Consider the following 72089-nt stretch of genomic DNA (forward strand, 5'->3'; position numbering starts at 1 on the left):
TGAGGGAACCCTGCGGCAGGAGCCACCAGCCCCGGGGCAGGAGCTGAGGGATCTGGCCCGGCCCGGCTGCTCCTCCCGAGCTTCTGAGGGATGGAGAGAGGCGGGGGGAAAGGAGGGAGGGAGGGAAGGATGAGGCGGGGGAAGCCTTCTCCCTGGGCTGGTTGAGGGGTGGGAGAGAAGGGAGGCAGCTCCTGAGGAGGGGAGGAGAAGAAGAGGCAGAGAGGGGATGTTGTTAAACAGTTTCTTACCGTAAGAGGGAGTTGGGACCCAGATCTTTCCAGTTAATCACACAACAAACTTAGATCATCGCAATAAAAAGCTCGGCTCACTCTGCCTCCTCGAGTGGCCGGCGGTGCACGGGGTCCCTCCGAGGAGCCATCTCTCCTTCTCCTCCCCGCCAGCCGCCGGGGGGGCCGCCAGCACCATGCGGGCCACCCACCTCCTGCCAGCCTTGCTGCTCCACCAGCTGCTGTTGCTGCCCACCGCCATCCCCGCGGCAGGTCAGTTCTTCTATCACTTCGCTAGCGACCCCCGGCCGCCTCGCAGCCGCAGCACGGCCCCTGTCCCCCGCTCCGCCGCGGCGGGGAGGGCGCTGGGGCGGCGCGCCGGGCGCTGCCCTCAGGTCCGAGCCCGCAGGTCCGAGCCCGCAGGTGGGGCTGGCAGCGCCTCGCCCTGCGTGTCCGGGCGGGCTGGCAGCGCCGCGCAGCCGAGCGGAGCCGGCCGGGACGAGGCGCGCAGCCCTGAGGGAGGCGGGTCCCGGCCCGGGGCTGCGCAGGGGCCGCCGCTCCCAGCGCCTGCACCGTGCGGGAGTGGGCGCGGGGCTCGCTCAGGAGTGGCCGAGCTGGAAAGCGGGAGAGAGGGGAAGGCAAATCGCATCCTTGCCCAGAGGTGCTCCCTGCCGTTATCCGGACTAGACCGTGTATCCTTAATTTCCAGTGGTAGAATAAATGTTAAATAACAGAAGTTGACAAGGAATACCCAAAGCACGGGATAGTGCATTGCTGAACGGGAATGTCCTTGCTGAAGTTCAACAGCATGAACGTGCTATTTCCAGACTGAAATACTTGTAATTTCATTAGATGTTCCCGCTGAAATCCGGGAGATGGAGGGGGGGGCAAGGAACGAACAATAAGTAATCAAGTGCTGGATGCTCTTTAGCTGAATTTCTTTCCTGAAGTGTCCCCCCTGGACTGATTATCTGAAGAGCCAACTCTGTGCTTTCTATTGGCCCTCTGGGAAGACGTTTAAGGAAAAAAAGTTTGTAAAGGTTTCTACAAACCTTTCCTTCCTTCCGGCAACATTGTTAGGGTCAGACCTTTGCACAGACAGAAACAAAGGACAAGCACAATTCAGGGAAAGAATCTGCCAGGAGCAGGCAAAGCAAGGGCAGGGAACTGTGGCAGCGGGTTCTGGGGCAATATCTGAGGGCATCAGGCACAGTATGGCATGCTCATGGCTTCCAGGACTTAACTGCTTTCTAGTTAAAAAAATAAATACTTTGAAATGGAATTTCAAAGTGGAATATTTTGTGATCTGAGTGGGCAAGTCAAAAACAGACTGGCAGCATCACGTGCAGCAAAACCTGTTGTTTTCCCCCTGCAAGGAAGAATGTGGTTCTGTAGGATGCTGAACAATCTCATTACAGCTTCTGTGCTCAGTCTGCTCACTGAGGAGATTGTTTTCACAGGCATTCTTTAGCAGGTGACACAGAGATACAGAAACTATAATAGTATACTTTTCTGAACTCCTTTTCCATGTACATGGGAATTTCCATTTTTTGGACATGCAGCTTCTCTGAAAAGTGATGACTAGAGCTGGTTAGGAATTTTCTGAGAAAATGTTTTGGGTTTCTTTTACTGGAAAGTGCTGATACATCAAAACTTTTCACAAAAATAATTCCTGTTAAAGAGAAACTTTCCTGGGTTTGTTCCCCTCAAATCAAAGAAGCAGAGAAGTATGCAGCTGGAGATATTGCCAATAGTTTGTAATTACCAATAGCGGTAACTTGCTGTTGAGAAACCCTCACCTGTGACAGAAGCTCATCAACTGATGGGCTAGTTAAGAAAAACAAAAAGAGCAAAATAAACACTGCAGACACACACTCACACACACACACTTTATTCCATGGGCCAAAAATACTCAACTAGTCTATAGCCAAGCTCATAATAAGCTAGGTCATGCTTTGTTTTCCTGGTAAGTCGGGGTGCTTTTCTTGAGTGAAAGTCCTTGTTGTCTCTGACTGTAGGCTCTTAGTGCTGGTCTGTGGTTTACCAACTTCAATGAATGTTGGATCTACTTAATATTTTGTGAGGGAGACTGAGAGACACCTTCTCACCTTCTGTACTGCCTGTATTGGTACTGGGCTGATGAATAGGGTGGTGCCTTAACCAATGGGCTCTCCAGTTTTGGGGTGAATGGTTCATCTGGATGAGAAGAAAAATCAGATTTCCAAAACTTCATAGTTTTTTAGAGTAGGACTTGTTTTCTGACCTGCTCTCATGGTGACAGTTTATTGACTACCCTGCCTTTCTTAATTTTCCTCTCCCATCTTCCTTAATATTAATTAATCCTGTTGTTTGCCTTATTGGCAAGAAAGATGACTCTTAGCACACACTGCCATATTGCTTGCCTTGTTTTTGAAAATACATGATCTTCAAAAAGAATGTCTGTATATTTACATGTAGGCAAGAGAAAGTTGTGCTACTTCTTTATGAAAATACAAATTTCTGGTCAATTTCTGTAAATGATTGCCTTGTAAACATATATATTGTCTTTGTTTGGGATGTTGGATCCTTTTTACTGCGATGTTTTTAGGAAAGATTAGGATTTGCCTATATATGATTATTTTTGGATATGAAAAACAAGCTAAATGATGAAAATAGAATTAAAACACAAGAAGTCTTTTTTAATGCACATCCATACTTCTAGCGCTGTTCTGTCAAATCTGATTTCAAAGGTACATAAGGGTGAATTTAGTTTCTTCTGTGAATGAATATTCTGGGTTTGTAATCCCATGCCCTAAATTCTATGCAAAGACAATGTCCTGTGTAACAGAAGTTGCTGACTAATGCAGTTGGATTATATTAAGGGGTAAAGAAAAAGGAAGGTGAAGAAAACACAAGAAATTTAAATGTCAGCAAGCTGTCTACGCTATCACTTTCTGAGTTCCTTTTTAATATATAAAAGATAAGAGTGTGATTGATGAAAGATAAATGTGCATGGTTCCTATAGACTGCCTGCCTAGTCATTATCAATATCCTGTAAGTCTCTGTCACTTGCACAAAGAAATTAATCTGTAGCTAATAACTTCATCAAGGAGTTTTCTTTCTTGATCAAATGTTCTTATTATTCAGTATTCTTGGGAAGAATCTTTTTAATAATGTTCATTTAGTGAAACTAAAAATGACTCTTTAATCAAAGCAACAAGTAGATTGGCATATTGCAAAAGAGTGAATGTTAAAGATTTATTTAAATTAAAGATACATTTTTCTGTGAGAAGACTGTCAGCCAAGTATGTTTATTCAAATTTATTTAAAGCACATTCTGTAGTTTGGATGATCTGAAGAAGTTGCTAATGAAGATGTGGGAGTTGCTCTTAGTTCCTATATATATTATCACTTAAAGGAAAAAAAAATCAAATCCCATAGCCATAATCAATTTTTGAATGTTGTGTATTCCTGTGGTCTGCATAGCTAAGTATATTTTTAAAAATTAATGTGATTTATACTTTCCCATCCCAGCTGTAGATAATCATTATACTATATACTGTCAACAAAGTGAAATGATGCTGTGCCAGTTGGAAGAGTGTATTCCTTCTGTTTAATGGAATCCTTTTGGTACTCAGTGCCAGGGGCTGCTTGTTTTGCTCTCACATGTAATACAGCACTTACCCTGCTTAACAGATTTTCTGTTTCTATTAATGCCATTTTCATAAGCAACATAGCAGGAGAATATAGGGTTGAAAGACATGAGATTAAAATGTTGCGTAAAACTCTGGAAAACTGACCACTGAAGTCAAGGAAAGGAAAGCCTCTTATTGGAGGAGCTCATCTGTCATTATTGTAATACTTCAACTGAGGCCAGGGTTGGAAGGGAAATGTGCAGTCTCCCTCAGAGAGCAGAATATCTCCCTTCTGGATCTTTATGCTGAACATTAGTTTGCCACTTAAGCATTTCAAACTTTTCCAAAGAGGTTTAAAACCAGGATAACTGGGCCTCTTTTTGAGTAAAAGCATGATGTGGAACAAAAAAAGCATTGCCCTGGATGTTTGCAATTACTTGTACTGGATGAGTGTTGGAATTTCACTTTCTCCCCAGCTTTAAGATGGGATGGAATGGCAGAGACTGGAAGGCAGCACAGAGGTGAGAATGGATTGATCATGGAGGTGAGAAAGGATTGCTCTCCATGCTTACTTGGGAAGCAAGGATAGTAGGACAACTGCCATAATGCAGGCAACATTTGAACCTTGCTGTGGGGAAAGTTTGGCAGCTAAAAGCCCTGGGAAGAAGGGGTGAGGACATGCTCACTGTTACCCCATCTCCTCCTGTCAGCTTTTGTGGCAGTGCCCAGAGGGTTTAGAGCTGTTCCCGAACGTGGTTTGTACCTCCATGCAAAGCAGCACTGTGGTGAAGCAGAGCTGGGAACATGCTCCAGATTAGTCAAACGTGTTGGCAAAATCTAGCTGTAGTTTTCAGTGGCTTGTGGGCCTCCACCCATGTGCTGTCTGGTGAGCCCAGCCGTGCCTGGCAGTGCTCGGTGCTGCTGGCCCAGCTGGGCCTGGCTGCTCCCTCTGTCCCCCCTCAGCTCCAGCCTCTCCTATGACTCGCTGCCTTGGCCAGCAGCACTATTTTCATGTATACAACACGAAGCAAGGCTCTCATCTCTCCTCACAGGGGCTGCTTTGCTGCCCTCAGCCATCTGTCATTCTTTGTTTTGCCCAGTCCCTGCCCCGCCTGCTTGTGCTTTTCTCCTTACCCCTTGCTGCATGCCTGGAATTCCGGTTGGCTGGGACACCATCACAGAGGAAGGGCACAACATGCTGGGTGCCTCAAAGGAGACACCAAGTGCCTGTAAAGACTGTGGAATGCAATGGAAAATGGTGGGGATTTAATACTTGTGCACAATGTGTAAGAGAGCAAATCTTACCAGGGAAAATCCTCTCAGTCCTTTAGCCAGAGGTTAGATGCCGTAAGTCAGAGTACAAACTGCTGCACATTTGTTTCTGCCAGTGGGTCCCAGCATCCTGCTGAGGAGATAGCCTTTTCTTGGAAGGAAAAGATCTGTCCATTTGCAGCTACCATCCAATTTTAGAACATACTATCAGTTGTTAGCATTACCCTTAGCTCCTTGAGTTTTCATGCTGACCATAGGAGTGGATTCCAAAGGCAGGACTTAGCATGAACATGAAGTTGGGTTCCCAGTTACCTGGCAGTCTTTGCAGTTGCTAATAAGGGGATGTGGGTGTGGGGTGTGAGTGGCAATGTGAAGCCAAAAAGAAATATCTTTTTGCATTTCCTGAATCTGCTCAACAACTAGACTGAGAGCCAATGTAGAAATACGGAAACCATTATCTATTATATATAGATATTGTATGGATAGTTATATATATTTCAAACTACTTTCTAAAAATTGTGTGACTTTTTTCCCCCATAAGGCTCTTGTGCCAAGAAAATAAATGTCAGAAGTTAAAATATTCACATCATCCTCCAGGTACTTCTGAGAATCTGTTTAGTTTTGACAAGCTAGAGATGCCTCCTTGGACAGCTGCTTTTATTTTGGTGACTTTCCATCTATACAGCTGACTGCAGATTTTCTGGGTATGCTTGGTAAACTTCTTTTACGCCAAATTATTGTCTTACATAAATAACTGCATTAAACTTAATCTGGCATTTTAAGCCTATCCAATCTTCAAAGTTGTTTTCTTGGGCACAGCTCAGATTGCTCCAGTTTCTCATTATGTTGGTCTGCCTTTCTTCCTTTTTTTTTCCTTTTACCTCAAATGAGAAGTCATTTGGAAAAGGTGTTCACTTTTTGCATTCTAGCCAGGAATCTGGATATTTCTGATACTGAAACAGGCAGAAGGAAAAGTCAAAGTAAATGAAAATAAGTTAAAAGTGTTGAGCACTAATTCTTTTTGTCAGAGTGACTCTGTTATGACTTGATTTGAGGCAAAATTGCCCTTATTGAAGAAGTGCTTTTGAATGGTTTGCACAGATTACAATACTGTGATGACCCTATTAATGATGTTAGAATCAAAGGTCATCTTTAGCATCCTTTCTTTTATTTCTGTGACCACACTGTTAACTTAAGCATGTTGTATCCAAAAGCATTTAGTAACATCTACTTTCACCATCTGGTGAAGAATGGGTTTGTTTGTTTTTTCTTTCGTTCTTGATGAATCCAGTATATTTATGTGATCATACTGAGGGACACACCAGAATACAGTTTACCCCTATGTTTTATATCATTTAAGAAGCATTGTCTTGGAAAAATGTTATTAAAACTATCCTTTCTATCATATTTTATGGACAAGTTTAACACCTCTCTGTATTTGCATACTGGTTTCAACCCATATATGATGAGAACTGTTGCTTTTTTTCAAACCCCACTCACTGATTTTTTTTGTTGCACAAGTTCTGCCAAATTCTGTTTTATGTACATAAACATACTTTGTTTTTGATTTTCTTATTAAATTGTCAATGTTTACACTGTGATAAGCATTCTGCTTTGATATATCTGACACTGTGATAATACATTGTTTTGCAGATTTTTGCTTTGCATTTTTTTTTCCCATTCAGAAACTTATGGGTATAAGTTACCATGCACTTTTTGTTCATTATGCTGTCCCCTGAAAAAGTGTTTGATATGTTTACTGTATTGAACTGTGCTTTCCTACATTTATTTCAGGTGTGTTTAAAGTTGAGGATTTTTTTTTTTTAATTAAAGATCTTTGAAAGGATGGTAGATTTCCGATTTCCCCCCACCCTGTGCCCAAGTTTCAAATCACATGATATTCCTCTCTCATAATTTTTTTCCTAGCTCATTGGGAAAACCCAGTTTTCTTTATCTTGCAGTGATGATTATTTACAAAATTAAGTTAATAACTAATCTCATTTTAGCATTCTGACCTGGTTATCAATTATAACATAAATAAGTCAATCTCTAATTAGTCCATCTGTTAACTTCTCAAGGTCAAGTGGCTTAATTTCATTACAGACATGGTGCAAAATATTAAACAGAGATCAAATATTCCAGTTGATACTAAAAACAGTGCCTATGTCTGTTTTATATTTCTGAAATAATTGTGTCACTTTATATGACCATTTTTCTTCACTGGAATATATTTTGAATCATCAGCTTCTCTGTGCTTCCTGCACAGCATGTGGACAATTTCCCTATTTTAAATATTTCTCCTCATGTCATGTTGTTTTATCTTTCATTCTCCGTTTGGAATGACTGCAGTTGATTCCTGCAGTTCTCTGACAGCATCTACTAGTCTAAGAAATTCAGGTATCTTAATTATCTTCATTTATTTTCCCATAGATTTAGTTTATTTCCAACATCTGACAAACAACAGTGATGCTTTTAGGTGAGTGTTTATATTTCTTAAAAACTGGAAGTTATAAAAGGTCCCCACACAGTTGAAAGTTTGGCTCAACAAAGCAAATAGATATTAAAATGCTCAACTTCTGCAAGCCTAAATAAACAGAAAAGGGAAATAAAACTCAATCCCAAAGAACCAAGTTTTCATTAAGAACCTCAATTAAAACATAAACATTTAATTTAAATGTATTTATCTTCCCATTTGGAAAACCTGTTGTTAAGTTTGGATGGTTTTGTTCTGTGGGATGTAAAATTAAAAAGAAACAAGAGGAATAAGTTTTCTTACATAATCAGGAAACTTCAAGATGTGTTTCTTTAAGAAAGTACCAACTTTTGCATAGACTAGAGGGAAATTTGGAAACCCTGGAGCTGACATGCTGAGTGCATCATAACTGATATTTAATAAAAGATTTCTAGAGCCTGCAACATGTCCATAGAAGTAGAAATTTTTCCAGGGGAAGCAGCCATTATGCTCCAGTTGTGCTCTGTAAGACCATAACTTTGCCGCTAAAATGTACATCTTTATTAGAAAAAGCTGGAGTGGTGGAGGAAGGAGAAAGGGATTACCCATGAAGCAGATAAATTCAAGTAATCTCTTTGTAAAAAAAAGTAATGCAAGTAATGTTTTGATCTCATTGTAATGAACAAAGCTGATCTTTGGGCCCTATGACACCCTGTGTGCTATTTTGATTACCACAAAAATGGTGTTGTATTTGCTGTAGTAGGTTTTTTACTACTACATAGATAATGTAAAACCAAATACTTTTTGTGGTGATACTAAGACCTGAGGGTGTAAAATGTGAGTTGCTTAGGTGTTTGAACTCTAAAAAACCTGAAACTACTGAATTTCTGTACTCTCATATAGCTTAGTATCAGACCAGTTTTGTTCTGCAAGGTGTAAGTTGGAATGTGAGATACGGAACATAATCAGGTGGTTACAGAACTGAGTGATGTGGTGCTTTGGGAACCCAGAGCCCTTTTTTGGAGTGGGACACATGGCCAGAAGGGAAAAAGCTATACTGCTGACATTTTTCTGTCAGCCCAGGGATTACAGAATACCTGGAGAGAAATAGAGATCAAAATACAAACACCTTTCTGATTCAAACCAGTTTCTCTTGTTAATCAAGGAACTTTCTTTCCTTGTTATTGCATACTGTGGCCTCCATTGCTCACAGTTCTCTGTCTTACTGGTTCTGCTTTGTATAAAGATAATTAAAATTAAAGTGAAGCAGGTTCTAGAACACAGGCACTGGAACTTGCTGGTGAGTTTTCTTACAAAAATGCTGTAGAATTTCAGTTTTCTTTATCTCTGATTATTGAGACTATTTGACATGGACTGGAACTGCTCCAAGAAAAGGTATTGTTGGAAATCTTTCCTCCAGGTGCCCCATAGCAGTCTCAGTCAATGATTCTTATCTGAGAAGACTGTTCAGAAACCTCATTTGAAAATCTTAGTAAGGGAACTGAAAGGTGAGTTCTTGTAGCTCCAAGGTAAATGTCTTTTCCTGTGAGGTACTTTTTTTTCTTAAATAAATATTTAAAGTTTTTTTTGAAAATGGGAACACCAGCAGGGAGACTCTGGAAATCCCTTTTGATATTATGGAGCACTTGTCCAATGCTTCATCCTACTAGAGCAGATGTGTCATTTCCAATTTCCTTGGGCTCTGACTGAGCTCTTCTCTTTTCTGTTCAACTTCATGTTAAGAAACAGAAAAAGGCACCATCCTCACCTTTTTAAGTTTTTTTTTTTACGTTGACTGAAGAAATATTTTTAGTTAGTAGCTGTTTCTGTTGAAGAAAAAAATGTTAGTTCATATTTGACTGGATTCCTTTGTGTTTGAATCAGCTGCTAATATTTTCAAATTTAAGTGGAATGTCAGACTTCCCTGGTAATGTGATATGAAACTACAGAAAACATCAGAGGACATGGCCCACAAAACGAGAAGAAATCCTGATTAATCAAAGTTTAAAAAATTGATATGAATGGCAATCACAAATTAGTTGCATTGTATGCATACTGCATACTAACCTTTAATGTGGAGCATGCCTAAGACACTGAGTTAACTTTTTATAAATAAAGGCACCTAATTTGACACAAAAAGAATATTGTTTTCATATATTTTGTTGGGAGAATTGTTAAAGTAGTGCTTTGCATTATTCTGATGTTTCTAACAGTCACACCACAGATGCACTTGGCCCTTTGCCTCTTGGATTATAGGCAAGACATAGAATGTTGTTGTTTGAAAGCTAAACTAAATCAGACTGTTATGAATTGCTAAATGCAAGATCAAACCCATAATCCTCTTTGGACAACTGCTAGGAAAAGAAGGACAAAAAGAAAAAGCAGAACTCTGCACCATATTTTTCAGGCAGAACAGAATTTCTTGATTGTTTAAATCATATTCTTGCATGCTGGCTGGTGAGTTTAAGAAGCTGTTATCTTGGGAATTAAGATAATGACACTTATCAGTAGATGGGAAATGTTAGTATCAGGAACTGAAAGAAAACACTTTGATATTTCTCTACAGATTCTTACCACCACTTGACATAAAAGTCTTGGCTGAGACAACATAAAACTAACAAGTATGTCTTGGAAGATAATAGATTGAGAAATGCACCACAAAAGCTTTATGGAAGATTTGTTTTTCTGTGGTTGACTTAAGGGGTAAATGCAATCCTTTTTGAAGCACTTTGTTTCTATCACAGGTATAACGAAACAAAACAAACAAAAAAAAAAAAGCAGCTTCAATGTGGATACAACCATTTCCAGCAACAGGTTCAGGATCCTTAAGATGAGAACATTACCATAGCATTTCTCTAAGCAGTGATTCATTTTGGGTGCATGTGCACTGCACATATAGAAGGCTGAAAATGCTTAAGAGAGCTGATAGGGGTCCCTAACACAACACCAAAATTATTAGCATTGGATTTTTTGATCAAAAGCATCTTCATATGATAATAATAGTTATATTTAAAGATAAGTCAGTTATTTTATTAACTTTTCTGTGATTGGGATTAAAATTGTGAGTTGTTAGATCCTGGGGAGTAGCATGGTTTACTTTCATCAGTTCAAAATGAAAGGAGGATGAGGGGAAGATTATTTTATAGGAATATTATAGCAGAGATATTCTGCTCCTTTATTTTTCTTCTTTTTTTAAAAGCTGAAGATTGATGAGATCTAATGTAGATGTCTTTGTGATACTTCTAGATGTTTTAGGGATAACTCACCACTGAGAGGTGTGATTTAGCTGAATCCAGTGCAAATGGGAACTCAGTGATCAGGATGGAAGTTCTGCAGAGGGAACACTCCTAGGCTCTCTTTGGGTTTCCAGTTCATGGCAGTTCCTCCTCCAGAGCCTCAGCTACTGCAATTTACAGTTATTCTGGGCTTCTGCAGAGTGCAACAAGCAAAATTTACTGGCCTAAGTGCACTCTGCATGTGCATGAGGATCTGTTCAGAGCACCAGGCTGAGGTTTTCTCTATTGGAAAAGCTCTGGTGAAATTTAATAAATTGAACCTGAGCATTTGTGTTCTATTATTGTTGCATAGTCTGTAGAGAAAAATGAAAGGACAGCTGTGAATACAGTTACATGGAAAGAAGTTACGGAAAATACTATTATCTACTCTGTAAACTAGGGAGGAATTTTTTCACCTAACCTTACGTGGATAAGCCATCTAATCCAAAAAGATCATCTGGGATCACTGAGTGAAATAGGAGAAATAGATCCACAGGGCAATTTATTCTCCCTGTGTTACTCATCTGACAGAATAGGGACAGTTATCTCCAGATGTGCTCATCTGTCTTCAGAGACAATGGAATAGCCTTCACTGGTAGACTGGTTTTCATGGAATGTAAAGCAAAAATATAAATAAATATTGGGAAAATTCTGGAATTTTCTTGCAGATATCAAAGACCTTTCTACTTGCACTTTAGCCAGACATCTTTAGCCAATCTTCCTCCCTCCATTTGATACCTCTTCCTCTGGGCTTTTCAATAGAGACATGGAAACAAGATCATCGTGTTCATTTTTGCAGGAATCTTTGCAACACTGCAGACTGTTTCCATGCTATGGCCTCTGTCTGACCTTATAATCTTTTCTGTGAGCTACAACTCTAGTTCAGTCACACTTAGACTGGACACAACACTCACACTGAGACTTCACTGGAGCAGTGAGATGATTACTTTGTGTCACTTCCAGAGTCCATTTTTTTTCACAATTTGTGATAAGTATATTGTTTTAAGAACTGCTTTTTGCACTCAGCAAGTGATGTTCTTTTTCACTTGAGCTTCTCATGGAAATATTTACAAGGTCTCAGATAATTACTGGGCATATTTTGCAGGTTCTGAAAAAAATTAATAAAGCATGAGAACTTTTCCTTTTGCCCTTTTTACAGTATTATGCAAGTCTTTATTTGAAACTGGTTTTGCTGTATTTCCTACTATTTTGGTTTTTAAAATGGAAGTCATTGTCTGAAATAATCTATTCTTCTGCAGTATATGCTTATACCCTATTTTTGTGAGATTCTCTATGCTTTAGGTTCTGAAGATAATTCCTAGAAAATGTTATCCGTATCTAATGCCATCCTTAATCTCAGCAGTCTTCTTAAGAATATTTTATTTTGTTGTGTTCTTTTCTTATTATTCTTCATTTCTATTTTTAGAGGGCAAAGGCAAAAAGAGAAATCCTCTTCATGACTTCAAAAAAACAGGAGAGTTGATGCTCATTAAAGTAAACAAAACACTGGAAGTAAAAACAAAGCTGTTAAATACTACAGAGCAATGTGCAAAGAGATGCAGCAGGAACAAGGGCCTTTCCTTCACTTGCAAGTAAGTTATGTATCTCTTTTGTTTGTTTTTTTTCCCTAAGGAAACAGGTATAACAGGCTTTGATCAAAGATCTCTCTGTGATTGTCATCAATGGTAGCTTGTACTGAGAACAACCTAAAGATTGTGATTTTTGATTTCAGTGACCTTGCTCTACCTGTCCAGAGAGTGTCAGTCTGAGGCTTTGTCTGAGTTGTCTGTCTTCTTAGCTTGTGCCTTCTTAGCTTGTCCAATCAGTAATCTTTTCCAAAACGTAGCTGAAGAAATGTACTCATGTTAAGATGCTGATCACTTGGGCCGCAATGTAGCATTAGGTGAACATTTCTGAGATTTTCATGTCTCTTATAAAATGGTTATTGTCGCACGTCACAGCTGCAGTGTTTCAGCACCACTTCAGACCATATTCTGTCTTCATTCTTTGCACATTGCTCCTGCTGAAATCAATGAGACCCTCACACATGGAGCACAGATACATGCCCTGCAGAAGTTCACTGGCAAGTACTGTGAATCTGATACAATGGAATCAAACCTGGGCTGTGGATGGCTATCCTTCAGCATTTGTTGTCTCTTAGAAACACATCATGCAGCTGATCACTTGTCTGCCTTTTACACACTCTCCACTATTTTTTGGAACAAATCAATATCATTTTTCTGACATATTAGACTTACATGATCCCCCTGGACTCTCTTAGTCTAGACCTTTAGCAGTCAAGGAAAGGTATTGCAGAAGATCTTGGAGAGAGTGGATGACTTCTGTGCTGGTGAGTACTGGGCTAAATGTGAGCCTGAACTTGAAACATAAAACAATTTTGACAATTGGTACAAATGGAAACTGGATGAAATGTGTCAACAAATATTCTTCCTTGGTAGAGAAGGTTCTCAACTGTGATTAAATCCTCCAGTAAACCTTTAATTCCATTGTTGCAAGATCTCCTTTGTATCATTCTGTACTCTGTTTGTATGTGTAAATAATGAGCAGAGATAACTTTTTTCAGATAGAAAATATTTTCCAGGCACTAATACTTTTCACCTGGTACAAGCCACACTTTTCCCTATTGGCAGGGCTTCCACTGATGTCATTGCCAAAAGGATCAGGTTGTATTCAATACAGCAAGACATCCTTGAGTTCTGATGAGCAGCAGCAAGAAGTATTGCAAAATTAAGTATCACAGTATAAAACAAATTCTGAATAACTCCAAGAAAACAACAATTTTATATTCTAGCATCGGTTTAGGAAAACTGTCTCAAGCCACTTGTAGTTGCTCCAGATGCTATCTTTTGTGTTCTGAAAATAAAGAGCAAGTTAATATATGTGTCTAGTCTCTTTTATAATAAAATTAATTTAAAGTCTCTCAGAATTTTTAAAATGTTTTCATGTTTTGTAGCCTTTTATTTTTACGAAGTATCTGATGGATATCTTAGGGGGCAATTTCTCCCTTAATGAATCAATGCAACAACATAAAGGAGACATGAGGGACTTTGAGAGTACAGCTTGGAAAAGCCCTGCTCACAGATAACAGAATGGCAATCTGTCATGCAATTACATTACACTGAATCTGGAGAAGAATTGCAGATCCTGATGACTTACTCTCTGAATTCCTGCTTTCCCTGGTGGGCTTTTAGCAGGGAAGGTGCTAAAAACTTGCTTTAGGAGTAGAGATGTAGGTGATGAGGTCTTGCCTGTGCTACCATTATGCACAGAGTACATGGGATTTTCTTTACAGGGATTTCAGAACGTTTTTGTGGTTTCCCTTTTGGCCCCATATGGATCCTTTTGCAGTGTGAACTGTTCTTTGATGCTACTGTAAACATACATTTTGCATGTGTTCCCTTTTAAAGGATCCAGTGTTTACTAATGTTTCCCCTTTATTTCCAGGATCCCAGTCTTTAACTTCATACCAGTACATGGTTATTACAAGGTGAAATTTGTTGCCAACTTAAAGGAAAACCAATTAGCTTCCTGCCTGCTGTGGGAGCATTCTAAAATAAGAAGTAACACAAAATTACATTTTAAATGCTTGAAATATGAGACTTGAAACTTCCTATGTTTATTGACATTTTCATGGCTTGATTCTTATACTCCACATCTACACAGCAGTTCTCCATCACTTGGGTCACAGCACTGATGTTTTATTTTCTGTGTGTAAGCTTTATGTAAGAATTAAAAATGGAATTGCTTTGTAACATAATTGGGACAGTAGTATTGGGAGCAACAACATCTGTGCCTGTGCACTGTGAGGTACACAAGCAGGAACAGTGTTAAGTTTCTTTTTTGCCAGAAAGTGGTAAAAGTAGCAGATTTCAGGCACTACAGTCTTGTAAAGGTTCAGGTACTCCTTATTTTCTGGAGGAGGGGGGAAATTAAGACAGCTTTCTATTTCTTCATAATGAGTTTCTGTGTCACATGCAAGTAAATTTTGAGTATTTTATTGTTTAATCATTAATCCTTGATGATTTTAACTCTAGCACTTTTTGTTGAAGCTAATATATGTAACTTTTGAGAACAGATACTTACTCTATTCCCTTTGCCGTCATGCTTACACAGATATTGTTCATTTCCAGCTGAGTTACAAGATCCTTATCTAGACTTGTTTTGTTTTCATAACATTATTCCTAAAATCCTCCATCAAAGAACTCCTGAGATTCACTTATACTGTGTTTTTGACTTAATAAATCTCTGAGCCTCTTTTTCTGCCTTCCCTATCAGTATTATCAAGCTGCTGCTGAACTGTTCTGTTCCTTTGTTTCACGACCCTTAGCAGTGAAACTCCCTCTGTTTTCCTACAGTCATCTTTGGGGTTTTTCCCCAAACAAACAGTATGGATGAAAAAAATCACTACAGTTACTCTTTTATTTACTATAAAGGTGACTTTTGCAGATGTGTCCATTCCTTAGCTGCAAAGTTGTCACTTTCTTATCCTTTATTATCTGCTTGGAGTGCCTGTATTTACCCAGGCAGGGATTTCAGTATAGACAACAGAATTTTAGCACCTGCAAGAAAATCTACAGACTACCTCAGCACAAAGAGAAACCAAAAAAAAAAATTGTTGTGGTCGGCAGTATCAGTAGAAGAAAGTCCAAGAATTCGCTCAAATATGTTGACTTTGGAGATATAAAAACCCTCCAGATTTGGGTCCAAGAAAAGATTGTTGCAAACTTTTATGTGCAGAACTGGTTGAAGCCAAACTGGAAAGAAACCAAAAGGCAACTGAAAGGCAAAAACTGGAAGAATAGTTTGTAAACAGTGCATTCTGCATTCCCACTTTAGGAGGGAGGAGCGGAAACGAGAATGTAATTGGAAAGGCAGGAAAGGTCAAGGATATTTTTGTGAGTGATGGAGTTAGAGGCACTTGGATATGCTCGAATTTGAGAATCAGCCAGAAGAGAACAGAAGGCTGCACAAGGGCAGAGGGATGAAGGTTAGCAGGTTGGAAACATTTGGAGTCAACAGAGTAGAGAGAGCAGTTGGATGAAAAATCTGTTTGGTGATGGAAACGATAATGAAGAAGATGTTTGAAAGAGAGAAGACTGGGGAGATTGGATAGGATCTTGTAGCATTTTTAACTGAAGCCAGCAAGATCTCACACAGAAAGCTTGTATGGTGAATTAAATGAAGATCAAGGAACTTTTTGTTGAAGGATGCAGTGCTGAAGAATATGGCATAGACAAAGTATGGATGAAGTGTAAGAAATCTGTGTGACTCTTGGATATTATCAAGTAGTGTTAAAATGCCTTCTCAGATCAGAATAAAATATCTCAGAAGGTATGGGATGAGTGACAAAAATGTAGATTTTATGGTAGACTAAAGGAAATAATGTCAGTTATTTTTTATTTTGTTCAAATGAAAAATTAGGGAAAAAAGTTGCCCCCTCCAGGGCGGTTAACTGTGGTTTTAAAATCCTTTGAAATATTTTACCTCTAGTTAAAGACTATCCTTTCAAAACTGTTTTAGGAGAAAACGGTCAGCATTTTTAATTTCAAGTATTGAAATAAAGTGTTTTTACTCTGTGGTTTTGTTTGTCTTTCTTGCCCTCCCCCATATCTAGTCAATTCGGCACACATTGTATTCACTCCTAGAAAGCAGTTTGATAAAGAGAAAAAAAAAAAGAAAATAAAAGTGAGCAAGAAAAATTCTAGGTACACTATCACAGTTTATTTGTTAAATAAAAATACAAATAAAAATAATCTTGTTTTTAAACAGCTCTGTTGTTCTAGGCAAGAAACAGATTCCTTGTGTTGAATTTTCCTCAATCCATCAGTGTGAGATACTTTAACTATTTCAGAGGCATATTGTAAGGACAGCAAAGATGATGTTTGAGTCTTCACAGTTTTGGTTTTTTTTCCCAGGGAGCAGCGTAACTGAGGACACAAATGCTGTCTCAGTCACATTTATCTAAGTTTTAAAATAAAGATCTTTAATGACAAGGGAACTCTTAGATTAGTGTGAACAACCAAACTGGTATTTAATGTAATGACCACATCAATTTAATTTCTTTGTTTCTTTGCTCTTGTCAGCACAGTTGTGGGTTTAAATAGTAATTTGGACTGTTTCTCTGACTTTCCCAGTAAAAATAAATCTGATGTCATTGCATGCTCCTTGGCAGGCCATGTGTCATTATTGTAAACCACGCAGAGATTTTTTTCTCATCCAGATTTTCTTTGCAGGGCCTTTGCTTATGACAGAGTTACAAAACGGTGCCATTGGTTATCCTTCAACAGCTTGACAAATGGTGTGAGAAAGAAGCAAGACCATGCGTTTGATCTGTATGAAAAGAAGGGTAACTGATTTATTTACTGATTTTGTTTTCCCAGCTAGGGAGGGGAAAAAAAACCCCCGAGGTCAGTCAGTGATTTTTTGGCTGTAGGATCCATCCTAGGCATGGATGCTTTCATGCATTTTGAAAGATGCATCCTACAGTTTTATTTACACATGTCCTGAGTTTGCTGTCATGCAAACTTGTCTATATACTTGCTGTTGGTACCAGTTTTCAAATCTACATATTTGCCTACTGTCATACATACTAGTTTCAGTTTTCTACTTCAGTTTGCTGCTGAGCAGCTCAGTATGAGCTTGTGTGAGTTACCATTTATTACTTAATATTGCTCTTCTGTACTGATGAGTGGGATACATAAGTCCTCAGACATGGAGTTTTTTCAATCAGATACATTGGAAACTTTTCCAGAATTTTTTGGGGGTCAGATAGTGATCAATATTTAGGAAAAAAAAAAAGATAGGCATCTATGTCAACAAATAAACAGTATTTTTAAGATTTAGAAGGGAAATGGTAATAATTATATTATTTTATGTGAAAGCAGAAGATGAGCTTTAATTTTTCATACATAAACCAAATCTCTCATTTTCTTCTCTTTTATTTCAATAGATTATGTCAGAAATTGTATCATTGGAAAAGGAGCAGACTATAAAGGAACAATATCTGTTACCAAAAGTGGTATCCAGTGTCAGGCCTGGAATTCAATGATCCCCCATGAGCACAGGTAAGAGTTCAGGAGCAGAGACAATGGGAATAGTGCCCAGAGAGCTTCCATAAAGCATAAGAATTTATGGGAAAACTAACATTAGAAAACAAAATCTCTTAGGTATATTCTTGCCTTTGTCCAAGAGATGCCATTTTCCAGATCCCAGAAAATCCCTATCTTGGACTTTCTCCAAAAAGTTCTCTCCTAATGCCAGCCTGTGTGTCTGTATCTCTTTCTTTCCTGTGTTTTTTTGGTAGTTGTTTTTTTTAGCTGTTTATATCCTTTTGATCTCTTAGCTACTGGCAGAAACAAAACATCTGCATTATTTCAGCCCAAGGTCTAGAAGTTCATCACTGTTTTCTAATCAACTCCCAAGGAATAAGCAATTTTGAAAACCACTTTATTAGGAAGCAGGAGACAGTAGATCACCTATTTGCTTAGTGCATTGTTAGTATATTTTACATAGTTACTGTCAACTCTCTGTTATTTATGAAATATGTTGCTCTATGGAGCACTTAGGCCAGGCAACAAATCCATGGAAAGGACTGAAGAGGCTTTTCAAATCCTTCCCTTCAGATTATACAAGCTAAAAACGGGGGGAGCACATACAGGACTTATCTTTTCAGAGTAGGATCTGGTACAGTGAGAAACAAGGCCAAACTTACACCTTGAGAGTAAATCCAGTTGAACTCTATTGGCTAAGGAAAAAGAGAAGGAAGCCAAAACCTGAAGCCAGTAAGAGTAATGGTAAAAACAGACTCATCCCCAATAAATGTTCCCAGAAACCAGTTAAAGAACTACAAACTACTGGTGTACTCTTTTACCACTCCTCTTTAAACTCTTTTGTACTGGCTTTAACCATGTAGATAATAAAACTTTAAGAGACAAAACCAAAATGTCCTTTCACCCATAATTTTGCTATCCACATTGCTGCCTTTTGCTCCAGACTCCCAGGGTCAGCAATTTGTTTAGGAGGAGCCAAACTGGAGATGGCTGCTGAGGAACTGGGTTCTGCACTGCTCAGTCCTGTCCTGACCAAATCAATCCAGTGTGCAAGAGGATATCTTGGAACAACATTAAAAGGCAAAGGATAGTTGAATTCTGTCCTCTTATGATGTGTTACAAAGCTGAGCCTCAGGCTTAGACTTACTGGACTTGGCTCTTACAGTATAGACAGCAGTGTCTGCACCTCAGTTTGGGACCAGACCTGTTCTTAACTGGGAGCAAACCATAAACACCACCAGATCCCACAAAAATGACTTCTTGAGACTCAGCACCTTGAATTAGATATCTTCATATTTCAGAAGTGACAGAATTCTTAATCATTATAACCAAAGCAAAAATGAGCATTTATTCTACATAACATACATGTGACGTCATATAATAAGAGAAAGGAAAGTGTCTAGATAGCACACATATTATCACTAAATTGCATTTTAATACAAAGCATACACAGTTTTATCACATTCACAGTTGTATCCATTGCATTTAGACAGCCACTCTTCTGTGATGGATTTTATGAGAGTGACTGTTCTCCTGCCTTGTGCAATGGGTTTAATTTTTAAAAGGTCACCGGATAAATGAGGTGGCTGCATGCTAATTTTGTTTTTCAACATCAGAAAATATGATTTCATCATCAGAGACATGAGGGAGGTGGAAAGAAGCAGACAGTAGTGGTGTGTTTGGAACTTATTAGTACAAAAGGCTTAGCCTTGTAGGTTGGTTTTTCTCAACAGCTGATTATCACAAAGTGCCATTGGAAAATAAATTCCTTTTTCATATTTAAAGGAGAAACGTATTTTAATGATTTTGAATTATATTTCTAGGAAGGATTGAAACATCTTGAAACTTTAAACTTTTACTTCAATCTAGCAAGTCATATTTTTATTTGTATTCCATCAGAACACAGAGATTCCCAGCAAAACTCTGCTTTCTATTATTTTCATCTCCATCCTAGTACAAATTTAAGACTCTTAGAGAGTTTTAAATTAAAAAATCCAATGTATAAAGGTCAAAAAGAGAAATGGTCAAAGAGCAGACCAATGCTTTGTAGACTTTTGGCTAGTTTCCATGGCTTTTGTGTGGTTGAATCTGTTTTTACCATTACTCCTACTGGCTTCAGTTTTTGGCTTTTTTTATTTTCTTTCCTTACCTAATGGAGATGAACTAAATCATCATTTTTAGGAGTGGCCCTTTCTTCCATTTCTGGGTAGATCTTTACTGCAACTCATCTTTTCCTCTCTCAAGAACTTTTCTTCAGTATCTGTTGAAGCCATTTATATATCTGACCCATCTTACTCTCTAGTGCTACTCATTTAGACATTTTTTTAATGTTCTTACAGTATATCTGATGTAATTTGAGATGCATTTTCCCTATATTTTCTAATGAGCAGAAAAGTTAAATAGAATATTCTAATAGGCACTGATATACCACATTAACCAATATGCAGGTGTGAATGTCTCATCAAAAATGTTCACCTGAGAGTCTTTAATTAAGAAAGTTTGAGATACTTTCATTATAAGACTACAGAGGGAAAAAAAAGAAGCATCACTTTCATAGGCAGCAGGAATGACATAAAAATTAATCTCTTCAAGCACCAAAAATAAAGTAGCATCTTTATATGATGTTTCCATACTGCATTGACTAGAACCTCAAAGTAATTAAAAGTGGTATTTTTCACATCAGTTAGTTTAAGTATTTCATTAATGGGAATAAAACTTGAATAAAACGTCATGCCAAAATTTTCTTCTTAATTCTCTCTCCCAAAGCACTCCAAATAAAATATTAGATACTTCTAGAATAAAAGGTGCATTACTATATTATATGAAGTGTGTGTGTGTCACTGTATATGGCATGGTTTCTCTAGATGTAAGCACATCCTTTCACAGATACCTGAGAAGAAAACACCTTGATCCTGGACATGTTAAGTCAGCTGGAGTTTTGTTAAATGTCTGAACACACGCAGTGCAATTATGAGTGGGTCTGTAAGTAGCGGACCCTAAGGTGACAACAGTGTGGCAGAGCATGAAGGAACATGCTAAATGAACATGAACATTTTTTAGCTAAGAACAGCTAAAGTGGCATCTGGGGAAATCTCGTGTGCTGAAATACAAAGCAGTTCCTGGTTTCAGGCAGTGAAAGCCACTCAGTGAGGTGTAGCACAGACTTGGTCACACTCGCATGCTGCTGCTGATCAGTTCTTGCTGCTGCCTGACCAGGGATGCAAAGAGGTTTCTCTACTTGTGGGTTTCACATTGTAGATGAGCTCTGAACCCAGCTGGACCAGTTGTGTGTGCCAACATGCACAGGAGAGACAGCCCTCATGTGGTTACAGACCCAATCTGCCCCTATGCACCCAGAGCTCCAGAAGGAGAACACAGTGCAAGCTGGCAGGGAGTGTGTGACTGCCTCTGGCTCTGCCCTAGATAGCTGTCTCTGGACAGCTGAGGGATGGGAGTAAAACTCTCTTGAGCACGCTATGGGCTAGACAAATTGTCCCAGATTTAGGCCATTTAGGTTGAGTAATCCCAACTGAAGATGTGTATTTGTGTACGGACAGATATTTGGGTGTGTGCATTTGCTTAGACAGGGTGGAGGGAGAAGGAAGCAGAGATGTGATTGTTTCTAACTGTTTGTAAAAATAGTATGATTAACCCCAACCTTTGCATGCTCTTATACTGTAATGATTGTCATTTTAAAACTAGCTTTTTGCCTTCGAGCTATCGGGGAAAAGACCTGAGGGAAAACTACTGCCGGAACCCCCGAGGGGAAGAGGGGGGCCCGTGGTGCTTCACCACCAGCCCAGAGACGCGCCACGAAGTCTGTGACATCCCCCTGTGCTCAGAAGGTAACCCAGCACAGCTCCTGCAGAAAGCTGCCTCCTCTGCTCAGAGCTCCCAGCAATCACTTGCTCGTGGCCTTTAGAGAAAGAATGGGTAATTTCTCAGTAAGAGTAACTCATATAGCAAAAAAAGAAATTGTTAGAGGAAGAGGAGATCTGTGGAATTCCAGTGTGCTGGAAGGTTTCAGGCTCAGCAGCTTTTTTCAGGTTATGGAGGAGCTTGAACAATGAAGTTGTGCTGATCACACAAATGTGATCCTTTTTTTTTTTTTGCTGGTCTAGTCAATAGTGAATCCATTACAATTTCAGTATTACTATGTGATAAAATCATCTAGTGCCATTCCATGGTAAAATCAGCTTTTCGTCTTCTTTTTGATGAAAATACAGATACTAGATTACAAGATGAAGGCTTAGGATAAGCATGCATTTTGCTTTTTGAATAAATACTGTAAATAAGTATAACTTAGCAAATCCAACCCCATTTGACTTTCAAGTCACAGAATTTGAAAGACACTTTATATGCACCATTGCATTTGTTGACTTTTAAGTTCTGTTAACCTCCAAATTAAGCTCTTAAATCTTGCTAATCAGCCAATTCAGTTCCAGTCAATCAACTTATTTAAATTTTCAAGATAGGATGCCTTTAATTTTCCTGCTAATGTGTTACATGCAATAGCTGTGCTGTCCTTAGGAAAGGAAGAGGAGAGGGAGGGAGAGAGGGAGACTGGATGGGAGAAAGAAAGAGAAGGAGGAATAGAATAATTTACACAGAGCTTGAGAATTTGCTAGAATCTATCATTTAAAGATAAACTTATGTGAACTGTAAATGGGATATTTGGTCTGGAGTTCAATTTAGGATGAAGACTTTGGTAGCTGATGGTTTGTGATATCTGTAATTCCTTAAAATAGTATTTTCTAAATGATCCTCCCTTACAATTACGGTAATTAGGGAGTACATGATAAGTTTGTCTACAGTAAATTCTGGTGATTTTTTTTTTTTTTAATATTTTCAGACCTTTCATTGTAAATTTTGTTCAACAATGCTTTCAAATTCCTTTGGTAACTTTTGACCACTCTCCCTCCATGCACCCTATCCACCTTACCAAACTGAAAACGTATCTTAGTTTAAGCTGCCAAAAACCATTATCTTCAAAAAGATACAGTATCATACATAGCTGGAAGTGCTCTGGATATATAAAGAGACATACTTTACTGCACTAAAATTGGGATTTCGCCAATATTCTGCACTTAAACTTTTACTGCAATTATACTGTGACTTAGAGTGATTTAGAAAAATAATTAGGTGATAATTAGGTAATATCACCTTTAAAAATACTTCTTCCTTAGCTATGTGTCTCTGTCTCTTATCAACTGTAAGTAAGGTTAATAAAAGAATGGTAGGAGCATGAATGCCTCTAATAGGTCCCCTCTACCTGCTTCGAAACTGTTAAGTGTCCTATAAAGTGATATAAAATTTAAGCATCTGAATTAGCATTAACAGATAAAATTATATTCTGAAGGGCATTACACATACCAACCCAGCAGAAACATATACTTTTTTAGTACCTCTTTAGGTTAATATCATTATATAAAAACAATGACACTTTGGGGTTTTTTATGTTGATTTCTTTGGTTTTGTTTTGGTTTTGGTTGTAGTTTTTTGTGGTTTTGTTTTTGGTTTTTTTTGGGGGGGTGGTTTGGTTTTAATTTGGTGGGGGGTTATTGGGGGGGGTGTTTTTTTTTTGTTTTGTTTATGTTTGGTTTTTTTTTTTATGATATAAGCATTAGTGTAGTAAATGACTAGTGTCCATTTTTTTTTTCCTAGTTGAATGCATGACCTGCAATGGAGAGAGTTACAGGGGGCCAATGGATCACACCGAGACAGGCAAGGAGTGTCAGCGCTGGGATCTTCAGAGACCACACAAGCACAAATTTCGTCCAGAGAGGTAACCTCTCCTACCCCCAAGCAAGACCATGTGGTCATAATTTGAAAATTGCACACATTCTGGAACCAGCTGAGCAAAACTAGCATTATCTCAACTGAAATTTATGGAGTTCCCCAGTTTTAGATGCTTGGGCTCCTGGCCCCTGGTGTAGGCTGGCTACTGACACAATGGAGATGCAGGATGGAGAGTAGAGCCTGTTTTGTGCAGTTACATCTGGGTACATCCTGTGCCTGACTAGTGTGCTAATGCTGCTACTGCTTTAATGGATCAAAAATTCCTCCCTAGTTCATTGGCAGTAAATAAATAATTTCTGAATATTTCTGTATGTATTAGTATGCAGCTGCATACTAATAATAATCACATAGTAAATAATGATTTAAAGTAATACATTTTTGTTAGATCTCTTAACACAATTGATGAATATAAACTTCCAATATTGTCAAATAACAATATCCTCCTTTTTGCAATACAGAACGGCTTTAAAGCAGTAGGTGACCTTCCATAATAATCACATTTAAGTATCCAATTTGTTTGACTGAACTGTTTGACCATTACATCTGTTTATTCACCCTGGGAAAGGATTTAATCATTCTGTTTAGCATTTTATGAACATGGATTTCTTTATTAGACTTGTTTTCTTTTTTTTTTTTTTTTTCCTTTTTAATTTAGGCACTGATTCACAGTGCCAAAAGCTGAGTCAGAAATAACAAGACAAATTTCATCCTTGTTAGCATTTGTCCTACAGGGCCAAATTCATTCAACTACAAAGGGTCATCTATAATACACACTTCTGAAAGTATTGTGGGAGGGAGAGGCTGGGAAGAGGTTCGGCCACACAGGAGGGGGTCTCTGTTCATCTCAAACTGGACTACAGTTTCATTTTAGTTTTATTCTGGATTTTGGATTAACTCAATTTATGTATTGTTTTAAATAAACTTAAACTGCCGGACAATGACTGCAAGAATCAACAAAATCAGAAGGATTAAGACCTTCCACTGAAAGTATCTTTTTAAATGTTAAAGTGTCTCACCAAATAAAGCATTATTTTTGTTCTAAGAGATATGGGTACCGGTGGGTTTTAGAAAGCCTGATTATTCAACAAAACATTGAGGATCTGGAGTTTTGGAGCTTATGTGGTATAATCTCTTTTTTCCCTTGTCTTGGATGATCTGTTTCATGAATAATAGCAGTCTATCCCATTGTTCTGCCACGATAAGTATTTTGTATTAGCAGAGCAGGACTGAAGATAATCTGTTTCTGAGTTCTGCCATGCACTTACTGTGTATTCTAGAATAAGTCACAGAAACAGTTTTGTTCCTTTGGAGTGAAACATTTATAGAACTCATGGGTACAAACAATAATAATTTTACTGTCAGGAGGAAATTTCTTTTTTTCCATTAATTTCTGATTGTTTTGCAAAATGACTTTTCAGACTAACCACAGTCTTACGAACAATCGTCTTCCTCTTTGAAATAATTCCTTCTGAACACATCTTCTTGAAAGTTTTCAGACAGTAATAAAGTGCTTTTGTTTTTTTTTTTTAATCAAAAAGCAACCCGTCCAGATTGAACTGACTGCAGTGGTCTTTCAGAAGAGTAATGTAGCCCAGCATATTTTTGATACACTGATGTTAATTAGCTCTATGAATGGTCACTAAAAGTAGCAGCAATTATACTTTAATTATACCACATTTTAAAAATGCTGAAGGTTTTGGTTTGCTGGGTTTTTGGGCTTTTTTTTTCGTAGTTGTCTAAGTTGAAAACAAGAGAAAAGGTCTGGAACAAATGACCCATTAAAATATACCAGTCTCTAGAGACACTTAGAGTGTATCATCCAGGTGTAATGTAAATAACCTGTAAACAGGAAGGATTATCTGGAGAGATTTAAACCTATTTTCTTTTATGGATTCATCAGTTGCAATGATGAAGAAAATTGGTAAAGATGGAAATCTTTCCAAATGCACAGATCTGCATGCTGTTGGACAGTGCTTTTGGCTCAGAGTAAATACAACTCTCTTTTCTGTCACCTCCATGAATTGTTCCACAATTTCTCCCCTCAGAGGTCACTTACTGAAGATGTTTACTGTCTGTTGAGATGTGATTGAAGCAAGCAGAAGGAATTCTCCCAAACAATTCCTGTATGGCCCATTTCCAGCTTTTAGTAGATGCAGAATTATATTCTGAAACTCCATTTCTCTTGTATTCTCCTCACAGGCAGTTATGCCTCAGGATGGAAGGAAGACCACTGAGGATAATGTCTTAGGCATAGAGCATCATAAGAGGAAAACTTTTTTGTCCTTTTCTGCTCAAACTCAAACATCCTGTGAAAATATCTACTGCATGGAGGAAAGTAGTACTGAAGTGTATCATAGGAGGTGAATAACTGCAGACATCACTTTATTAGTACCCTGGTACTAATAATTTATACTAATTTATATCTCTCGTATGAAAATTTACTTTACAAAAAATCAAGTTTACAGTCCTATATGCCTTAAAAAAACCCAAAAAAGCCCCAAACAAACAAACAAAAAGCCCCCCCAAGTTTCATTTTATTTCCAGGAGAGCTAGGGATCAGCATCTATGTCTTAAAAAGAATGTATTTTATCTCTTTGGCTAATATTCTCCTCCCTTTTCTCTAGAAACTGAGACAAAGTCTTGATTTTGACCCCAGATATGTACCTTGATGCTTCAGTTCAGTTCTGGCAGTGAAGAACAGATACTGCTGTTTTAAAGGGAAAGAACCAGAAATATGTAGAGTTCTAGAAGATCTCTGACACTTCAGGCTCTTTCTTAGGTCTAAGAAAGGGGTCTGTGCCCAAATGTACTCGGGAAGGAGGAGTGTGTACAGCAGAGAGACAGCTCTCAGGGAATCCTGCATGAAGCCTCCCTGTTGAATTGTGTGGAACAGTTTGAAGCCCTGTTATTTATCTTATTGCTAATATTTCTTTCTTAAAGGCATTAGTTGGCCTTTTTTATAGTAATTGTTGCTTGCTGGGTATGAAGGAAGATGGAAGCTTCCCTTAATATTGGGGGAAGAACCATTGACTGGGAAGTCTAGTTTTGCTCTAGAAATGGACAAGTAGATCTAGTCAGTGCAAAGATATGGCTCACAGGCATCACACCATCCCATGAAGACACTCAAAGCTTGATCCTGGAAGAACATTTCTACTGAAGTTTTAATTAATAAATAGCCCATATTTGATATACTGTGGGAACAGGCTATGTAATATTAGGAAGGATGGAACATTCAGTGCAAAGACAGACGTTTGTATTCCAAAACATGGATTCTTTGCATCAAGAGCTGTTTGGAATGCTTTTTGTGAGCTGTGACTGCAGATACTTTGCCATTCCTGGATTCACTGGGTTCTTGGGTGCTAACATGCACTTTCCACGTTATTTGACATGGAACATGTTCCACCAGCATCAAAGCTCATCACTGCCTCTACTGAGAGGCCAAACCCATATCATTCTCCTCTGTATTATTAGCCCATTAACTATTTATTTGGGAAATCCTTGGACACAACTTGTTATTTACAGGTTTTTTTACACCTAACAGAAAACAGGGTATTGCTGCTAGATCTGAAATTACCATGTTCTTGACTACCATTGAATTACCAGTTTGGTGATGTTTCTCCTTGGTGGTTTTGTCATTTTTGTTTTCCTTATGTTTTTTTTTTTTTTAATTCTACATAAATCTTGTCCTTGTTTCTTGTATAGTTGAGGGAACCTCACTTTTCCTAAGAAATGGGAGATCAAGTTGCAAATGAGTCAAAATTAGCATGATCATTTGACAGAAAAAACATCCTAGCAAAAACATGCACTTGTAAATCATATTTTCATCTGCTTGTGTGAAGCACATCTGCTTGCAGTTATAAATGGATTCAGGTTCCCAAGTAGTTAACTTTATTGCTCTCTTACATACTTTTCAGGTTTTCCTCAGAGGCAAATCTACTTTTTGTTTCTTTTGCAAGCACATTTCAATAAAACTGGAAGGCCACGACAATTTGTATTCTCTAGAGAAAAAAAAAACCCAACCTGATGCATTTATCTCCTCCAAGTTTACAGATGTTAGTACCATGTATTTATACAAAAAACCCCTACATATCTTGGATATCTGTCTGATAGTCAGTGATGCTGTAGGAATGTGGAAGCATTTAAATATAGCACAATATTATCAAGTCTTAATGAGGTAAAGTGAGACTGAATTTATTTCCTTATTTTTCTCCTTCTTTCTCCCAATGCTTGAAATGAGGGCATGACCAAAAATAAGCTCTGTTACAAAAATGGAGTTATCATTAATAGCAAAGCTGCTCAAAATATCTTCCAGTTTGAACCCAGGGCTGTTGCACTGAAGAACCTGTTTTCTTAATGAGTCCAGCATGGCAGGCAGTATTTAGATAATCCACATTTAATTGGTCTGTTTTAAAAAGAAATGAGTGGCTTAAGTGTCTGGTCATGGGTTGACAGACACAAGAGCAAGAGTTTAGCAATTAGTGGAGTTTGCCTATCCGGTACCCTGTGCATTAGCCCAGCAGGGAGTCCCCTCAGTGGAGGTCTGACTCTGCTGCAGATTTGGAAGGTGTTTATATGTTATTAACTTTTTAACAGCGTTAGAAGTGTATTTGCATCCATCCTACAGGATCAGACCCAAGGTTAATAGGAACCAGTTCTTGTTTGCCTCTGCTGAAATGTGTCCTTTAAGTACCTTGCAGAAGGCAGTGCAGTGTTGCCAGGAAGACTTCCCTGACGCGTTTCTCGTTGTGGTTTGCAGATATCCTGACAAGGGCTTTGATGATAATTACTGCCGCAATCCTGATGGCAAGCTGAGACCGTGGTGCTACACTCTTGACCCTAACACCCCCTGGGAGTTCTGTGCAATTAAAACGTGTGGTGAGTTCAAGCAAAATTTATTACTTCCTTTTCCTTTCCAAAATCTGGACACTGATACTTCAAGCAGCGTAGGACCACCGCTAGTTCATTCATTGCCCTTCACTGGCTTTTAAAACACAGTTTTCAAAGAGGGTCTCCTATAAACGCTTTATATTCAATCTGGACCAGAAAGAAGAGTTGTGTGTTACTTACCACTGGAATATGTATGTCTTATGTACTGTAAATTGCATTAAAATGTATGAAAATCGAGAACTAAAAAAGTGAGGCATCAAAATCATGAGGATCACATGTACAGTATCAGTTTGGCCATGCTGGACATTTGTGTTATCATTTGAGAGTATCAAATATCATTTGGGGCGCACACACAATCCCTCCTCAGTGTCCTAACAACTTTTTACTGCTTTCCAATTGTAGGCCTTGGGTCCTGCACATTATTCACTCTTGTGCTGAAGATAGAATTATTATTTTCCACATGGGTCTTTCTGTGATATTCAGTACTTTATATCAAAGCAGTCCGCAGGCAATGAATTTCTTTTCATTCATCAGTTACAAGATGGTGGCACTTGTTAACCACACTTTAGAGACAAGGAATTGAATCAAAGTGACATTGAGGTGTACAGCTGTTGGATGCTCAGTGTGAGATGCTCTTGTTCAGCATTTTAGAGCTTACTACAGCATGTTATGTCTACAAAGCTCAGATCATCTTAACTTTTCTGACAGCTCTTAAAGCTCTCTATTTTACTGATAATTAGATGTCTTAAATGAGAAGTAAAGGGACAACAAGGAAGGCAGAACTCTTGGTCATTCCTTAAAAACTTGAGCAAAGCAATTTTTCTATACTTTCATGGTAATACTGGGGCTAAGACAGATGGCAGAACCAGTTTTACTGAGACTTGCTTTAAATATTGGGATGGGTGGCAGGGAAGAGGTAATAGCTCTGACATGAAACTATCTGTGTGCCATTGCTGCCTAAAGAGGGATTCTCCACCTTCACTTAGAATTCTTATTAAAAAAATATACCATGTTTTCTCCCTGAATCACCAATAATTCAGAATTTTCTCTCCTTGGCTCTTCACAGTTTAGGCCAGTTCCAATGTCTTGGAGATTCAGTCTTGTCTAATAAATTTGTCCATTTTTGAAATCCAAGGGTTGAGTAAGAATATTCTGTACCACCTGGTGTAGAGTAATTTAACTTGCTCTATCTCATGTCATTGTAATTCCAGTATAAGGTAGTTAAATTATCAAAAATATTTCACTGTAAAAAAGGCAAAGTTATTTTGATGCTTTGGGCAATGTCTAATCAGGTTCTCCAGAGACAGAAGAAACGTGGTAGGATCGCTGCTTGTTTTGGGTCAGGCATCCATTAAGTCACATCCATTTGAACATCTTACCTGTGAAATTAATGTCTTTGTATCTAGGCTCACTGATAATCTTTGATAAAGGAGAAAGCTCAGACTATCTCCTTTGTGAACACATTGCTTATCTGCGCAACTGAATCATCTTTCAATTTTTTTAGTTGCTCCATTAAGTAAGGAGCTGCTGCTTTGGATTTTTGGCCTGTGTTGGTTTGGGTTTTGTTTTGGTTTGCGGTTTGTTTTTTTAAACTAAACTGTGCTTCCTACACTCCTCCAATTATTAGATAACGTATGAATCATGTGTAGCATACTAGAACTGTTCTTTTCCCCTGTTACTATTATGAAAAAAAATATTCCTAAGTTACAGCTGACTGTTTCACAAATGCAACTTTTATAAACCTTTATCCTTTGGCATTTCCTGAGCTGATGTGTCAGTGTTCTGAGGATTCACATCTGGCTTTGTTGGTCACGTAAGCTTACGCCTCATGCAACTTCCAGTATCTACAGTCTGGCCTCAGCCTTATAAAATAGTTAGGTGGGAGATCTCCTGAAAATTACTGGATTATCACCTTTGTCTACCAAGTCATAGCAGAGCCCTGAAAAAAAGGTAAAGATCAACATGAAATTAAAAACAACTCCAAAACACAGTGTAATGATTTTCATATTGTGATGAAAGCCTTTTGTCTCATTTCTAGGCAAAAGTTCACTGAAGGAACTGGAAATTCTTTCCTTCAGTTAGAAACTATATTAAAATCAGTGGAAATTTCACATGTAAAACTGTATTTCCCCTGCAGAATACTGTATCTCTTTTGAAATTAATAATGCAATCTCTACGAGAAAAAAGTTTAAAAGTAGGGGTCATGAAAGCTTAATCCAGCAGATATTTTCAAAGGGTTTTTCTCACAGGCATATGACATTGCCCTCTATGTAAGATGCAGTGGTGCTCAACGCTTTTCTTTATAACCCACTGAGGGAATTTATTGCTGATGCTACTGTTAAATCACCATCTTGATGGCCAGAATACTAAAAGAAATTATTTCAGTTTTCTGTCTTTCTTGAGGCTCATAAAAAAACTGTTTTCCCACCTCCTAGCAGGGAGCCCAAAACACTTGGCTATTCTGGGTTTCAGTGGCTGCTCTGTGTTTCTGATGCTGGGGCTGTTTGCAATCTCAGAACACTAAAAAGAGAACATCATGAGTTATAGGTCTTTATAGCTTTGTGGTTTGGATTCTCACACAGGTTTTTAATTCCTATACTGAGGACTGTTTATTTAATTTACAAGAAATACTAATTAGGAAAACTGCTTTGCAAATCCAAGTCCTTGGACCATATACAAAAATGTAGGTGTCCTCTCTTTGGGGAGTGACCACAAGGCAGCATGCTGCTTGTGGCTTTTTGCTACATGCCGTGAGTGCTAGTGTGCTTTATAGCCAAAATGCTGACAACAGCTCATATACAAAATTTTCAGCAAAAAAGTTGGTGGAAGGAAGCGTTTAGAAAATAAATATGGTTTTAAGACTGAAGAGAGAGAGGGCATTGTAATTTTACTTCCAAGCACAGAATGCAGCATAAAACATTGTGGCTTACGGCCAGGGCTGTGAGAAAGAGATGACAGGAGCAATTAGGAATTAGAGATGGCTCAAGCTGCAAAAACTGGATTTGGATTAAGACTTTGGGGACTCCAGGACTGGTTTGAAGTTGCTCACATATGTGTCTGTGGTTTTGTCTTGAGACAATTTTTAGTTAGAAGAGAGGATAAAAGGACAGCTAACAGCAATGAAGAAGTGTAGGACGAAATGAAGAAATGGAAGCAATGCCAGCAAACATGAAAAAGGAAAATGACTGTTATTTTGGCATAAATGAGAACATCGACTACAGGGAAGACAGGAGTAGGGAACTAATACTGATTTTTTTAAAGCCCAAACGGGTAGCAGCTCCTCTATTGATGATCTTTAGAGAGGTGCTGAGACCCATAAAGGAAAATACATATATCAGTCATTTGAGAACTGCAGAGCTTTTTGGAATTACTGTGTTTCATTGATGCCTACCTGATGTCCAGTCAACCCAGGTGCCTTTACCGTGGATTCAGCCTTTGCCATCAGTAGTTGCTGACAGTAGTCAGGGGTGACCAGAGCTTGAAAAGCTTTGAGAAAATCCAACAAAGATCTCAGCTGAATGGGAAAGAACAAGTAATGAAACACCAAAATTGAGACTCTAGATTTAAAAATGAACTGTTGCAGTGTGCGTACGGCTTTTGGGAAGGCAAAAACCCACTAATATTAAATTAGTCATTCTTTAGAAACAGAGATTTCAACTGTCCATTTGAATGCGCAGTTCTGATTAAATAGCTATTTGTTGAATCATTGTACGTAAACAAAACTTAGACTCATTTAATATTTGTGTAAAATAAACATGTTTGTAGAAAGAGGCAGGGAAAAGAGACTGATATTTAGAGGTTGATAAAGTGTTACCTTCCATCATGCTTTACAAGGAGACAAAGAATAGGTCCAGTGTTCACTGTTCATGCAACAGCTTAATCCATATTGCCTCAAAAAGAATCCTTCTCAAATGTTTTTCATCATTTCTATGATAATTTGAAAGTGAAATTTAGGAACTCCAAATGTGAAGAGACTTTTTTTAAAATAGATTTGAAATAAAAATTGTGTGGATTTAAAGCCTTGTTGTAGACACTGGAACAGCCTGGAAAGACCTCTCTGTGCTCATAGACAAATGAATTGTATGTGTAAAGGTTTTAGGTGACAATGAGTCCTTTAGTACTGTGATTCTTAGGCTTGGCTGTAATTGATTTCTTCACTTTCTCATATACTTTTACTAAAAGAAAAGGCAAAACACTGAAAACCAGTTGGGTCTTTCTTTCATTCTTGTACTGCGCCATGGTGCATTAAAGAAAACTGAGCATGAAACTGAGCATGAGCATCTTCAAAATGCCACTCAGCTTTCTTAATAACATTTGCAGGATTGCATGGATCATGTTTAGAATCCACTTTCTAAATTGTTTTGCTACAAATCAGAGCACATTTTCCTTCTGTTGACTGACACTGTAGAAGAGACATTGCATGAATATAAGCAAGAACAGGTATTTTCCCCATGATATAATTTAGGACTCTACTTCTTTTCCAACTGTCTTTTTCTGCAAATACATAGGTTGTATTGTCATGAAAGATCATGTATTCTCCAGAAGAATCTCTACCTTCTTTTAAGTCAGTGTGATTCTCACTATTGACCTAAAATTTGTGCAGGATCTTCTTGTGTGTCATTGGGATTAAAGTGTGAAACAGTATCTAGCTGGTTACTTCAGCTGTGGAATGACTCAAGGCCCCTGCTGATTCCCTCATGCTGGCGTTGCTGTGAGAACCAGAACTGAGAGGACTATCTGTGGCTTTACACATAAGGCTCTGGATGATAATTCATCCTTTTAAGATTCTATGAAAGCATGAGCTGGCCCATATTCATAAAGTTATGTATTTTGAAGTATCAAAAAAAAAATGAGGGTTTTATGGAAAATAAAAGGATATCTTTGCCCTTTGGTTGGGGACTTGGAGTGAACATGTGAAGATAGAAATACTGCTAATGGGAAATCCCCTCATGTGGCTGTCTGAGTAACATGTTTAATCTCAGTCATCCAGAATTTAAAAAAAGAAAACAAAAACCCACAAAGTTCAAAAGCAGCAAAATGCTGCTATAACAACTACCAAATTCTTCCCTTCATAATGAACTTTCCTACAGGAGTAAGAAGTGCCACTAAATCCATAAATTATAAATAGTAGTCTTTTATAAGGTGGAATTTTGTGTGATCTTTCTTTAACAGTACTTTAATCTCGGTTCAGAACTAAAGAAATTTGAACTGAAGCAAAAAAATCCTGGGAACTTCCATTGTGAAATATTAGTAAGTACTTCAAAGTAAGAATTGCTTGCTGATTTTAAATTAATCTAGTTAAATTCAGATTGTCTTCCTCATTGGAACATTCCCTTGGATTTTCAGATCTTAATTTATATTTTAGAGGATTTAGTGGGGTAAGGATGGGAACTCAATTTTTTAGATTTTGATCTTGATCTTGATCTTGATTTTGCCTGTAAGAGAACTGGTGAGTGTGGTCTAAGGGCTCTTTCACCAATGCTCTGCACATCTGATGTTCATGCTCAGAGTTATTAAATTTAGTTAATTTGGTATGTGGGTGATGAGTAGTTAGCCTCTACAACAAGACCAGTACTGAATAGAGATGAGTATGTAAGTTGTAGGCTTGGACAGCCCGGGCAGTTCTTATTTTGGCAAGTGCTGCATAATCTGCAGTGTCTGGTGAGGCAGGCACTGCTCCTCAAGCTCTTGCCTGTTCCTGTGCACACCCAGCCCAACTTTCATTAACAGGAATAGGGAGACTGTTCCCCTCATGCCTGTTTGTGGAATCGGCAGATGAATGAAGGATTTCTCAAGCCTTTGTTGGTAAGTTTTGAGCTTTCTGTGAGACTCAATAGCTAGAATGGAAATTGTTTCTGAGGACACAAGCCCTCAGAATTTCAGAATTAAATTTTGGAAGTATTTTGGAGTCTCATTTTTCATGTTTCAAAATAAGACATTTGTAGAATATGCAGGTGGTGCAGCAAGAAGAATTTGGGGAGGGCTCTGTGGACCTTTTGGAACAATAAAACTAATTTATTGGTTAAAATAAGAATATTTTACTGATCCCTCTCATTACCATAATTCTTATTGAGAGCTGCTACAAGTAATAGCAGATAATCATGTTACAGATTTTGAAACAATTTTCTCTTAGTCATTATAGTGCAAGCCTTTCCAGAAGTGGCTTGGCTGTGCAAATATGTGAAAGTTAAGTTTTTCTGATGCCTTTACATTGTATATTTTGACATGGCCAAGTTGTAAAATCTGATCTACAGGTAGAGGTCACTGTCCAGACACATAATGTAAGGTTCAACAATTAACTGTGCATGTGCAGATGTACAAGAAGGAATGCTCTACAAAATTACTATGGCCTTGATTAAATCAACTGATGCATCACTTATTTCATTTCAGGCATCTGATTTTAAAACAAAACAAACCCACATAATATATAAACACCAACCTAATTACTTTTCCTTTAGCATGACTGAGTACACAGTAGATGCCCTATACAGTTAATTACAGTTGAAAAAGTAACTTTTTGTGTATAGATAAGGTCTTTGCAACAGCTTATATTTGATTGATTTTTTTGTACATTGCTATTTAAGAAGACTTTTTGCTAGAGTTATAAAATTTTAATTTATTAATTTACTTAGGAAATATTATGAAGCCAGGCTATATGCTGAAATTTATCATCTTAGGGAATTCTTCTACCCCTGCCCTCTCAGGTCTTTCCCCATATCTCTTTCATTTGTATAAAAGAAATGTGTGTATTTTTGAAAAAGACTAATATGTATTTGAATGTTGCACAGCAATTTTCACTCTAATCAGCTTAGAACATATTTTAGAATAGAACTTCATTTGTTTTCATATATTACTTATAATGGAAAACAAAAATATTACAGCTATTTATTACTATAAGTTGTGTGAATTCATCTTTTTGTAGTCTTATTATTTAAAAAGTGATGTTTAAAGACTAAATATAAAATTCCTAGCTGCACAAGTGTTTGATGAGTTCCCCTATAAAGAGTGAATTTGTCAGCCTGCAGAAACCTCCTTGTGATACTTGCAGTGCCATATCCTTTTGACTTTGGAATGAGCTTGGAACTTAAAACCCCGTTGAAACAGGACAACATTTGCCTTGAGAAGGAGGGACAGGAAATGAATTTGACCATGAAACACTGACTTGAAAACATCAACCAGATGAAGAGCTAAAGGGATGCATGGATACATGTATAATTCAACTGCACAACTTGATGTTATCATCTGACAGGGAAATGATCTTTAACGTCAAAGATCAGTCAGCAAATCAGCCAAAACCATCTGTTATGACATTTGGTTTCCTTAAGATCCATATTTTCTCCAAGTTCATGGAACTGGCTCAAGTTACCAGCAGTGAACTACAACATGAGTAACACACAAATACTGTTCTATTCACTGGACCATTTGAAGAAAACTAAATAAAGAAGTTTATTGACATATTTTTTTCTGGCAACTAATACTTTTAAGATAATTAATAAAATTAGTCTTGTGAACCATAGGAATTACCAACAGATATGCAGTTTCTTTTGAAATATTATATTGGGCACTTTTGAGGATATTGAAGAAGAATTGCTCTTACTGCAGTGTATTTAGTTTTGTACTACTTTGTATATATCTGATGCAATATCTGTGCTATTAATTTGCAATTATGAAAATTGCATAAGAAATAAAAAGAGACTTTTAAGTTATGTGAATGAGTCATTTCAAAACCACTGTTTTTCTGAATTTAGTTCAAGACAGCCCACACCAGGGTGAGTGCAGAGTATATCAACATCTGTAAGAGATCTTGAATCTGATGAATTTGTTAGTCTTTAAAACATTTTTCTCTCTGTAGAGAATACTAATCTTTGATTTCAAAAGCTAGGGGTTTTTTTCACTCTTTTAACCGTGTGAGGCATAAAAACCAAACCAAAACAAAACAACCTTCTAGAAGAATTTAGCACATTATCTTATAATAGTATCTATAGTTTTTTATTACTGTTTTTTATCTGCATCTTTTTTTCCTGTGACCTGATATTCTGGGAATTCTTTAGAGAAACCCAATTGTATTTTAATCCTACAAATATGTGTTACCATGTTTAACAGTGCGCATGTGGGTGGCCGCTTAGTTTTTTAAAGCTGAGGGAATGATATTTGCTGAACTTGAAAAAGTAACCAGGAATATCTTCTAACCTCCAATGGTGCAGCAATAGGCCAGGTGTTTCACACAAGAAAATATTGCAGACTCTTTGCATGCCAGTGGATAAACTAGCATAAAGTCTGGCACTTATTTTGATTTTGGATTTTTGGCGGATGTTGTAAGTATGAAGAGGAGAAAATTATTCTATAATCACATTGGTACGTACACCAATAAAACTGCAATTACCATGATTCGAACGTCATGCAATCCATGACTCTATCAGTAATGTGGAGTTCAAACGTGACATCCTGAGCCATTCTTAAGAGAATGAAAGTGCCCTTCTTGTCTGGGTCTGCAGAGGAGAGCGTGGTGAACAGCACAGAGGCGGCAGCCGAGACCACAGCGTGCGTCCGGGGACAGGGCGAGGGCTACCGCGGCACCGTCAGCACCATATGGAGCGGGATCCCGTGCCAGAGGTGGGACTCCCAGTTTCCTCACCAGCACAACATCACTCCTGAGAACTTCAAATGCAAGTGAGTAGAGACTTGTGGGCATTATTACTGCAGTGGGAAAAGAGCTGAGGTTGAAAATGTTTAACAATTCATGCCTCTGGGGCAGAGCATAGGGCTCTGTCCCTGCCCCTTGTTCTAATGCCTCCACTCTCCCTGCTAAGGCTCAAAACCAACTGGGCCTGGGAAAATCAGTCCTTGAGATCTCAAAGGAACAGTTCTAGATGAACTTGTGAGAAACCCTAGCGATTTTCATGAACCTCTCCTTCAAGCATCTATTCACCAATATGATGGTGAAGGGTCTGGATGTGTTCCAGGCTGGGACCTGAATCCCAGCAGCATTGATACATTACCACTGGATTTTTTTCATGGAACTAAAATCTCCTTCAGAACTTGATTGCTGACTTTAATTTAATATGTCCTAAATATTACCTGAATGTAATCTTCTTTGTAATAATTAACAGTCATAAATTTGAAAACACTTCTTTAGTTTTTCATATTTTAAATCTTTTTTCTGTCGCATTATTAAATATAGGTGCATCAATAGGACTGCTTTTACTTGACTGATCACTGGTCATCAGACCTTTTTGTATGGTTCATAAACTCCCAAAGTGGGAATAATCTGCTAGTTTTAGGCAGTTACCTTAGTAATGCTCATTCAGTCCTTTTTTAACTAAGCCTAGAGAAAACCTTGCTGACCAGATTGGAGCCACAGCCCAGTTTGCAGTAGATATCTTTTTTGATGGGTAAATATCAGTTAGAATTAGAGTACTAGGCCCATTCTTTCCATAGTCTGTTATCAGCAAGTGCTGCAGATGTAAAAAATGCAGTGAAATATGGAGATGCACAGAACATGGCAACAACTGTCAGGAGATGGGGAAATAAAACTTACATTTAAGAGGTTTGAATATTTCATGCAAGCTGCAAAAGACATTTAAAGGTGTTCCCTTGTGACTAACTTTTACTTTAAAGGTAACAGCTGGATGGAATTTCGACATACATTTTTTTTTTATTTTCCACGATTCAGCTTCTTAAGTGAGTTACTGATAGTCTAAAGCACTCTGTTTCTCCAAACTCAACAGAACCATTCAAAGTACAGGGACTTAAGCACTTTGGTAATGTTTGTATTTAAAAGCACTTGTAATATATTGCAGGTGTATCCAGTGTCAGTTGCATGCAAATTTTGATGGAGGATCTGGAATGAAAATATTGTTAATCTTCAAATGAAATCTCATATCCCATCAACACATGTGTCTGCTGAAAATGAATTTCCACAAACACTATTACAATTTTTTTTCTTTTTCACACTGCGTTCTGACAGGCTCCTCATCTCCTTGCACTTGACACTGATCAGTAACACAAAGACCTGAGTGAGCCTGTATTTTTGTTAATTCATTACAAAAAACAATGGACCACATTGGTGGGTTTAGATTATCCCTGCTGCGAGCTAACATATTTATTTTTACAGGGATTTGAGGGAGAACTACTGCCGAAATCCAGATGGATCTGAATCACCCTGGTGCTTTACCACTGACCCAAACATCCGTATTGGTTATTGCTCCCAGATTCCTAAGTGTGATGTATCAAATGAACAAGGTAACAGAGGAAAGGGTGATAACAAGATTTCAAGTGAATGCCATACTGTTCCAAATATCAAGTAGACAGCCTTGAAAATTGGAGAAGCTGTGTCTGTATTACACCTATGTAACTCTGCTTTGGATTTATTGGCATTCTCGGGGTTCATTGTGGTGTAAATGAGATTCCTTTCTCACTTTATGTGTAATTCCAGCAGGGAAAGCTGCAGCAAAGATTTTATTGGACCTGATTTTTAGACAAGGCCTATCTATATATCTGCTCTACTGTCTTTACCTTTCTTAGTTTGAAAGGCTTTTTTCCACAGCTGAGATGATTTCCTTGGTTCACAGTCTTTTTATGATTGCATATCAGGCTACCAAAAAGCTATTTTTTCCCCCTTTTTATTTTCTTGCAAATACCTTCTGGTCTAGAAGGGATTGATCCTCTGAGTTCTTACCTACCTCTGCCTGTGAGGTTCATTCTGAGTCTTCAGGCAAATGTTTTTCCCATGAGGTTTTGGTATTACTGTAAGGAGTGATGTTGCATCCTGAATGGATGTCAATCACAGCATAAACTGAGGCTAAGACCTCAGACCTATAACCCTACATCAGGCTGCATTAACGTCTCCATCTTTTAATTTTAGCCAATGTTAACGTAAATTTAAAAAAGTTGCAGTTGCAAGACTTGTGCCAGAGAAAGGCTTAAACTTTTACATTCATTCTGTGTTTCTTGTAGAGTATCCATTATCAAAAAGTAAAAATACTGATGAATATGAAATTAAGTGCTTTATGCAAAATGTCTTTATAGTACTGATAATTTTAAACAATTCTCTTGAAAAGTCTCAAAAAGGCTTGTGATAAAAGCTTATGAATTAAACATGACTTCTGCTGGAGCGAACAAGCAAGTTTTTGAATTACATTAAAATTAAAGTCATGATGATTTTTTGATTTTGCTGAAGCACTTAAGTCTAGAATTATATACTGTTGCCAATATCTTAAAACTACACAAAGCTAAACCAAATGCCTATTCTTTTGTGGAAGGAGGAATAGGGGACCATTTTTTCTTGGTTTTGTATAAACTGGCTTCTGACAACTTTTAGGATATTCTATGTGGCCCTTCAAAATAAATCATAAACCAACTATTTATGAAAGAAATATTCCAAGTCCGTGTAAGTAAGGCAAAATATAAAATACTGCTGTGTTGGAAATGAAGGTATCAAACAGGATATTATCTATGTAAATTTGAAAACTAATTTCCATTTTTCTTCTGATCTGATTTATGCAATTTTCTTATTAATAGTGTCTAGGATTTGCTTAAAAGAACACGTGTCTTTGGTAATTTGGATTACTGATGGAAAGGAAGAGTTTTCTTCTTAATGTTGCACAATCACCCTCCACTTTTTTGTCTCATCCTTCTTTTCTCAGATTGTTATCGTGGCAATGGCAAGAGTTACATGGGGAATCTGTCCAAGACAAGATTTGGGCTAACTTGCTCCACATGGGACAAAAATATTGAAGACTTACGTAGGTGTGTACATATGAAACAGAAAGAGATGGTTCAGTGAGTCCTGAATAAATACTGCCTCCAGATGGCAACTCTTTTTCATCTGCATTGATTCTAAAGTAGCCCCTTATGTCCTGGAGCTTTTAATATCTTTGTTTTCCTAACCTTTTTTTTTTTCCTTTTCTTTGTGTTTAAATATATTGCACAACATGACTTTTTTCCAGGCTAACCAGTAATTGCAGGCTTTGGGATGTTTCTTAGTGTTTAGTTTACTGGCCTATTTTACCCCATCCTTGTCCTTGAAAGTTTGCTACAATGAGCTGATATTAGAAATAAGAGGAAATTTTTGTCTCATCAGCCTCATCTCATAGCTCACACTGCTTCAAGGAGGAGATTGGACTTGGAACCATCTGTTGTCCCTTGCAGCCTGAAATTGACTCTTTAGTCTACAATCTAATGACACTGACTTCAAATGCCAGTAAAAAGACCTGCAATGTCTGTAGTTTATCGTTACTTTGGCTTCATATTCAAGTAGTAGAAATGGCAAATTATTTTATTTGTTGAAGTAAAATGAATTATCAGGGCTACATATAACATAAGGGATTCATAAAATGTTTTGCTGTGTATGAGATATCAACCACACTGTGATATGTGTCTGTAATGAAAATAGTTTCTCCTTCATTTTCCTTTAGTTTCTGAAGCTGATGCAAATGTGTCAATATTAACTTTGGTACTTGCTGTAGAGCCACAGTGCTGAACATACAACCCATTGTCCTTTGGAAGGACTGTGTAGGTCAGGAAGTCAGCCTTTGGGGAAGCTGAATTGCAAAAGGCAGATTTCAGTGGCCCTGTCTGGTATCATCAGCTGGACTACATGTGTTTCTTCCCACAGATGGGGAGAGAGAGGTTGCATATTCAGTGTGCTGCCCAGGGAAGGGAAGCAGAGGTTTAAGCTCATGCTGTCTGAGAAGCATGGTAATTCCTAGTTTGCTGTGACTGAGGCAGTATAAACCTACTGGATGCTTGATGCAATTGCATTCATCTAATAGAGCACAGATCAGCCTTTCTTTTCTTACTCCCACCCATTTTCCATCTGGGAAGTTCTTTGAGGAGTTATCTGTCTCACTCCACCAGTTTCTCAGGTTATGGGTGTTCTAGAGGCAGCATGAGTGGTTGGTTATGAACTGAAGGAGAAGTACAGCTGTAACTAAAGAAGCCTGTATCCTTAAATCTGACAAGCCAGAAATAAACTTCTTCTGCTTCAGATTTTGGCCTCAAAATTTCACCTCTACAGTGCTTCATGTAGGCTTGCAGCTTAGGTGACCTCTCACTGTGGTTTGTCTGAGCCATTCATCTTTCTCATTGCCTGCTGCTCATCCTTGCTTGCTTTCTTAGTTTGTCTTTCTTTTGCCTTTGATTCAGCTTTGTAGATTCTATGCTCCCTTGTCCTATGTTTCCCTAACCTGGAGGAGATAGAAGATTTTCTGTGGGCATCACAGGCACTCTTCTAATCAGTACAATGATCCCTCCTGAGGATATCTAGAGATTTTAGCTTCAGTGGGAGATCTAGAAGCCTCCCAGCTCTCCAGTGCACACAGTGCTTAAAAACCAGAGGAAAGTTGGACCCAGATCCAGAAAATATTTGGGTCTCATCTTCCCTTTGATTTCAACCATCCCTAAACCCTGACCTGTAGGCTTCTCAATCAGCTAATAATACAATGTGGAGCAGAGCAACATTTAACCTTTGAAAATTTGGGCTATAGTATAAAGCTTTTCAACACTTTGAATTTTTTTTTTTCCCTGTAGGCATATACAAATATTCAGAGAACCAGATGTTAGTAAACTGAAGAAAAACTATTGCCGCAATCCAGATGATGATTTTCACGGTCCCTGGTGTTACACAGATGATCCTCTTGTGCCCTGGGATTACTGCCCTATTTCTCGATGTGAGTACTTGGCACGCTGCTGGCACTGTCAGCTGTGCAGTCCCAGGGAAGCCACGGTGTCACAGGCCTGTGCACACCTTCCTATTGTCACTTGTGGCTGCAAAAATGTGTGATTCTATCAGGAATCAATTGTGCGTGACTGAGAAGGAGCAGACAGAAGCTGCTTGTGCAATATATGAACAAGGGGTTCTTTTCCTTGACCAGCTTGGAGATTTCAAGACTTATTTATGCAGCAGGAGCACAAAGGGGCTATTACAGATGGTCAAACATTTTCCAACAGATCTAGCTATTGAATGAGGGCTGGACGGAGACAAAGAATTGTCTAGCGGTCAGAATGCTGGCTGTGGCCTCAAGAAACCCAGGCAGAGTTATCTTCTGGGCTACAGGCTTCAGAGACTCTTTGTGTGATCTGTCTTTGTATGTAATGTTAGGATAACTCACTATGTATATGCTGAAGTGTATATGTGCTATAGAGATTAGATTCTGCTTTTGGATGTTTATGGGATGATTTAACTCCTGGCAAGAATTAGGAAAATCATTCCTCCAAAGTTTAATGTTTAAATCTAAATAGCTTAAATAAACAGAATTAAGAATCCTAGGGAATTCAGCAATAAACTGATGACAAGTAGAAAAAGATAGTTTTATGCTGAAAAATGTGCAATTCACATTTATGTTCAAAATCTTTCTCTTCAACTCTTATTTTTAAGTTATTCTGCAGTATGTCCTGGGAGAGCACTTAAATGGTAAATCAGGCTTTTGAATGCATGTCTGTGATCTCTAGAGGTTAAGGATAATGTTACACTCATTCCTAGAGGCAATCTACTGCATTTCCTTACAGCCTGAACTCCAGCAGCTCTAAAAAGTGGTATTTGAAGTCTCAGGTGATATTTTGGCATCCATGTGAAGTGTAAACAAAACTGTGAAAAAGGTTATTTGTGTCAATATAAATGAAGAATAGCTGAAGAAATATACTTTTTATTCACTCATTCTGAGTTCATTATTTGGATCTATGAATTCCTAAGATGTACTCTCAGCAAACATTTTTAGGGCACCCAGAACTTGTGAGTAGTACATTTCTGCAATCAAACACCAGAGTGGGAATATGTCAGTTTAACAATTGTAATATATATGCACATACATACAGTTATACATAGAAACATATACATAGAAAACATGTGTGTATGTGCATATATGCATACATATATACACATGCATATATGCATTTGTGTGTACATGCAGAAATTTCACTATGGATATAACAGCATCTACATATATGAATATACCTCTGTTTGTGTGGTGTATCTATATATTCACACATATATTTTCTTAATGATGGAAATCTATCTGGATTAGACTGTTTAAATTTTCCTTGGGCGAGTTTTCAGCAGCTACCCCTGTACCTCTAGCTCATAATGCTGGGTCACTCTGTATGTGTCACTGAAGGTAAATATTTAGAAACAAGTTTAAGCAAACTTGTTGTAACTATTTTTTATTTGGACTAGATGGAAGTACTGAACCAGATTTTGGGGATCATGTTTTGATAAGAATAAGTTTTTGCTGATAGGAACCTAAAATGTCTTTCAAAGTTTTTTAAGGAATTGAAAATGTCTTTCAGTTTTCTTTGGATTTAATCACATGACTTCTATAGTTCCTAAAAGCTTATATAAAAGTGATAACTTCATTTTTCAGCATTTGCTTGTTTGAATGAAACATGTAAATTGAACATGATAGGCAGCCTGATGTCTCCAGGATTCAGCCAAGAACAAAAATGCTTGACATCCCTGCTCCAAAATGTCTTTCTTATTTCATTCTATCGGAATGAAATTCTGCCCCCTTGTTAAGCGTTACTGAATACTGCTTTTGCAGTGTACTGAAGAAATCATTGAAGTTTAAAACTTTGTGAACCATTAAACTTAACAATATGTCATTTGCTGTTGAAATGTAGTAAATTTTTAAATGTATTTTAATTTTGTATTATGGCTATCTTGTGTGTCTGTCTAGGTGAAGGTGATACAACTCCTACTACAACCACCGTGGATGGTAAGATTGTGTATGAACTGTGCAGTGCATGACTATCCTCTAAATCTAGACATTTCTTTCCAATTGGGAAACCAAGTAAAGATTAGTAAAGTTATAAAAAACCCACCATACAAACTGAGCAAAATTAATTTTACAAGAGAAAAACGGGGAATAGCTTTGTTATATTTCTTTATCTCTTCTCACTGTCATGTCTTGCCAGTAGTGAGATTTGGTAATGAGCTTCAATGTTTGCTCTTTAACTATGTAAATCTCAAAAATCTATTTAAATTTATGTATTTCATATTCCCTATGGATATTTAAATAGACCTACTCAGCTTCACTGAAGTAGTTTTGATGGCCTAGAAATATATTTCACTAGCAAAGGAAAGTTAATAAATATAGACCTTCTTGTGGTCCTTATGTGCAACTGTGCAGGTTTCCTACCCCTGCTTTTAGTAAAATGTGATCTCTGGACCTGCTTTCAGATACTGCCATTCCTTGTGCCTCAACAAAACATTTGAGAGTTGTAAATGGAATCCCAACACAAACTAACGAAGGATGGGTGGTTAGTTTGACGTACAGGTAAATATCTCTTTGATTAGAAGGGCAATGCAACTACTAGGATATTTGTTTTAGAATTGTAGAAAATGTTGACCATAATAACAATAAAAGAATATTTCTACATTGCAGTTAAGTTCTGTAAGAGCAGAAAATTAGCATTCCTCTGATGTCAGGTGATGCCGTAGTATTCACTCTGCTGGTAAAATGCTTTATATGTTCATTATAGCTAAAGTATACACGTGAACCTGCAAAGCATTCATAGTCTTGTGTTCTTCCATTTAACTACTGCAAACCTTTTCATACCACTGGCTTCACATTCAGCATGTGAAGAATTCAGATTGATAGAACTGAATTTCAGATCAATATTTTCACTTTGATGGCAAAGCATTTATTTGTGAAGCATAGGATTCAGGATTTATCCCTGTGTCAAAGAAAGCTGTCCCCTATGACATGGCATGGAATTAAAATTTATTTGGTATTAAAAAAATAAGTAAGTAGGAGCTATAAGGAAATCCTTTTCATTCTGTAAAACAAGATCCTGACATGTACAACTTGTGTATAACACATGTATTATATTATGGCAGATCTTTGCTGCTGTGTAAAAGCCAGAACACAGAATGGCTGCTTCCTATGCTCTTTTCTCTGGTTCATAACTCATCAGCTGGAAGTGTGAATCATTAATTTATAACAGGCTATATCTCATGCATCAGCCCTGGTTCTTCTATCATGAAAAATAAAAGTTGAAAAAAACATCCTTTGTCTGCTGGCCCAGACTAAAGGGAAGCTCAATTCTATTAGCTTATGATTCATTATCTCATTTAAAAGTATGTTGTACCAGAGGTATTAAATGAAAAATGGAAGTAAAGGAAAAGATAAAAAATACATTCTCTGCATCTCTTCATAGCTAGAGAAGTTCATGGAATTGTGTGAGATCCATCAGATCAAAACCTTTCTAGGAGTGCATCGGATGGTTCAGAAAGACATTCCTAGTAGAAGATCACTATATTCCTTGACCAAATAACCAGATTGGTGGGCTAAATCTTTCCCTGGAAAAGTTAATCTTTGCACTGTTTTAAAAGTAGCCTTAATATTTGATGAACTTTAGGCAGGTAAGGTGAATTACATCTGGGTGTCTAAAATTGAGATAGCTATTGTTAGGGTAGTTGAACCTGGATTTTCTGCAGGTTCTGATTTTTATTTTCATGCAATAAAATTCCATGAAACATGAGTGCTTAAATGATTGCAGATCCTTTTATGAATAAGGGATTCCTGGAATACTCCAGCAGCAAAATCTATCTTGAAGTATTACACGTGGGCATAAAAATGTAGTTTTATTTTGTATTGTTACCAAGGAAGCAAATAGAATATTGTCTGAAACAAAATATTAATGACATCTGATCTTTCTGCAAGAAAGCCTAACTGTATACTCCAAAATGGACTTGCTGTGTCTTAATGGTGAAGGCCCAGTGAAACTTAGAAGTAATTCATATTTGGTAAACAAAGCCCATCTCTAAATCTTAAATTGATCAATAAAATTTTCATGGATATCCAATTCAGATTCTGTAATAAAATGTATTTGGGTGTATTTAAATGGATTTTATCTGCTTCACGGAATCAGCTCTAAATTTGCCCCATATTAAGGTGAAGAATTAACCTTTCCATGTGTACTAATGAATCTTCTAATGCAGATGATGAAATTCTGTATAAAACAATAAGTGATGCAAACTTAACATGGAAGAACATATCTATACTCCTGACTGTGATATTTTTATAATAGAATAAGCTAGAACCTACATTTTAGAAGCCTTCAGCCTTTCGGACCAGATATTTTGCTACTCAAACAAAATATGATTTAAAAAAAAAGTCAAAGCTCTGTGTTATCCTGCTGTCTGTGAACTCCATACATAGTCTGGTATCCATCCAGTAGTTCTTTGCAAAGCTTTGAACATTTGTGTGATTTGAATTTATAAATTGTGAGATTTTAAGCTTTTCCCAAATCGCTGACAATTCTGATTCACTTTCCAAAGAGCTACAGAAAAGAAATGTGATTTTGGAGGCACAAAGAAGGAAACTAATTAATCTACATTCCACAGTAATTTTTTTTAAAAAAACTGTCATGCTTAATTGCTTTAATTTTACTTGATATATTATGCTTCAGGTTTTCTATAATCACATGTAGGATGTCATACACTGCAGATTGTTTCCAACTGAAGTATGTGGGGACACAAATCTCCTAGGGCTTGTAATCAAATAGGAACTCTGCACCTTGAGGTCAATGCTTTGAATAATACTTACATGAATAATGGCCAAAAGTTGTTTACATCTGGTGGCAGTCTGGGGACTTGCTTGAAAGTTTCAATCCAGTTCTTGTTACAAGGAATTGCCCCCCCCCCCTTTTCTTTTTTTTAATTTTAAATTAGGTGTCTTATTACAAATTCAGCTTTGAAACTACTAAATGGACCAAGCAACTGAATTTGTCTTTCTTCCTGTTTTTTTGCACATTGGAGTAAAGCTCTGCAAAGTCATGTTACTGTAAGTGTTGAAACTTTGGAGCAAAGGGACAGAGACAAGTTTTTGAATGCTGTCAGTCTGTCACTTTTCACCAGCAAATGTGTGGGGAACAAAACATTCATTTAACTTTTTGACTATGTAGAAACTAATATTAGTGGGATTTTTTTGGTTTTTTTTTAAATCTTTTTCCTTTTCTTTTTTTCCTCCAGGAATAAGCATATCTGTGGTGGTACTTTGATAAAAGAAGAGTGGGTTCTTACAGCAAGGCAGTGTTTCCCTTCTCGGTACAGTAGTCTGGAACTTTGCAATATTAAAATCCATCTGTTTTCGGGAACTTATCAGCATGATGCTTCTTCAACTTGAATGCAGCAGTTTTTCCTCCTGTTTGGCTTTAACACTGCTTTTCTGATATAAAAGGCCTGTGGGACCTTGCTATTTTCTGTTATTATTGCTGTAAATCTAAATAGTCCTGGCTATTTTGCATAGAAGCATAAATAGATTTTCCAAGTGTCATAGTTAGACAATTGCCTTTTTATGAGAATAATCTCTTGCTTCTGCTTAACTGGACAAAATAAAATAGAAAACTTGGGTAAAACTAAAAAAGTTCAAAGGTTCATACTGTCCAAAGATTTAAATGTTTGGATACTGCTATAAAAAAAAAAAAAAAAAGATTTTAGTAACAGTTAAAGATAAAATTATGTAATGGCTTCAGGCCAAAACCTTACATCCAAGCATGTTGATTTTGGAATAGCAGTTGGCAGTATGAAGCCATTTCTGCTAAGGAGCATTAGTTAAGATCTTCCAGCATAATCATATTAAGCAGAGTTTTTCTTTTATTTTATTATACAGTAAGCAAAATCATAACCAAATTTGCCTCATTTAGGTACAAAGATTTGAAAGACTACAAAGCCTGGCTTGGAGTCCATAATATCAAAGGAAAGGGAGAGGAGAAGCGCAAACAAGTGCGGAACATCTCCCAGTTGGTATACGGCCCTCCAGGGTCAGATTTGGTCTTACTGAAACTCAGCAGGTTAGTAGCTGTTAGTGTGAATTTTCATCTTTTCACTTTCATCTGCTGGGTGAGATTCTTCCTAAATGAGATTTGCAAGTTCACTGCTCTACTATCTCCAGTACTACAGTTGCTGTCTCCATGGGGTGAACTTCCAACTGAAAGAAATTTTATTTGGTACATGCAGAAATGCAGGTACATCAATGTTGCTCAGAAAACAGATGTCACTCCTGTGAAATCATACCTACATTATTCTTCCTGTTAACCATGTTTAGGTTTGTTGGGAGATTTCAAGAAAACCCACTAAGTGCCTACATGGACTAGGATATGGTTTTAATTTATAGAATAAGCACCAGATTGTAGCTGAGATCTTTGTGTATATAAAAGCTTTCAAAATTTCTCCATATGAATAAACCTATATATCCAAATGAAATGCCATCACTGCTTACTTTTAAGATTAAAACCCAAGTTAAATAGCATAAAAGTGGTGACAGCATTTCAAGAATTTTTTGACAGTTGGCAGCTGTAGTACAAAAAATAGGTAGAGGAATCCATCAGATTCTTCAGAAACAGAAAATGAAAGGAAAAGAATTGGCACAGTTTTAAATTGCTGTGGTCTATAATAGACTTAATGTAATTTTAAAAACACAGTTCAGAAGGTCAAGTAAAATGCATTATATCTATTTACTTTTTCTTCATTTCAGACCTGCTATATTGACAAATTTTGTAGAAATAATCCGCTTGCCCATTTCTGGATGTACCATTCCAGAGAAGACCAGCTGCAGTGTTTATGGATGGGGATACACTGGATGTAAGAAACTATTTTTAAAAACTAAATGAATACGTTGACAACTTACTTCCTCTTGTCATTATAGGTGAGGCTGCGGGTATGGCCTGATGCCACGGTTGTCCAACACTTCTTGTTAAAAAATAGAGTTGTTTTTTTTTTCTAATTTTGTAAATCTCTGAGCATTTTATCCAACCTAATTTAACATGAAATATTTTCCACTCGTCTCTCCTTATTTGTTGTTATTTCAGGGACAGGCAAAATAATTCAAACATTTCGAGGAGTGAATTAGAGAAAAATACCAATCTACATGTTAAAGAAAAAATAGTAAAATTTCTCTGCAGAAACAGTTAGTTAACAGGGTTTTTTGACAAATCTTTGTTCATCTACTTGAGCAGTCTCTTTCTGTAATCCAAAGCAGGGCCATGTGGAAAAACTAATACAGAAACATGTAATCAAAGACTTTATTAATATAACAATAACAGTGAACTAGGCATGCACAGGCAACCCTAAGTCTGGCATTTCCTAACTTTTGAGTACTTGACTTTGCAACCTTTCTAATGTTTATTAAACACAGTTTTGTGTGAAGAAAATACAAATATGTGGGAGAACAGACATTTATTTAGTCTAGTAAATGCTATATCTGGCTAATTATGTGTTGATAAAAAGTTAATAGCTGCCAGTTGACAATAATTACTCCAATATTTACTGTGCTCAAATGTTGTTTTGCCGCAGACCCTGAGTAAGCAGCAGCAATACACTCACACTGTCCTGGAAGCAGAGCAGAAGCTAGGCTGGAATTCTGAGGCTGTCTTCCTCGTAGCCACTACTCTGCCATTTCTTTGTGGGTGGCAATTAATCTGTACCAGCCCTCTCCCAAATGACTGCCTTTGATGTTCCCAGCATGTCCGTATTAACCATCCTCTGGGGGCATCGGCTGTCTGGGGGACAGGGACATCAGGCTGGAGCACAGCACAGCATCACAGGAAAGCTTAGCTTAAGAGAACTGATAAGGAATTTGCAATGCTGTGGAGTTATGTAATACAGTAAATACATAACATCTGTCATCCAAGGACTTTGTACTATATTTTTTGCACTACTTTATATAATCCTCACAGAATCCCGGTCAGGAAGAAGTGTTACATCCATTTTTTTGAGGAAACAGGATTATAAGTCAGTGGAGGGCATTTTCTTTTGATGGCTGTGCAGAGAACGGGCAGGTCCAGACCCTTTATTTATCTTTGCAGCTTGTACAGGCTTGTCTTTCGACATGTAGAACAAGAGTAAGCTCCACAGGGCTCCTGCTTCCTGACCTTCACACTGATGAATGGAGATTGCGCAAGGCTGTGGCTCTGCCCTTGCAGGCACAAAGTCATTCAGGGTAGCTGAGCCAGCACAGATTGAGAAAAACTCCACTCTGCTACAGTATTTTTCAAGTCACACATCCTTCCCTAGGCCATTGCAGGCACTGTTACACATTAACTCATGTTTAAGGCAGGGAGCAGAATCCTCCCTCCACTGATGGGAGTGATAACATTTTCAGGCTCTTTTTCTGATTTCTTTGATGACTGGGCAGTCTGGTGGTGAGCTGTAGAGTAAGCCCAGTTACAAAGCCCTTTATTCTAGTACTAAAAAATTTATCCAGATATTCTCAGAGAACTAAACAGACATGAAAACCAAACAAATGCCTGGCAAATCCTATTTTCAGAAAATATAAGAAATCCAAATTACAAAAGCATAGTAACAGTGGGGATAGACAATGAGTTTTGGAGAGAAAGTAACTGGGATAGACTGGAGTTTTGGAGAGAAAGTAACAATAACTGAAATTCCATTATTAAGTTTACGTGGACTGTATCTTGAAATACTTTCTTTCCCCTAAAATACAATAAAAATTTTATTTTCTTTTCAATTGTAGTAGTTAACTATGATGGCCTTCTCCAAGTAGCAAACCTGTTTATTTTGGGAAATGAGAAATGCAACCAATATCTCAAAGGAAAGATTACTGTGAATGAGTCTGAAATCTGTGCTGTGGCTGAAACCGTAGGTGCTGGGCCTTGTGAGGTAAATATTGCATTTCCTAATACATTTTTCGGACCCTGGCTATTTCTTTCCCAAAAAAATAAATTACTGGAGGTATTTTAAAATTATTCTCATTGCACTAAACTTTTGCATTGGAAAATTATTTGTGTTACAAATCTTTATTTTATGTCAGTGTAGAAATTACTTTGATTTCACTGTGCTACCACACCACTGAAAGACTTACAGTAATATTATATATACTCATACACTAAAACACTTCACTAGACTGAGGCAAACTTGTGTTCGGTACACTAAGGACAAAGGTGGGCTCTGTGGTAGCAATGGCTGTGTGTTTTGATTGAGTAGAAATCAAAGGCTGGAGCAAATTTACATCCTTCTTTAGATGAGGCATTGCATGCAAAATACATAACAGTCAGTACTCAACAGAGGTGATAAAGTTATGAGGGAAGGAGAAAGATCCAAAAATGCGCTGAGGTTTTTATGAGTCAGAAGGCTGGAGCATTTTGCTCTCCTGAGCCTGGGCAGCATATTGATGAGGACAGGAGAACCACTTCAGTGATCAAGTTTGGTACAGTTGTTTTGCTTGGCACTACTTTTGATGATGGAGAAAAGACATCTGAGGAGAAAAGCTGTAAATAATTTATTACAGGAAGATCTAATTTTTTTTTGATGGAAAATCTGCGGATATCTAGAAGGAGGCAAGTCATGAACATTATCAAGTATTTATTATCTGAAATAGGATTGTTGATTTCCTAATACCAATGTTAACTGTGTAATAAAATTTTCCCCACCCAAGGGTACTACCAAACCATGGGGAAAAGAGGTCATCTTCATAAAGCTGAGGCCTCTTCCATTTGTTATTAATAATCTATGGGATCATTTTTTGTTCCAAAGTATTTCTTCAAAATAAAATGTTTAATTGTAAATGAGGTCTTAGACTTGTCAAGACTTATAAATGAAACATCTGCATGGAAGTCTGCTGGGGATCCTGCACTTTGTTTTCCCCTGCAAGAAGAAATGGAATGAATTAATATAAGCAATCAGTCTTAATCACTGAGCAGTTTCCTGCTCCTTAAGTTCTCCTTTGAAGCTACTTTCCTCAGCAGAGAACAGGCAGAGGAACAAAATCAGATTGGCAGGTGAAACTCCACTCCTGAAAGTGTTTTATGAGCAGCTCTGATGGCTCTGACATAGTTCATTGTTCATGTGGGAGCTAGTCAGAAAAAATCCCAAACCAAATAAAGGTCAAGCATTGTTGTTTCTCTGGTGATCCAGAGAGAATGCAATGCTAATTGTCAGCTTTCCTTTTTTTAAACAATAATTCACTGTCTGATATAAGAATTTGCTGTCTAGTTTTGCAGCAAGTTTCCAGGGTCCAGTCTACCTTTAGCCTTGGTAGAAACTGCAGCATCTGTGTTCAAGTCCCAGATCTATGTGATTGTATCTAACTCTGCTTTCAGTGGGTCATACTCCAAATTTTCATGGAATGCATAAACTACTGTATAGGTGTCTCATTCATTCAAAATAACAAAAAAAAAATATTTTAACAAGTTATGTCTCAAAATAGTGCTTAAAAAAGTATTACCTTTTTATCATGCTTGTTATTCCTTCTGCCTATTAGTACATACCGATTCTCATCCTAGGGCCTTGCAAAATAATTGAAAGAAATATTCTAACCTGACTTTGTCAATATGCTTGATGCAAAGCCTGTCATCATAACAAAAATGTTTATCTGTCAACTCACATTCAGCTCATCTGGTTTATATTCACATAAAAAATATTAGGCTTGCAGGTAGCTGAAAGAGGTGAATAAAATCTGGTGGTCTGAAGTCATTAGAATGACATGTAAAGATGGATCACAGAGCTTAATTTGCACAGAAGGAACAAAAGGTCAGAGGCCAACTCTGACATTGTTTGTCATAAGTTCTGGTTATGAAAAAAAAGATATTGGAACTTGTTTTATGTCTTATGGCAAGAACACTATTGCTTGGTGCATCTTGCCATCCCCAAAAGAAACCATTCAGTAGCAGACAGGTGGGAGCTGTGTCTTGGAGCATTTTGAGAAGTGACATTCATGGTGTTTATTTTTTTCCCAGCGAGATTATGGTGGTCCTTTGGTTTGTGAACAAAACAGGCTGAAGATTGTAATTGGTGTCATTGTTCCTGGCCGTGGATGTGCCATTCGAAATCGTCCTGGGATTTTTGTTCGGGTCTCATATTATTCCCGGTGGATTCACAAGATTATGATGACCTACAGAAAACCCTGAAAAAGTCAACAACTCCCACTGAAAGATTCTGGACAGCCTGTAATTAATGTATAACGTAAAGAACGACAATTTTTTAAGTACTTGATAGTCAAGTTTGTTGAGCTTCTTTTAATATTTATGGGTGTTTTTGGTGTTTTTGTCTATCAGTGTTGTTTTATAAATGTTGGAGTGACTTACAGTATATGCAAGTATGGTGACATATCTCCTGAAGATACTTGAATGGATAAACAATTTTGCAAAGACATTACTGGATGATAAATGGTTTTGTAGAAATAGATCATATGACCTCCTTGATGCTGCTCTTCAGATTATCTTAGGAGAAACAAGTTATAGTTCTACTTAACACATCTTATTCTTTCTATGAGCCATATATTTCTCTTCATACATAACAAAAACCCTACTGAGAAATATATGCATCTGTCAGGACAGCATTTATGATCATATTTCTCTTTCCCCCTTATAAGAGGTCAAAGATTTCAGTACTTTATAAAAAAATAATATCTTTAGTAAGCAATCTTTTCATTATTGATGGACTTTGACAAGCCTGCCATAAGCAGAGTTCTCATAGAAGTCATTACCACTTTCTTTTACACAATGCTTACAGACTCTAGTTCTGCACTTGGTTCCTTCACTGTATATATGGTCCTCTAACAGATATCTCAAACCCCATTTTGGTTAGCAAACTCTTGATCATTTCTTTACAATCTGACTGAGAAATAACTGTGGATTTGCAGTGCTAAAGACAGCATCTCATGCAGTTTGAAAAAGTAATCCTGAGTAGCTACTGGAAGACTTTGGGCATTGAAAGAAACTTAAATCAAATATGCCCAAATCTTTCTAAACAGACAAGTATTTAAAGTTTGGTTGGTTCTAGTTATTTCATGGAACTCTGCATTTACAGCAAGAAAAAGAACAGTTGAATCTAGCACCTGGCTGAGAGACTTAAGACTGGGAAAAGTAAGTTATACGTTCATAGTTTTTCAGAGCCATGAGAACTTTAATAAAACCTTAACTAGATTTGGAAAAAAGTCTATCTTTTGTATAATTCACTTCAATATAATAAAACAGTTGCAGAGATTGATATGATCTTGTATTTAATATGGACAACATCACCAATAGTTTAGTTGCTTGTTTCCTGTCTATGTATGGGACAATCATTTTCCTTTTTGCTGATAGGGAAAGGGAACACAAAATCATCATCTATGAAAAGTGCTTGTTCTTCTGTAGGCATTTAGTTTTATGTCTGGAAATTTTGTACAAATATGTTGGTATAGGTGGCACTGATTACCCTTTAATTTCTGGAAAATTGACATGACATATATCCAATGTTAGTTTTACTACTGTACATGTAATGGCATAAATAATGGCACTGTTGCTTCACTTGTGACTGTGTAAATTGTAAATGTTTCCAGTAGTGTTTGGTCTGTGTATCATATGTAACTGCAGAGCCATGAGTCTGACCCCGTGGTGTGGATATTTCATACAAAAGGACATTTCATGCAGAAGATGCAGGGTTGAATTCTGCCCTGTCAGAAAGCAACCACTTCAGGGGAGATGTCTTGGGAGACAGGCCTCGTCTTGGCTCACCAAATTTTCTTCAGCAGTGCACTTTGACTTCAGTGGGACTCAGTATGCCTACATCTGGTGAGCTGGGATGAGTTTCAGCCCGTGCTTAAGAAGCTCGGCTCGCTGAGATTTGTGTCACGTATCCAGCGGATTCTACTGGCACATAGGACCAAGTGTTTCAGCAAGCAGAGCTTCTGAAGTTCCTCCTGATGTAAATAATCTCTTTGGACAAGATGTGACTTCTCTCTACAGCACATTCAAGGTTGTGGATGCTATGCAGACAGTCTGTCTCAATCTGTTTTGGCCACCTCTGAAGGCTTCATGCTCCTTTTAGCCTCTCTTACTTACCAGACCTAAAGAGGGCAGGACTTAGCCTGTTGTATTTACACTTAATTATTTTCATGTAGGTGAAGAGTGTATTCGTACTAAGTATATACTGACCACATCTTATTGAAAGGATTACATTTTTAAGAAAGACTTTTAAAAAACTCCAAGTGAGTTTTGTTCTCAGCCACAAGTAGAATGTGGATAAAATATACAATTCCACGTTCACTCTTTGTATTCGAAGAACTGTCATGTGCTCACTGTATTATATTTGCAGGCATTTTGTTATGTCTATCTAAAAAATTTGAATCCTAAAATATTTTAGTTATAAGCTTCTGCTGTGCAGAAGACTGTGATTTTTATATATATATATATATATATATATATATATATATATATATATATATATATATATATCTCACACACACACACACATATATATATGATAAAAAATACTGTTTTTTCTTAGACAACGTGTAAGGATTTTTACCTGTTTGTTCTGGGCAGTGCCTCAGTAAAATAAATTGTGCAGAGTTGATGCTCCAGAACTTAACAAGTTTGTATGCACTTGCTTACCAGGTACTTTTGCTCCCCCAGTCTCAGAATGGAGGGCACATGAGATCCTGAAGAGCAAGGGAAAATAAGAATAATGATATGTGGTAATGAATCTGTACTTCATTTATTCCTGTGAATATTTCTTGTTGGTACCAATGGTACCGTACCAGGCAACTGTTATAACTACAGGACTCTCTTAAGAAAGGACACTCTATAGATATTTTTTCATTGTTCTAATATTTTTTTTTCTCTCTGTTATAACAAGGGAACCTGATCTAGTGCCCATCTAAATGCTGAAAAGCCCCTAATTAACTTCAGTAGGATCTGAACTTTACTTCATAGATGTGATTTTAATCAGATTAGAATAAAGGGTACAGAACTTAAATTCTTGTTAAGGACATTCTTAAACTCCATTTAATTTCATTCTCATTCTCTTTGCTGTAACTAATCCTTGATCTCTGAAAGGTGTAATTTTCGGATATGAAATTATGGAATGAAAACCTAGGAGGTGATTTTGTGCAACTGAAGTTAGTTTAACTTAATTACTATTTTCATTGGGCATTAGAACTGGCTAACGCTTCTTCATTTTATTAAAGAAAACATTTTTCCCTTAAAAACATTTTCCCCCTATCTCTTTTTCTCTCATAAACCTCATGACCCTCAGAAAAATGTAGCTCTCATTGGGAATGTACTGGTCTAGATTTTTGCTGCTACTGCTGAAATCTTCTTCTCTAGGTTGAGATTAAAATTCTCTGAGGCATTCTGCAATCCCTTCCTGCAGGCAATGCCAATGTACTTGACAGAGCTACTCACTTGAGTTAGAGCTTTTCAGATGAGGGTCCAAATATATTTCTGGGGCTCAAAATCTACTCAGGCAAGATGTCCCTTGAATTCAGTGAATGAGATTGTCAAAAGAGCAGGGCCTAAGAGTTTTTCAGTGCTTTTCCACATGGATCCTTGTACACATTCTCAGCTCCAAGGCAACCTCAGCAGGAGTTGAGGCTTTGTCATCATCCTTCTGTAAAGCTGGTTGTAAACCAGTTGACCCCCATGGAGACTGTAGGAAGCCTATTAGGTTAGTTATTTAGCTTTGTCTCCTCACCAATTATTTTTTTCCTCCCTCATGTGCACTGGTATATTACTGTTTTTGAATGTTGGGGCTGCTGGCAGGAACTGACATGGCTTTTCACCCTAAAGTTTCCTGGTGTTCCTTTTTAAAAATACCCTTGGGCATTTATGTATGGTGTTTTCTTGCATGGGATCTAACTTCAGGGAGCTGCCTGTGGAGTTCAGTGTATGATAAAAGTATTTTTTCTTATTTAAGAGGGAAAAATAATGCTCCCATTTAGTACAACTTGATGAATGCCTAATGAAAAGGGAACACTCTGGTTATAACTTGTAATACAAATCTTCTGTAATTAACATGTTCATTAGTTAATAAAGTTGGTATTTTTGTAACCTTGTTTACTCTTATTATTCTTAATAAAGTATTTTATAAAAAACAACAAAACTTAATTAGCATTACATTTCTTATTGAAAGAACAAGGCCACAACCCCACTGCAAGTTTCCCAGTTGCAATTCCAGTGAGGGATTTTAATGTGCAAAGTAAGGAGGACTGGTGCTGTAAAGATCCTCTTGTGTCCAATTGCAGAATTGAAAATAAAATTAAAGAAAAGCCAAATACATGGTGATCTTGTTGAGAGTTCCCAAGACCTCTGAATTATTTCTGCATTGAGAATGGTCTAAGCATATTACAGTGAGAGTATATTTGCAGTGCAAAGGATGTTCACAAGCTAAACATAAATATTTTCCTAGAGTTTTTAGTTCCTTACAATTTTAGTATGAGAGGCTTGGAATTTTACTTATTTGAATAAATACACTTTACACTTTTGGAAAGGGCTCCCCTCTCAATATCACTTTGTACTGAGGTACAAAAAACGATGCAAAGGAGAGCAATAACTTGCAACAAACCTTGGTGCTGCTGCTGCTTATTACCACAACCAGCTAGCAGCTACCAGAAAAGGAAATAAGCAACACCCTTACTAACCCCACCAGATCAGTGCCAAGTATTGTCAAAATCCTGTAAAATCAGAGCATTCTGGTGAGTTCAAATAAGGGACAGTAATCTCATTACTTCTTTTTCATTATTCAGCTAAAATTTCAAAGTTGTAAGCATTTCTGGTTACACTGTGATTTCGATGATTTAAATATATATTTGCTCCAGCTATATCCACAGTGATTCATTTTTCAAATAGACTCATGAGCAGAGTGTTTGAAGTCTGATTCTGAGTTTTCCATGGCAAACATCACTTTCTTTTTTTGTGTTTTTCATAAAGGGAGTTTTCTAATCAATGGACTTTATCAGGAACTCCTGTAAGCACTGGGAAACTTGCAAAAATTTCCACCAGGCAGCAGTGCCTTTAAAGTTATAAAAAAATCTGTAAATATTCCACATGTCAAAACAATACTTTGCTATAGTTTTACATTCAGCTTTCAGTATGTTCAGGTGACCTGTGTGTCTTCTGTGAACCATGAGAATTGACTGCTTGTACAGAAATTTGCACCACAAAAATCTCTAAAGGGATGTTGCCTTCGTATTACATTCCGTGGTGGCTTTATCTTTTGTAGCTGCAGGAACACTGTAATCTGCAGATGATAAATGATGGAAGCCCACATTGATGCTCACTGCTTGTGTTCTGCTCTGTGTTATTTAACAAGCCTCACATAAACAGAGCAGGCCATTTAGCAGGGCTCAGTTGTGTATCTACTCTGCCTTCAAAAGCACCGATTTCTGGACAGCTACGTTCCAATAAAACCCACGTGCAAAAAATAGGAAAGAAAACAGCTGGGAGGGAAAAGGCAGAACATAAAAAGGTTAATAACAAAATAAGCCCTAAAATAAAAAAGATTTTTTTTTCATGTTGTCTCAGTTTTTATAACATAGGCTGTATGGTGTGAAAAGCTGCAGTAGAATAGCTTAATAGCTAAATCTACTTCACTTTGTTGAGAACACTTGGGAAGGTGCAATGACTTCTCCATATGGTCACTGAAGATATAGGACAAGTTGTACTTCTATGTCCAAAGTCCTGATCCTACTTGCATTGAAATCACTGTCAAAACACTATTTTAAAACATTATTTAGCCCAATCTAGTGCTAATAGATATGTCCCAAAGCTTCCTTCTAAACCCCAGCACAGCAATGTCAGACTTTGTCTTGACATTGTTTCAGATCCTGACTTGAAGAAGTGCTCAGGACGTGTTCCAGACTCTTAGTGAGTGTCAGAGGGAGAAAATCTACATTTTATTTCAGTGCTGAGCATCAAAGTTCAACTTCAGACTATCAAATTTGCTCAGAGTCTGACTGAAGATGAGAATTGGTTAATTTGCCTACTATTCAGATATTGTTCATTAAATAATAATAGCAACAATAATTTTATCATTATAAATTATTAAGAAGAAGAGGAACAACAACAACAATCTTAAAACCCATGATAAATGCAGTTGCTATTAATTTAGCTTTTGTAAACAAAATAATAAACTCTTTAGGGAAAAACTCCCCACCAGAGCAAATAAATGTACCTCTTCAGAGTCCAAGAGATGTCATTTACTTGAGATATCTCACACTTTATCTGTTGAAGCTAGTGCTGACCTCAATTGTAGTATTTAATGCATTCTACTGAAAGAAAAATTATATAGAGGACAGTGCAATTCATAACAATTTATCAAAAATAAGGCAAGAAAGACAACATTAGAGGTATACACTGGATTAGATGAGGCTAGTATAAAATACAAATAAGGATATAGTCCTTCTCTTCCACAGAGAGAAGTTTTGCCTTCAGCAATATATGACTTTATAGTATTTAATTCAGTTCATATAATACTGACTAAAAAATCCAGATGGTTTTCTTTTCTTGAGGATTAATGTCGGCATTATACACACAATGAGCAAATATGCATTTACATCAACATTGCTGTTTCAAACCATGTCAACAACAGTCTCATGTCTTGGGCGTAAATATGCCATCTGCTGTTCAGCCTTGTGTTTAACAGGGCTCTCACTTCACAGAGCACTTACAAAACTGCCATCACACAACTCCTTCTCCATTTTTTAAATTTACTTTCTTAATATATTTTTTTTTAATTTTTTAAAATGAAATCACCAAAAATTTTCTGTTCACAGCAGTGTAAGTTGTGGAAGATTTGCATTAAGTGTTCACTTGAAAGTCCCTGCTTTCCATTTCTGTGCATCCTCACAAGACAGATGAGTCCAAATTATTGCCTGATCCTTCAATTCTTTGAAACCTATGTTTCTGTTGGTAAAGTCCACACATAGCCTCAACTTCTTTTCTGTTACAAATATTCAGAAAAAGTCCTTAAATTACCTTTAGGAAGTGAAAACTCATTGCAGCCCAGCCTTCGGCAATGCCCTGATGTTCCCAACTTGCCGTCAAGTACATTAACTCATGGAAAGGAATATTCTAGTGGGCTAGATGGTTTCTACACATCCCACATCAGCAAAGCCTGGGGAGGTGCTCACAGCCATCCATACCAAACCATCCATACATTGCCAGGGGTCTGGTGTGGCTGAGCACCAGAAGCACACAAATTACACGTGGAGGCAGAAACAAGTGCACATCACACCCACCCAAATGCACATAAATGTCTTCACAGTGGTATCTTTATTAATCTAGAATTAATAAATTCACAATCTACACACATACTTGAGGAAAAGGATTTTAACCTGGGGTTTTCCTTGTCCCAGTGCTGTGATAACTCAAGTGCCTTGGCACAGGAACACAACAGCGTGCAAAGAGAGGTCGTCCTACCAGGACAACTTATCTCACTTTCAACTAACCAAGAATAGCATGGAGAAGTTTTATAGTGCCAGCCAGAGATATGAATTTTTGATATCCTGATTTGGCACATTTGTGATGCCAAACATTTGCAGTGTAAGCCCGAGCAGGAATAAAATCTTATATACCTCTTATCCTTTGGCCATGCTCTGGATTAGCTGGATGCAAACCAATGCACTCATGTCTGTAGTGATTGCATGTTTGCATGTGTCTTTGTGGGTGTGCGTGCCCATGTGTGCAGAGACACATGTGTATCTATTCTTCCTGGCACAATGTACAAGCTCTAGGATTGCTTTTTATTGTTCTGGAAGCAGACAAAGTAGACTTGGCTAATTTTCCGCCATCTGTGTTCTAGTTTTTATACATTGGTATAACTGTAACCTGCAAGTGAAAGCTACAATATTTAGAAGTTTAAAAAGTTCAGCCTTGGCCCTTAAGATGCTCAAATGTTTTAGGGAATTAGTGCTAACCACCTGTATTTACACTGTTAATTGAAAGAGTGCATGGGCCTTTGGAGATCCTTCTAGATGGTTTCTTTTTCCTTTTATTCCACTTTAATTTATGGTCGATATTGCCAGAGGCTGGCCTTAATTTTAAAGCTGCCTTAAAAGTGAATATTCTTCCTGTAGAAACCTGCTTCCTTACCAGAGCTCTTTCTGGGCAGTTATTTTAATTACTTTAGTTAGGAGTCTTTTCTAAAGTCCTATTTTGTCAGGCTGGCTTCTCACTTTATTTTATTTTTTATTTAAGCCGAGACACCAGGCTGTATTTGCAAGCTTTGTGTTTTTTAATCCCCTCTGATGTTACTTAGTGTCAACAACTTTTTGATTCGTATAACTCCCTAACACTAATCCCTGAGCATTAATTCCTCTGGCTTTCTTTGCAAGTTTTTTTAAGTCCTACCTTCCTGCCTGGTTTATACATATGGTTGGAAAATAAAAGAAAAAAAAAAAAAAGGCTTTTCAGTTTTCTTTAACTGGCCTTTGCGTGAATGCTGCTAAATTTTCTTATCGGTACTTTTTCCCATCACGACATGTAGATCTTACCAACTCAGTCTGCAGGAACATGTCAGTTTTATTGGTATGTTTGACAGAGACCAGGCTGGTTTCCATCTGAAATCCATTTGTTTTTCCTCCAGCATGCTTGCTACACCTCCCCAGGCTCACTCTCTGTGTGGCTTCCTCCAAAGAGGTATTTCCCTGCCTGTTTGGGTATATATTGCACATTGCCTTTCAAAATTAGCAGCAGAGTTTCTTATCTTTCCTAAATTACCCTGTGGAGAGTGAACTTTTCTTCCCATTTCCCTGTCAAATTTTTTAAGAGAGTAAAATACTTCTTACCTTTAAAGCAATTTCCACTAAATGCAGGAAGGAATCGGTGAAGCTGATGCTATCTTGGACAGACAAAGCTTACAGGGAAACACCTCACTTGAGCACAAAGCAAAACCCCTGGATGTGCTTCCCTGTTAAATATTTAAATGTAGTCTTGGGATTGCCATATTCCTCTGAATGGTTATTTCAGACACTTAGGAAGAGTTTGTGAATTCCTTTCTTGGATTGGACACGGTGAGGCAGGGGTGTTTGCACAGGCTGCTGCAAAGAGTGATCCAAGGGACTTCTCAGCGCTGCTGACAGACAAGGTCACCGATTCTGTTTCTTCTCTACTGGGTTTCCTTGCTTATTTTCTTGTTTGTCTTGTTTGTTTGTCTGATACTTTATTATTCTATTCCAACGCTGACAGGAAGAAAATAAACAGGGAAGAGTAGGGCTGGTGGAAGTGTTGTGTTTGAACTGTCTTCTGGGTGAGATTTATGGTCTGCTAAGGACAGCTTTTTGGAAAGTTCTCTTCAATCCTCTCTTGGCAGTTTTTTCGGCCTCCTTTGCTGTCTGAATATACTTCACTTTCTCTGTTTGGAAAGTGCTTTGCTCATTATCTTCCCTGTAAGGGTGGAAGTGATGAAGTCACTTTGTGTGTCTCCCCCTTTCCCCGTCCCACACCGCTATCTGTGTCCCTAGGTGCCAACTCAGCAGCAGCACATTTTCCCTCTGCAAAATCCTGACCCAGGGACACTTGAGCAAACTTGTCTGGGAGAGCAAAATATAGCAAAGGCACGGAGCAGAGTGGCATTTCTACATTTGCCTCACTGTCTCCAGAGACCATGCCTGTAAAGACAACTATGGTGTGTGAGAGTAGACAAAGAAAACTCACTCTGGAAAAGAGAAGAATTGTTAGAAAAGAATGTTGCTCATACAGAAGGCTTTTGATTGCTCTTCAAGATGCGCGTCTGCCTGCACATGAACAGTGAATGGATGCCTGGTGTGAAACAGAGACATTCTGCAGAGACAAATGCAAAGGTTAGGGGCTACCCTCCAGGAACTTTAGGTGAGAGAAAGCAGCACAATAATTTTAGGTCCCAGCCCATAGGAGTGGCCACTGAGGAGCTTGGGAACCACATAGCTTCTGACCACAACTCATGAGCTGTATTGTTTTCAGGTCTCTTTCTTTGAAAGATAAATCTAAGAGGAGAAATTCAACTTTGAGGGAAAAAAATTCAACAAGTTCTGCTGAAAAAAACTCAGCAGCACACCACTGACTTCCCTGAGATCAGCTCTTTGCACATGGAGCTGGTTTGGTTTGGTTTGGTTTTTGTGTTTGCTATGGGCAAACTGAATAAGTGGCCTGAACCAGTTTATGTCTGAATCTGAATTTAGCCAGTCTTTTGAATCCAGCTCAGAAGATGAAGATCAAGGGAAGAAAAGTTGGGGTTTTTTTTAAATGTTCTTTTTCAGGCCACATCCTTCCTATCATTTTCCCAATTTCACACAATCATTAAAAGAAGAAATGTACTCATGCAGAAAACAAACCAAGCCCTCCAAGTGAGAACATATAGCAATTTCATTCAAAAATGCTTCTTTTAAGGCACAGAGTCTGTAAAAACCACACCAAGGGAATACTGTACTCTGTGGTCATTTGTTAGTAAAGCTGACAGGAAATCAAAACTGAAAGGATTCTTCTGTAACTGCCAACTCGCTGTAATGGAAGCCAGGGGAAATATATTTATCTGTTTACTTGACTAAGAAGAAAGAAACCAAAACATATTTTCCTCCAATAGTAAAAGGAGATTAGGCTGTTACTAGTCACTTGTGTGCTAGACTTCCCTCCAGGCCTTTCCTAATGTTTTGTCTCGCATTCAAAACAAATAAAATATGAGCTCTGAGGAAAAGAAAACATTTCACAGATTATAGGAACTAAAAAGATCTTTAGGTACCTAACATTTCACCTTATAGCCTAAAGGATCTTGCCCAACACTACACATTATTCAGAACCATAATTTTGTAGAATTTTTTTGGGAAGAGATTTCATGCCTGTCATGTGGTGCAAAACTGCATCTGCAAAGAAGGACAAGACATTTAGAATATGACTCACTAGGTTTGGTTTTCCCTCCAAAAGTTATTTTTATTGCATTGAAATAAATAACATGAAATACAATGGATCTGGTTCTGTCACCTTGCTTAAGGCTTGATGATCTTAAAAGTTTTCTCTCAAAACAATTCTGGACTTCTTGTAATGGATGATAAATCACTTGAATCATAGAATGGAGGCTACTACCAATCTGATAATAATGTGATATCTACAGTTAAATCTTTGTAAAAAGCAGTTTAATGATGATGTGAAGAATAAAAATAGCATTAAATATTCCAAGGTCAGACTCAGCAGTGGATTTTATCATTGTTACATGGCTCTTATGATGTAGAGCTGCCATAAATGTCTTCAATTAATGTATTTGCAGAACTTTTCCTGCCATGTAGCAGTCAAAACCAGATGGCAAATCTTGTCACAGATATTTCATTTGATTAATTCTTCTGTCTGGGCAGATTCAGTGCAGTCTGTCAAACCATGAAGATAAATAAAAAATTAAGATGTTTTTCCTAGAGACTGCTAGTTGGGTAAAGCTTTAATAGCTGGAAGATGGCAAGAATCAAATGGATTTTTTTTTCTAACTATGGATATTTAACCTAACAGGGTATCTTTGATGTGAATCTTAACATAATTCTTTTTAGGGTAGTTGCATGAGGGAAATCAATCAGTTTAGAGCATGTAAGATAGTTCCATCAGATAAATAACACTTTAGGTTTTGCCCAAGTTTAAAAACCCATAGCAGGAACAATCATATTTGTAGCAAGAAATGAATCTGCACATGTTACCACCACATTTCACATCAACAAGTTTTGCTGTGGTTTTTTTAGGCTATTCAAATTCTGTCATAATGTTCAAAGTGCTGAGGAAGAATCTCTTGCATAGATATTATTCCTAAACACTGAATATATCTATGGAAAATCAGTGAGAGCAGGTCGACTGTAATTTATGATTTATTTAGCACCATAATAGGAATATGAACATATTATGCTGTAACAAAGCACTTAGGCCCTCATTTGGGACCGTAATTTAACATATGTTTAACTTCAAGCACAAACTTAAGCCCCATTGACAAATGCCTGCCTTTGAAGATGCAAATAATCCAGTGAATTTATAAAGCATTGTGACTTTGGCTGAATGTGGGCAAAGACGCCATTTAGGGATGAAACTTGTTTATACAGTGCCTAAGACAGGAACACCATAAACATAAAAAAAGACTTCCAAAACTGACATTATAAATGTTAATGGTCCCTTTTAATTCCTCTTCTCTTTTCAAAATAAAACTTGAAATGACATTCAAAGGCTCAATGATAGCAGCTATATGGGAGAGAACACATTGAAATTTACTTCTGACTTAACCACAGCTTGTGTATCTTCAGTGAAAATGTGGTGCCATGGTTTAGTCTTCCTTTTAGATGCCTTGTTTCATGTCTTTGTGCAGTTGAAAGGTAATGCAGGGAACACTTTAATATGGTTGCATTTTAATGACATTCCATCCAATTACTTCAGAAACTGTGGGGAGCACCTATAACCGGCCTGTGCTCTGGAGCTGAATTTAGATTTCATATCTCTTCAGCATCTATATTACTTGTCTAGACACATCTCTTAGGATTCAGAATTACAAATGACAGATTGTGTACCAGGCCTGACATTTATGTGATTGAATATAGAGATATATTTATAATATGATGATAACTGTATCTGATATGTGCTTCATCTAAGATCAGAATGAAGCCCAAAACATTCACAATGGCAGGGTCAACACCCCTTTATGATTACATCAGAAAATACAATATATCTGTATATGTGCAAATCACGTCTTGACTTTCCAAACTTTTTTCCATAAATTAAAGTCAGGTTTATCCTCAGAAGGCATGAAAGATGATTAAAAAAGACTCAGAAATTATTTTTGAAATACTACAAATAGCTAAGTCACATGAATTTTTTGATAAAGCCAACTGAATTATGTTCAAAAAGTTATTCTACATCATTTAGTAAAGCTCAATTCCACATTCCTACAAACAAGGCAACTGCTTTGAGATTAGCATAGAAGATTTGTGGATTAAAACCAAATGCTAATGATGAGTGAGGAGTCTCATGGAAGAACTTGAGGACATGTTCCTCTCTAGAGGAAGAACAAGTTCTGAAATAGTCCTTTGCAATCAACATATGCATTGATTTTATTACTGTCAAAATTTTTATTCCTTTTAGTGATTAAACTAGAATTTGAGTTGTATTCAGTTTTTGTCTTTGCCTCTGACTTTTCAATATTTACTTTATCTTTGAGCATCTGTTGAGGCCCTGAGTGCACTCCTCTTCTCCTTTCACAGTTACCTTTTATCTTAATTCAGGAACAATTTTAACTCATTCTAATAAAAACACTTCCTTTGTTGGTTTTGTGACCCATAGATCAGGGTTGAGATGTTCTGTATGAATCCTCAGCAGGCTGAACAAAGACACTGGACACGTGTCAGGGAACACTTATGTTTTACTATAAAGTTGCCATAACCTCAGCAACCAGCCCACTATTTAGACTGAAAAGATGTTGGTTAACAAGCCCTTAAATTCTTACAATACGTTTCCACTAGAGTGGAGGCAAACAAGCCCTAATTAAGTACACTTCAGTAAGTTCTCAGCTCCCACAATAAACTCCTCAAAAGCTGCTGGCTCACAAGCACACCAGTGTTCAAGGGCACTGGCTAAAAAGCCACAACACCCTGACACAATGTCCCCACTCCCACAGAAAAGCCCACTGGGGAGCAGGGGGTAGAATATGGTAACTGCACTTTGCCCAGGCAGAAAAGGGAAGAAAACCAAGAATATGACCCCAAAAAAGGGGAAAGAAAAGGGAAGAAAACCAAGAATATGACCCCTCCACTGGCCCCACCATGTGGATGGTTTGTAGCTGGGATTGCAAGAGAAAAGAAAGAGAAAGAGGAAAAAGTCAGAGAGAAAGAGAGCCAGGGAAAAGAGAGAAAAAGAAAGTGAAGGGGCTTGGTCTGCTCACTTTTGTAGTTAACCTTATGCTTGCCTCTTATGTAAATTTGACTCCTCACACATTTCGTTCCTTCCTTGACAGCCAGTCCTCCTCCAAGGGGTGAGGTGGGGGGAAGTGGACACAGCCCCAGTCTCTATGAGCAGGAATTTGGATCAGGACAGCACTGCCCCACCTCTGTGGGACCCTCTCCTGATCACACTCTTCCTGTAGCAACACTCAGTGTTTGAGACAAAACATGCTTAGGTGTGATCCTTTACAGCTGGACATCAGTGTTGAGTTCAAGGACACAACTTTGCTGCATCTCTGTTATGATTAATGCTTCAAAATGCTCTACAAGAGGCTGTTGCTTTCTCCTGAGTCCTTAAGAGATAGAAAGGTAATTGGCAGATATTTGCTTTCATTTCACTATAGAAAACAAAGGTAATCCCATGTTTCCAAGATTCATAAGTTTTTTGTTTTTCCTAGATACTTACACCAAAAATTTTGACTAGAACATGGGAAACAAGAGAAAACTGGTTCAGTTTTCAAAGGTGTCAGATCTGAACATAAGGACTCCTAAATCCCTTAAATGTGTAAAAACACAAGCTTTGCCCCTGTGTTTCTTCATGTTTCCAGAAGAAAAATTTACAAATTTGGGATTTATTTACTAGGTGTGAATTTTTACTTTTAACTCTAATAAACTGTATATCACAGTTTCTGATATAAACATACATATACATATACATATACATATGCATATACAAAAAAGAAATCTACATTTCATCCACACTGGAGATTATCAGACATAAAGAAAAAAAAATTTAAGCATCTTTAAGAGAAAAGAAAATATACTATCACTGTTTTATTTTTATCTTATTTTATTCTTTCACTTTGAAAGTGGCTATAACCCCATCTATTTGATATTAGTTTGATATTGATGTTAAAAATTAAGATAGATATTTCCAAATACATTAATATTTTAATTTCACATTAGGCTGTATTTACACATTAAATTTTCATCATGTTTTCCTTATTATTGAAGTAACTAAACATGACAGTGGCTGTATCCACCCCAAGACAAAATGCACACATTTTTACAGCCATTGTGTACAAAACTTTGGTGCATGAAGTAATATACCCAAGCTGAATTGAAAGCGTAAGGGAAACTTTAAAGAGATAGAATGGAACCAACATTGAAAGTTGGCAGGGATGTTACACAGTTTAACACAAGCTGTTCCTCTCTAATATCGTAGTGACAGTTTCATATAAATGACATTTCGTGAGTAATAAAATGACAAATACATCATTAAAATTAGAGACAGATTGCTAAATGGATTAGACTGCTAGTATCTTGGTTTTTTTCCTTATTCTTCCACATGCATATTTAATCTTACTGAAAAACTATATGCCAATGTTGTTCATATTGCCAGATCTTTAAATGAGTTTTTAAATTCATTCAGCTCTACCATGAAACAGCTCTTTGAAGAGAGGAAATTCAGAACTGATTTTTTTGGTATCCTTGAACAAGCCACTCCCAAGCTCTTGGATGCATGAAGTGCCAGGCAAACACAGGGCCTTGTCCATGTATCAAATAATTGTAGAACAATGAAAGGCCCTCATTTTTTACATTACTTTTCAAAAATAAAATCTAGTTTAGTGCTCAGGTTAGAGTATCAAAAACTGTTGCAAATCTTGGTCTGAAATTATATATAAAGGATTAAAATATTTAGGGTCAAGAATAGAAACCAGTTAAACCAAATTCACACAGGCAAATACAAGATGATAGGAAGAAAACCAAATAAAATAGACTCCTCTAATAAAGAAGCTAAGAGGCTGACAAAATAGATATTTTTAAAAATAATCAGAAAGCTATCTAGGACATCTAACATAAATAGAGGTAGGCAGAGTTTCATAACAGGTTTTCAGAATCATGTGGTAAAAAAAAATACAATTTTCTTTTGGGTTTGGGGCATATTAAGATTATTTACTGTAATATTAATTGTAGAATAACTTAGGAGCAGTTTCCTAGTTTTATTAAACTTCTTCAGGAGCCTACTGGTTTTAGGGTCTATTTTTGTATGTCATTCCATAGTAGACTTGAGCTACTTGTAAAGGGTGGCTATAGGACATCTGTAGCCCATGCAATAGCAATAAAAAGATGGTGTTTTGTTAATAGGGGAAATAAAGAAGTTTGGTTTCCTATGGATATGTCACCCTTAAATTTCTTGCTCTGTAGCAACACCAAATCTGCCTAACTGAACAATATGGGGCAGTTATGAGGGTGGTTTAGACTCTGTGTGTGCTGAAAAATAATTTTTTAGAGACTTCTGACTTTTATATAAGGGAGTTTGATCAGAGGATTCAAAAGTTGTTAAAGGACAGAGCAGCAGATGGTTCTGGAGTCTACCTGGGGACCACCTGAAGAGTAGGGTTTGCCCACAAGGCAGCAATGCACAGCAAAGCCAAGCAGACCAGCAGCCTCCCATGCTGGAGGGACAAAAAACATTTCAGGTCTTGGAGCACCTGCCCTAGGAGGAGAAGCTGAGGGAGCTGGGACTGTGCATACATGATTCTGTACTCCTGTTTCCTTAGGAAACTCATCTAAACACGAATATATGAAATCATCAAAGCAGCTGTGCAGCTGGTTCTTGTTTATTCATTCTCACTGAACAAGTAGTTTTGCTTACTGGAGGCTACTCATACATCCTGCAAACCCCATCTCTTGTAGAAAGAGAGAGCATTTAAATGGAAAAATCTTGACAGAGAACTCTGGATTTGTTAGGAGCTCCATACACTTCTCTCACAGTGATTTGTTAGCCAAACTCCTCTTTTATGATAGCACTAAAATATCTTTTACAGGGGGAAACTAATGGGCATCTTATCAGACAACCTTCTTAACAGTGTTCCAGTGGAAACCAGCAGGGAGCCATTTTAGAATAACTGGACACAAGAGAAAAGAATCAAATCAATTTTTTTAACTTTTTCTTCTGCAAAACTGTAGAATTTAAAAATTTGAATTGCAGCCTGTAGGAGTAATCTTAACTTTAACTTTGCGCTCTTTGATGAATTTGCAAGCTGTTAAAAAGGAAGTGGAGATTCCACCAAATTGACCATTAAGAAGTATGTACATCTGATACAAATCAGGGGCTATTAGTGGCTTGGTAGTTTCCACTTTTTGTTAATGAGCTGTGGAAATGAAAAATTGGTACACTTGGCCAAGGAATATTGTTCATAATAATCTTCAGAATCGCACTGGTCTTGGATCTAGCTGTACAAAACTGTCTTCATGCCAAGGCATAAGTGAGAGAAACAGTACTGAGAAATGTGAAAGGGCCTGGAAGGTACTGAGTTACTCTGGTGAAGTAAGAGCCCTTGGCTTCAGCTAAAGCAAAGACCCACTCAGGGTGAGTACCTCACTCTGTGAAATAATCTTCTGATTAAGCATGTGCTATTTCCTCCTCTCCTGAAATGTGTGTGCACATTAACATCTGTAAATGTCAGACAAGTGATCTGCTGCATTGAGCAGTCTCACTTTAAACCTGTCTAATGCATGTCCTGTCTTAGTAAAGATACAGATGCTTTCTGTGGTCCTATAAAAACGTGCATTTTAATGATAAATGGGACAGTTTATAGTTCCAATTATTCTTGTCTCCTTTGAAGCAGGAAAACTGGCAATTCCTTATCTAGACTTTAGCAGGTTGAGATAAACCTTGATAGCAAAAAGTATCTGGATTGTCAGAGCTTTTAGCTACAGTAAACTACTTAAACTGAAAACAGCTGTTAGTTAAAAGGGAACAATACCCATTCATTTGTAAGATGTTCGGTGGCTGGGGTACTATTAATGAGTTTTTCTTCAGATGAGACTATTGTAAAAAGTCTAAGTTACACATGCAGACACTCATATGCACAAACACGCACATGCAGTGATATAACACACGTAGAGTTTGAAGAAATTTTGTTTGGCTAACACACAGTAGTCACTTGGAAGAAATAATCCCTGGAGATGACTGTGTTTGGAAAACTATGGTTTGGTTCCAACAGTATAAAAGTGAGATTTCACTCACAGTTATGAAAATGTTATTGTTGCCTCTACAGATCTATTATTTCCATTTAATGTCTGGAACAGTAAAATTATCCTCACTGAGAAATTCTATTCTGTCTGCTTCTTATTTACTCTTAAGTATATTGGAACTACATGGACAGTGCAGTCTTCTATCACGTCTTCTGAATCACTACCAATGTATTTCATTGCATTACAAAAGACAATGATTCTGCCTCCTTCCCTGTTTTGTACTATGTTTCTTCCAAGCTTCTATAAAGTTTTCTGGTGCAAATTTAAGTTTGTGTTTTAGTCAATACTGTCATAAGGAAAAGATACTAATTAAATTTGTAGCATATATTCAGTGTTCTCACTTTTTTAGAAACATGGTTGCAGTCAGAATTCTGTATGGATCTATTCCGTCAAGAATGAATTCTCCTGTAGTTGTGAATTATGTCCCCCAATTCTCTTAAAATGTCTATACTATGCACCTATTTTCCCAAACCAGTCTCCTGATAATATGAAAAACCAAATCTCCAAAAAAGATTTGGATTTACCAAAGCTGTAACTACAACTGACAGTGGCAACAGTATATATGATTTGCAAGAGGTAAATACTTACACCAGTTAAAAACTTCCCCTCTGTCTGCAGAAGTCTCAGTTCTGTTTAATTTTTCTGTTGTTTCTGTGCTCTTCTAATTAACTAACTTCTGTAGTGAACTCTCAATCAACTCTGCTGGGATTATAGCATATTTTCCCTTGAAAACCAGATCGGACAGTCATGAAACTCATCCCCTGTTCAGGCTGGTACTTCCAGTCTACACTGATACCTGACTTTGCAAGGGTAATGTCAGGACTCCTTTCTGGAATTTATGTATTACTTCACTATTGGCTGTGA

General features: G+C 37.4%; 1 protein-coding gene across 1 annotated transcript; it reads left to right on the forward strand.

The window, feature by feature from the left end:
• Window positions 1-424: 424 nt before the first annotated feature.
• HGF (hepatocyte growth factor) lies at window positions 425-53460 on the forward strand. Its single transcript, XM_054274029.1, has 18 exons — window positions 425-938; window positions 12267-12432; window positions 17095-17207; window positions 17811-17925; window positions 21613-21755; window positions 23575-23695; window positions 28466-28584; window positions 37092-37266; window positions 38711-38838; window positions 40242-40344; window positions 42127-42266; window positions 44268-44306; window positions 44771-44867; window positions 47567-47641; window positions 48241-48387; window positions 49071-49177; window positions 51069-51214; window positions 53290-53460. Exons 1-18 carry the CDS (start codon window positions 425-427, stop codon window positions 53458-53460), a joined length of 2619 nt encoding a protein of 872 aa, XP_054130004.1.
• The last annotated feature ends 18629 nt before the right edge of the window (window positions 53461-72089 follow it).

The sequence above is a fragment of the Melozone crissalis genome, unplaced genomic scaffold (genome assembly GCF_028551555.1).
Source record: "Melozone crissalis strain CALT ecotype California unplaced genomic scaffold, PUWL_Pcris_2 ptg000004l_1, whole genome shotgun sequence".
Classification (NCBI taxonomy): Eukaryota; Metazoa; Chordata; class Aves; order Passeriformes; family Passerellidae; genus Melozone; species Melozone crissalis.

Bases quoted from the DNA above. Each gene is read 5' to 3' on its own strand.
- HGF (XM_054274029.1), top strand. From the start codon at position 425: ATGCGGGCCACCCACCTCCTGCCAGCCTTGCTGCTCCACCAGCTGCTG. The intron at 38,839-40,241 runs GTAACAGAGGAA...TTCTTTTCTCAG, and splicing joins TGATGTATCAAATGAACAAG to ATTGTTATCGTGGCAATGGC. The intron at 44,307-44,770 runs GTAAGATTGTGT...ACCTGCTTTCAG, and splicing joins TACTACAACCACCGTGGATG to ATACTGCCATTCCTTGTGCC.